Below are 72,089 nucleotides of genomic sequence, written 5' to 3' on the forward strand. Positions count from 1 at the left end.
ACGATAGAGGTACCAGAAACATGTAGATCAGTATAGGACTCTGTCTGGTGTACTTTGGTGTATGTGTGTGTGTATATGTATGTTCGAAAATTAACAATGAATAGACGTACTACACAGTCATCTACGTACATTCGCACTCTCATATATGGTACTCACAAAGTAGTGGAGGGATGGTTTAACGACGACACAGAAATAGGGAAGCATGTTGCTGCTGCCTCATTGGCCAGTGTCGAAATTACAGAAAAACTTGTAAAATTGATCAAACCATCAAATGTGTTGCTTATTCAGTAAATATAGCGCGTCGCTTATTCAGTAAATATAGCGCGTCTTTTTCATCCCATCCATCAGTACTCTGTTGATTACCACATGATACCTGACTGGCATAACTTGTTTGACATAGTGTGTCTTAGTGGAAGCAACACCCTTCAAGGATGGCCTGCACCGAAACAGTGATAGTGTACATGATTGCAATATGATGGACAATTGAAACAGGACACCTAGACATTTGCTACCACATCACTGTAAAAGATGACTTCAAATGTAGAGGTCAGCAGTCACCATCAGATAGCTGTTTAAAAACGCCCCAAAACTACCACTTTCCATATGTTGCGATGTCTTCTGAACTTTTTTTTTTTTTTTTTCAATAAGACCCACCAACTCTGACTTTTATTTCAATCCTGCACGTCTTGTGGAAGCAGCATAATTTACGCCATGCAATGGCCAGTTTTCTGTGAGAGCCAATGGATTGAGACATGTTAAGGTCTGTTTAGCACCTGACACAGACCTCGAAGTCATGGGGGGGAAAAACAATGTTGGTGGTGTATGTAAATGTATTCATGCACTGCTTGGACATGTTACAGAAACGAAAAACTGTAACAAACGTGTGATTGATAGTGTGCAATATATGGCCCTCCTACATCAAAGTTGACGAAACTTTACACTTGTCTGTGGAAGCAAGTCAGCGAGTCCTGTGTAGCTGTCAACTAAAGACCACTTCTTATGCAAGGTGACAGTAACATAGTCATTATGAGTTTGGTTTTAATAGCACAGTCCTTATGCAGAATGTGTCTTGTGGGCTGTAGAATCCCTCTGTGGTTGGCTTCAGATGTCAGTTCTCAATAGTGTGTCTCGGAGAGAACATCGTCATCCCTCCACGAGTCCCATTTGACCTACCTGGTGAGTGTAATCTGACTGCTGAATACAAAACTATTCGCCATGCAAAGTGACTCATGATCAATTTAATAGGCCTGTCAACATAGTATCAAAGACGTGCCACCCTGTGGAAGAGATGGCTAGGGTACAACTGAATGATTCTTGACAAATTAAAAATGGTTCAAATGGCTCTGAACACTATGGGAATTAACATCTGTGGTCATCAGTCCTGTAGAACTTAGAAATACTTAAACCTAACTAACCTAAGGACATCACACACATCCATGCCCAAGGCAGGATTCGAACCTGCAACAGTAGCGGTCACGCAGTTCCAGTCTAAAGAGCCTAGAACTGCACAGCCACACTGGCCGGCGATTCTTGACAGGCGTTTCTTTTGTTTTGCGTTGTGGCAATGTATTTTAACGAAATTGCAATGTCTCAGCTACACAGGGCGAGACAGGCCCTCACTTTTCGTTTTGTAAATGCTAGTATGATATAGGATCATATTGGTAAAATTAGACATGCCATAGTGTACAAGACAGCTACATTCTCCTCAAGTATAGCTTCTTCTTGTTCAACGTAAAATTCTGTACCTTCTCCGACATGTGAAGCTATGGGGTGCAAGATTGTATTCTGTAATGTTATTTCACGTGTCTGAAATGTTTGTTGCAAATATATACACCGGTGTGTCAGACCCACCATACTTGCTCCGGACACTGCGAGAGGGCTGTACAAGCAATGATCACACACACGGCACAGCGGACACATCAGGAACTGCGGTGTTGGCTGTCGAATGGCGCTAGCTGCGCAGCATTTGTGCACCGCCGCCGTCAGTTTGCCGTGGCATACGGAGCTCCATCGCAGTCTTTAACACTGGTAGCATGCGGCGACAGCGTGGACGTGAACCGTATGTGCAGTTGATGGACTTTGAGCGAGGGCGTATAGTGGGCATGCGGGAGGCTGGGTGAACGTACCGCCGAATTGCTCAACACGTGGGGCGTGAGGTCTCCCCAGTACATCGATGTTGTCGCCAGTGGTTGGCGGAAGGTGCACGTGCCCGTCGACCTGGGACCGGACCGCAGCGACGCACGGATGCACGCCAAGACCGTAGGATCCTACGCAGTGCCGTAGGGGACTGCACCGCCACATCCCAGCAAATTAGGGACACTGTTGCTCCTGGGGTATCGGCAAGGATCATTCGCAACCATCTCCATGAAGCTGGGCATCAAAGTAGTGGAAGTCTTTTTCCTGATTTTAAGCTGGGTGGACAGTGTGTGTGCTGATCTGGAATCGGTGGCGGTGCACTTCATTGGATGTCGCAAAATAATGAGATGCGAATTGTATCCTTCATATGAATGTAAAAACTATACCGATTTAACTCAATATTAAAAGAAAAGGACTTCATATTTTCATGGAAAGAGGATATTAGTGTCATCGTGATGGCATTTTCGGTTTTAACATAAGCTTGATTATAGGAAACACAATGTTAAATAGAAAATGTTACAGTCCAGTGCTCAGACCAGTGTATTTGTAGAGTTCCATAAGACATCATAGCCTGCATTTATCGTGGTTCTGCTCTTACGTATGTAGGCGTTGTACTCTATTGTATGTGTAGCTTTTGCTGGCGTCGGTAACGCTGACAGCCTAGGCACATGTTCACAGCGATGCATTGTACGGAGGACACTGCACACCATCTGGAATTTAGTTGTTCCACAGGGGTCAGGTCTTTCTGAGAAATACATCTAACAGAGTGCATGAAAGAGTTGTGTTGATGTTACATAAACGTGTTTTCCATCACAGAACGACAGGCCTTTAAGTAGTGTATGGGGGAGGGGCAGCCTAGTCTGTATCAGCTCACCACCACAGGGGCGCCCCCTAACTATTAGGAACATCTGTGTCACTACACAGTAAATGAACAAGTTGCACTTCAGACAGCCGTGCTTTTATCTCCTATTGTTTAGTCAACTACAGCTGCTTTGGTGTTGGCACAGGACCATCATCTCAAGGTAGCCAGCATACAGTGACTGTGAGGCACTTGTCCATAGCAGTTGATCATTTGAGAAAGCCTGTGTCCTCCCCATAGGAGGGAGGGAGGGAGGGAGGGAGGGAGGGAGGGAGGGAGGGAGGGAGGGAGGGAGGGAGGGAGGGAGGGAGGGAGGACTATTTCTGGCAGTTTGTGAGTACCTATCGAGGAGAACACACGTTCAACTACTGCCCCCCCCCCCCCTCCTCCTCTCACTCTCGTCTTCTGGGACAACGATTTTGCACGATACATGTGTTGCATTATGACCCATTCATTATGTGTTGGTTTTTTTCACAATTTCGACATGTAATTACAACTATGATGCATTTTTTCCATCAGTTGTGGTACCGCATATTGGCCTTGATTATATGGACTGCCGAGTGATTTTTGATCATGCATCTTTAGCAGACTGACATCAAACACCGATAGACACTGTCCTCAGCTGTAGGCTTCCAGGTAACACACTTATGAAACTCCTCTCTGTCCAACATCAGCATCTCATCAGAGGAGCATATTTCTCACCAAAGAGAATGAAGATAGTACCTCAACCCCAACCTTTTTCTTTTTCCCCGCCAGCTTGCAGGTTATGGGTAGAGTTTCAGTGTGTGTCACTCATTTCAAGTGGTATTGTGAAAATTTTTCCCAGTAGGATAATACCAGTTGCACAGTATCGCCACTTTTTGAGCTGCATTGCAGTTTTAGGCTGTCCTTTTGTAGTTCTATACATATAGTTGTGCAATGAAGTCTGATCTTTGTGATTAATTACGTAATTATGACCAATCCTTTCGGCAGTTTCCCAACCAAAATAAAGCTCACTAACCAAATCTTCCTCTCCTGCATCTTGACAGTTTCCATGTGTTTGGGGAGCAATCAGGTCTTCCATCCAGAAGGACCAGAGTAGGAGTCCTGGGAAGGGTGCTGCCATTTTTAATTTCCTGCCTATTCCACACATTGTGATCTGTTTTTAGAGTCCATGTTCGAATGGGGGTGCTATATGATGCAAAATTTAGGCAAACTACAGTGCATCTATCTTTCTTAAAGTGCATTTGGAGAGGTATTCAGTTGGATTTATTAACTTGTGAAATAATTAGTGCTCGAAGACAAGGTTTTCCCACAAAATTGGACGAATTGTCTCTGAGTCACTGTCAACTGTGTTGCTATCATTCTCTTTTAGAGTCCACATTCAAGTGTGGCAGTGGAAGTATACCTCAGAATAAAACAAGTAATTGTTTGAATATTTTTGCATCGTCTGCAAGGCTCTCTCTCTTTGTGCAGTGGTACATTTAGTTCTTCTAATATCTTCAAGTTACATACATGACAATATTCTGCAAAACAAGATTCAATTACTCCTGAAGCAGTTCGTGTTCAGCGCCAAAGGGCATCAATCTGCCAGGTATAGGAATGGAGCCTTGGGTATATCCAACGTGGCAGGATGTGCTCAGCAGCTACCACAGGGCCGTGCCCTAACACACTTGATGCAGCATCGATGCAGTCGTGCAACTCTCCAGTGCGGCCCAGCAAGTGCAAGTCAGTAACACACTAAAACAGGTGGTGGTGCTGCTTGGAGCCGACACTCCTAAGCACATCTGAGCTACAGGCTGACGTCACGACCTTGTAAGATCTGTAGGATCATGTTCTATACTGACTTAATGACACCTTAGATTCATTACTTCAAATAAGCTTCAACTGTATTGTGGTCTTTTTTTCTTTTCTTTTAAGTCAGTCTGCTATCGTGACCGCTACAGGTGTCACAGGCATCATTCAAATGCTCGTGATTTGTTTATAATGTACCAAAATATACAATTTGCATTCCAAAACGCATATTATTGAGGAGGAAAGAAACGAAATTGGATTCATTTGAAATAATATTTTCTTCCAATGCGCATTTTTAAGATTGAATGATACAGGTCATCAATTTAGTAGCATGTTTGCTCCTGGTGTGAGGGAATTAGCCATCTACATTTATCATAGACGTCCAGGGGACGCCCGGATGTGCAGAAATTAGTAAGTGAAACACTTTTCCTGCTCTTTTTCACATTGGAAGGTCCATTAACCACCATTACGAACAATATACGTTTGAAAACTGACCACATAAAACAAAAGTTTACACACGTTGATACTAGCTTAGACGCTGTAACTAGACTGAGTAATCTGAAAGTGAGCGTGGACGCTTATCAGCATCAGCAGCACTGACTCGTGGCTTCTTGTGAAGCTTATAAGTGTCAGCCGCAGCAAAAGTGTTAGGCCAGTATGGAGACTCTTGGGGCAGGTACCCCAGTGTGTGGGCTCTCTTTATATTACTGCTGTCGACACAGTACTCACTCACTCACTCACTCACTCACTCACTCACTCACTCACTCAGGGAGGGGAGAGGGACGACAGTGCTTTCTGGTGAACATACTGGATGGAGATACTGCCTATAAATTGTTTAAATAAACAATGCATCCAAAATTAAGCAGCACAGACAGTCCTTTTCCCAATACATTCCAGATGGTGTGGAAAGATGAGCGGGAGATGGTTAGGTTATTGGAGGAAGACCAATTGTCCTATTTTCCCGCTGCAACTTGAACTTCCCACCACGACGTCATTGTGATGTTGCCAGATCTGTGGCAACCATGTTGAATACATTTGGCAACAATGAAGAGTGGTGTGGTGCTGCTCTTGCCCTACTACTCATGAATATGGCTGCAGCCACAGCAATAATTTTCACTGGCATCTTTATGTTGTGCTGGTAGTGTACATATGGATGGGCACACTGCGTGTGGACCATGTGCTACCCTGCAGTCACTTCCTGATCGTGAGTTTGTGTGATAGGATTTTTTTTCTCTAGACATGTATAGTGGAAATGATGTGGTGGAGGAGTTTGTGTGGAAGACCTCGGTTATATTTAGCACTATGATCTATTTGTGATGGAGATTTCATTACTTGATTTGCATAATGTTTGTGAGATACTCAAACACTGACAAATGTTTTATTACAAAGAAGAAGCACCATAAAGTAGAAAAGAGTTAAGCAGTCTCTTTGACTCCTGTAAATTTTTAAAGAATTATTTTGGCAAATTGGTGCAAATGTATTATTTCACTATTTTCGATATCGAAATTGCATCACTTTTCCCTTTGTCTCCAGCATTTCCCAACAGGAACAAAATTTCAAGAGAGATGGGAACCTCCATCTGTGTTTGGAAAGGTGGGTTCACACAGCCAAGCAGTGAATGGCCTCTTGAAAGAGACACACAGGAAGCAAGCCTGAAATTTGCCAATAAACAGAATGTGATAACTTGATGCTTTGTGTGTGTGGGGTGTTGTGGTTACCACCCTTCATTCCATTCACTTGTGACTACAGGTATTATGTCATTGGGATCAATGGTGGGGTGGGGGGGGGGGGGGGGTTGCAGTCAAGATGTCTACCCACTTGGGAGCACCACATCTACCACAAACTGAATAAATAAAGAATATGCACGAATATGTTACAAGCTACGATTTGAATTTCATGCCGCGAGATGGTCTGAGCTCGCACTACAATTTGGTGCTGGTCTGGCCAGTTATGGTTTTTGCTTGCTCACAGATTCAGCTGTAAAAACCCAATTTCCTGTCTCAACTTTAGTCTGGGGAGCCGCAACTGCTGACGGACATGCCACAACTTTGTGGGTCCCACAGTTACTACCGTGCCTCATGTATCAAAGTATTGTGATAGTATATTTAATAGTATTTTACAGGATCATCTTCAGGGTTTCGACACTATCTGTGGTCATATATTTTAATGATGTATTTTTTCGAGTGTATTTTCATTCCACGTGCACCTGTCAAGACAGAGCAGCATTTTGCATCCAAGTGTATTTGAAACAAATTATTTAAAGCAACATTTGCAAATGTATTGAGGTGTTAAAACACCTCGCATAACTTATTTGTGCACGTAAATATTCTGGAGTAGTGGAAGAACATAGAGGTTTCACATATGCATATTTTTTTCTTTTTTTTCAGTAGTGGCTGAGTACATCCCAAAATTGAAGCAAACTTCTGTGCAGCAATGTTACTGAAGATTATATACACTCCTGGAAATTGAAATAAGAACACCGTGAATTCATTGTCCCAGGAAGGGGAAACTTTATTGACACATTCCTGGGGTCAGATACATCACATGATCACACTGACAGAACCACAGGCACATAGACACAGGCAACAGAGCATGCACAATGTCGGCACTAGTACAGTGTATATCCACCTTTCGCAGCAATGCAGGCTGCTATTCTCCCATGGAGACGATTGTAGAGATGCTGGATGTAGTCCTGTGGAACGGCTTGCCATGCCATTTCCACCTGGCACCTCAGTTGGACCAGCGTTCGTGCTGGACGTGCAGACCGCGTGAGACGACGCTTCATCCAGTCCCAAAAATGCTCAATGAGGAACAGATCCGGAGATCTTGCTGGCCAGGGTAGTTGACTTACACCTTCTAGAGCACGTTGGGTGGCACGGGATACATGCGGACGTGCATTGTCCTGTTGGAACAGCAAGTTCCCTTGCCGGTCTAGGAATGGTAGAACGATGGGTTCGATGACGGTTTGGATGTACCGTGCACTATTCAGTGTCCCCTCGACGATCACCAGAGGTGTATGGCCAGTGTAGGAGATCGCTCCCCACACCATGATGTCGGGTGTTGGCCCTGTGTGCCTCGGTCGTATGCAGTCCTGATTGTGGCGCTCACCTGCACGGCGCCAAACACGCATACGACCATCATTGGCACCAAGGCAGAAGCGACTCATCGCTGAAGATGACACGTCTCCATTCGTCCCTCCATTCACGCCTGTCGCGACACCACTGGAGGCGGGCTGCACGATGTTGGGGCGTGAGCGGAAGACGGCCTAACAGTGTGCGGGACCGTAGCCCAGCTTCATGGAGACGGTTGCGAATGGTCCTCGCCGATACCCCAGGAGCAACAGTGTCCCTAATTTGCTGGGAAGTGGCGGTGCGGTCCCCTACGGCACTGCGTAGGATCCTACGGTCTTGGCGTGCATCCGTGCGTCGCTGCGGTCCGGTACCAGGTCGACGGGCACGTGCACCTTCCGCCAATCACTGGCGACAATATCGATGTACTGTGGAGACCTCACGCCCCACGTGTTGAGCAATGCAATTCGGTGGTACGTTCACCCGGCCTCCCACATGCCCACTATACGCCTTCGCTCTAAGTCCGTCAACTGCACACACGGTTCACGTCCACGCTGTCGCGGCATGCTACCAGTGTTAAAGACTGCGATGGAGCTCCGTATGCCACGGCAAACTGGCTGACACTGACGGCGGCGGTGCACAAATGCTGCGCAGCTAGCGCCATTTGACAGCCAACACCGCGGTTCCTGGTGTGTCCGCTGTGCTGTGCGTGTGATCATTGCTTGTACAGCCCTCTCGCAGTGTCCGGAGCAAGTATGGTGGGTCTGACACCGGTGTCAATGTGTTCTCTTCTCCATTTCCAGGAGTGTATGTAGATGAAGAAATTTCACAGATCTACTGCAAAACTTGCAGCACTAGTGGGCTCAGGACATCGGGGAGATATGGTTTAGTCACAGAATGAAGTTTTTGCTCCGCATTGGAATGTGCTTCAATACGAACCTTGCATGTTATATCTGTGCTCCAGACTGGAACTCAAAAACAACACGTATTCCTTACATGAGCAAATGTTGAGCAGACTAGTTACTCGAGCAAGACTCCCAGTCTGTCCTTATAACCTTATTGCCACCAGTGCCAGATCTCATACCTTACTGTTTTCTGAGGCACTCTTCACCTGACCCTTTCAGTAACTGTCAATTCTCTTTTGGAAGTTCTTGTGTGCTTTGCGTTTTGAGTGTGGCATCATGCACCTACCATGGTGCACAGCGTCACAATTTCAGAATATAAGAGACTAGTTTGAGGAGAATAAAATGTTTTTCAGTTAAGTAAGTTGCCAGTCTCTGCTTAATGGTATATCCCATTTTCTCATTTTCCATAAAATACAACAACACAAAGAGATTTAGTTTAGATGGACAAAGACCAAAAGAACAGTAAGAAAATAACAATGATGGGATCCTTATGCACTTATCTGCAGCAACAATACATTTAGGAGACTGCCATTTGGCTGGATAATCTTGTTACTTTCAAAAAGCTTATGTGTTGATTAAAATGATAATGTCTTAAAAAATAATAGAAAATTTCCTCCTGTTGCAGAGCCACAATAATTTTGTGTCATCCCATTTTTCTTGTTGCAAAACATGATTTAAAGTCAATTGCCTGCAACTTGGTATCACAGCTAGCCTTACACACTAGCAGCTGCAACCATGCGCATTCATCTTGTGAAAAACCGCTAGAAGCAGCATTTCAGGGGTCAGATCACATGATAACCAAGTTTCAGCAGCAATACAGATCATGTTGGTCTCACAAGTAGAGGCTGCACCTTGGCATATGCACTTCAAAGCTGCACCTGCTGTTATTCTGAAGACTGGTTGGATCCATCTCTCTCCATAGTACTCCATCTTATGCAAGTTATACACATGTGCATTAAACACACAATTTACGTTTTAATCTTCTTAGTGTTCAAGACAGTCCCTGCATTACATGGTCAACTACTCTTTGACAAGAAACGTGTCCTGGGATCCTATGCCTTCTAGCGAAGTTTTGCCATAAGACTGTCTTCTCCTCAAATTGATTGGATAAGTCTTCATTATTTGCCCCAGCGTATCCATATAATCTTCAGCAGCCTCCTGCAACACCACATTCCACAAGCCTGTAGCATTCTCTTGTTTTTACTATGGAGAAAAGTACGAGCACACGAGGCAATACTGATGCTATTACTTATCTTGGAAGATGGGTTAAAGGAAGGTAAAGCTAGGTGTATCTTCAGTGAAAGGTTTGACAATGTTGACTATACTACACTCTTTGAAATCCAGAAGGTAATAGGGATAAAATCTAGTGAAACGTTATTCACTACTTTTACAGACATCAGACTGCAGTTATACGAATAAAAACTGAAAGGAATTCAGTGATTGAGAGAATAGAGAGTTTTCATCTATCACCAGTGTTATTCAATCTGCACATAAAGCATGCAGTAAAGGAAACAGAACCCTGAAGAGAGAATTAAAGTTCTCTAAGGACAAACGAAAACATTGTGGTTTGCTGATGACATCTTAATTCTGTCACGAGATAGCAAAGAAACTGAGACTAGTTGAACAAGTTAGTCTTAAAGAACATCAAGAAAAGCAAAACAAGGGCAACAAAGTTAGTTGAATTAAATCAGGCTATGTTTTCTGAAGGTATTTGGATTGTAGCCTCCTACAGAAATGAAATGTTGATAAGCATTTCGGACAAGAAGAGAATAGAAGTTTCTGAAAAGTGGTGCTACCAAATGATGCTGAATTTTCATAGGCAGCTGGAGTAAGTAATGAGGTGGTACTGAATCTTCAATCTTTTTCTGTTTTGCTATGACATTGTTACGCAAGTTTTGGCAGTGTTAATAACAATCTGTGGCCAGATGCACTTTCCGATACCGTAAGCTCTCCCTGCCCCAGAATGTAATATGTATACAGCTTTTGTCTATGTCTAGACTAAATCTCATGATCAAGCATGAGAACATTTTCTAAATGTTTGTGTAGTGTGTATCTGAGGTAGGACCTGGGTATCAAGCCAGCATTTATTTAGACAAATGCGGGAAAGTGCTTCCAGACCACGTCCAGGCTTGGCGGCTTACCAGCCATCATTAATCCAGAAGACAGATTCAATTCTCCTCAAATTCTGAAAGCAGCTAGTTAATGCAATCAGCTATCTGTCTGCATCAATGAGGATGTGCTGAGTAGGATTGGATAAAAAGGATATTTATGCATACTCTGAATGCAAGACAGGATTGGTAGATAAGACATATCCTAAGAGATCACGGAATCATCAATTTGCTAATGGCAGGCAGTGTGAGGGGTAATAATTGTAATGGGAGACAAAGGGATCAGTACTGCACAGAGGTTCAAACTGATTCAAGTTGCAGTAGTTATCCAAATATGAGAATGGTCAGACTAGCATATGGATAGCTGGATCAAACCACTGTTCTGACTGAAGACATCAATTCTCTATCCACTTTTATATTCCATATATGGTTACCATTCAGATCACCTTATTTGGTATTATTAGTCTTCTTGAAGCTTTGACTGTTCACCTTGTACACTTCATACTTATGGAGTCGAACAGCATTTCCTTGTTATCACAAGGTTATTAATAGTTCTGAGGGGGTGTCCTTTGCTCCAGATGCCTTGTTTCAACTTATGTCTTTCAGTACTCTAATTTCTCTTGCAGTACTGCAATCCCTTCATTTTCAGTCACTTCCTCTTCCTTTTCATGATATCTTTCTAGTTTCACTCCTCTGTATGGCCCTTCTACACATTCCTTTTGCTTTTTTCAGGTTTTCCTTCATTGGTTGACACTGGCTTGCCACATAAGATGTTTATATTCATACTGCCAGTCCTCTCTTCTCAATATCTGAATTTTCCAACACAGTACATCTGACTTCCCTAAAGTCATAGCATGCCTACACACCTTTACATTTATCCTTCCTGCTTTGCTATTTTGCACTGTGTTAACCTAATTATTTAGCCAACTACTCCCTTTAGCCTGCTTCATTCTTATTTTATCACATCAAATTCAATACCACATGTATTATCCCATGATTTCTAGTGGACTTTTTCTTTGACTGCTTGTTCCCCTGCAACCTTGACTACATCAATAATAAATTTTGGTTATGGTCAGAGTTCACAACTGCTCATGGAAATGTTTTGCACTTTAAAATTTGGTTTCAAAATCTATCTTGCCATTTTGTAATCTGCCTGAAGCCTTCCCATCTCCAGGTCTTTCCCAGATATACATTGGTTCACTGAGAGGCACCCACATGCCTTGCTCATACTGTGGCATCAAGCAGTCAGGCCTGCAAGATGAGTGGTCTGCCAAGTGAGTGGATTCATTCTTACTTATCAAGTAACATGAGCTCTAGTACTCACAATTAAGTTACAAATTATTCTCCTGTTTGAATATTACGCAATGGAAACGGAAATGCACATGTGACTATTAGTGATTTACGGAACTCTGACTGTTCACTACGGACTGGCAATACATTTTCTTTCTTATTTAACTGCTTTGATCAACACGTGGCCATCACACTGAATATGAATGGCGCACACATTATAAATTCTGGATATCATGACAACATACTATTCGAAGGAAAAGCCCACCAATCTTTTTCTTTTCACTATCTTTTTATTCCGATAAATTCTATAACCTAAACACACCAATACATTTTCTACAATTGCACATGAGAAACTCCACCCAGTGGGCATGGCTTTACATTGGTGATTCTCTATCTTATGGTCTCGTAATTACCTAAGACTACAGTGCACTTTCTGGATAGGATGGTGGATCTTTTGCTATATCTCACACTTTGACTCTCACAACCATCATCACGAAACTTTCCTCCAGACTGAGCAGTACAAAAAGGAACATGCATAACCCACTGCCTCTGAACCTATCTTGCTACTCTCCCATGCAAACCACACACACTTAAATTACATGAAATACATCACATTGGCAACATGGAATGCAACACAAGGAATAGTCACAACGTTATTATCACATCACTTCCATCTTTCCCACTTCAATTAGTATTTATCCCAGTTTCACACGACACTGCCCCACTTCGTAACTTTTCTTTCCTACTATGAACTGTGGAGTATATATGCATGTCTTCCTGTGCAATGCAAGCAAAGTGGCGTCACTGGATAGACTGCTGACTCACCTTGCTTCACTCTCAGAGTATTATAGTTTGAATCAAGCGTCACACGGAAACATAACACGCAAAGCAATATTAAGAACATATTCATCACACATTTGAGTCTTCAACTGATATCATGGACAAGTACTTCTCCTTATCCTTTGTCTCATACACAGATTGAGACACACAGTACTCACCACGTGGAAGCACTCGTCTCTAATTTCAAGTCCTGCACACGCCAGTAATTCAGCTTAACTTATGCACACTGAAGTATTTCAACTTATTGCTACACGTGGTTTCATTGCGACCGTTGGTCACTTCCGAAGATTACTAGATCCCCTTAATATTACCTGCCTGACATTTAATTCTCTCCACAAAAGTTGCTGAAATAGAGAAATTATTATTCAAACTACTCTTAAGTATTCCACATACATACCATTCTATCCACTCTTTCGTCTTTACGAAGCACACCTAAGACAGGTCTTACCAACACAAGATCCAGCGCCAGAATGCTGAAGACATGGCCATTCTTCAGGTCATCTCGCACCTCTGTCGAGGTGGGGGAAGACCATGCTACACATTGGTCAGCCACATTTCAGGAGCTCAAAGCTCAGGTAAATTTCATGCCTTTGGTTCCACCAAAGGACCATCTCAAAGATGACCATATATTGAACATTCACTATCTGCGGTTAGCAGACGACCATACATTCATTCATTTCGCAGATCTCACCAAATTGGATGTAGGGATTTATTTTGTAGGAGTGCACATGTGATCAATTAAATAGTCATTCTTTCCTACACTGGTATCTGACTTCGATGTAATAATTGAAATTGAGTTATTAGAAAAAATGTTGTTCTGACAAGAATAACGAAGAATGTTTTACTTATTTTCAATGTCGGGCGGTACTGCACCCTTTCATCATAATTCTTGTGTTTGGAATGATTATATTGCGCTCTATGCAGAATTATAAGATACAGTTTCCCCTTCCATTTGTTTTCTTTCCCCCAGTCTATGGTCTGCTATTATACCTTCTCATTCTTTTCCTATACTCAATTTCACTATCCCAACAAAACTAAATTTTAATCTCTGAATATTCTGGTTAGTTTCTTTACATCATATTTGTTTTGTGCCTTTGTATATTGAGAAGCTAGTAGGCATGCATATTTTTACAGCTATGGTAGGTCATGGTTTTACAGCTATCTTGGCTGATATCCACTTGCTATTCATTATTAGAGGAGCTTCTGCATTCGCCTATCTGGTTTTGTGCTACTAATTCTGTACTCACCTGATCAGAAATCCTGTTTTTCCTCTCCAGAGCAAAAGTTATCATTAGTGAAAATTAATAACCAATGGGTGAGGAAGCATTAACTGACCCTCACTTTCTTAACAAGGGGAGAGCACGACTCCATGCAGAATTTGAACAAAAAATTCCATCTTTATTTGCAAGATTAAATATTAATTTAATTTCAACTGCTGCTTTAATAATACCATCCAGAAGCTGGCAGTGCATGCCAGAATCTGTTTGTTATATTCCTTAGGATGACAAATGCCAAGACAATATTCTGCTAGACTGTTTTAAGCATGTCTGATGCTTATGCTCAGTACACCAGTCCCTTACAATCCTAGTAGTCTGACCAATACATAACATGCCACAACTGCTAGGAATACTGTAGACACTTATACAGAAATAAAGATCATCCTTTGTGGAACCTAAGAGGACCATTATCTTAGGGAGTGATTGAAAAACACGTTTCCAAACATATTTCCACAAAAACATGACCAAGCCTGTAGGAAAAACTTTCTGCTTAACACAAAAAGGCTGTAGACATTGCTGCCACGTAAGGCTTATCTCACTGGGTGCATGGCAGATTGATAGGGCAACACACACTTGATTCCATCTTTCATTATAACCATTCTGACAGAAGGTGACACTGTGGTGGGGTAACTCAGTTGACAAATTTTCAGGGTCTGAGCTGATGTCGGTCATGTGAACCAAGGTACAGAGTACCCCTTCACATTGAGCCATACAGTGAGCATCATCCTGTACATCAGTCAGTGCAAAGAGGCTTCCTATATGTGGCATTTCCCAACATACCATCGACCTCCCTCCTGACCAACAGGGACATGTTAGACCGACCATGGTGAAACTTCTGTGACATCACTATGAGGTATCCGTGTCCAGAGCCAACAGTTATTTTAGGGAGTCTATTGGCTTTCGTTGTCGTACCTGGTCTGAACACGATGAGCCACCATGGGGCAAAGCCCACATCTGGTGTGTGGCTAACCAGGATATGTTCATTTCAGAAATGCTGTCTGCAAATGCAGTCATTGTGTGCACCTCATTAGCATTAATAGACAAACACATTTAGAGGTTGCACACCAGTAGATCTCCCCTTATTTTATTGATTTGACCTGTTTATTGACTCTTAAATTTATCTGTTTATACATTTGAGGACTTTATATGTAATGTCTAATTACATATAAGAAATTATACATACTTTGCACACTAGAATATTAAATTTTGGAAACTACTGTTGCCTTTTCTTTCGAAGTGTAAACCTACCCACAACACCACTGTGGACTCTTTGAACTTTGGACTGTTTCACATTTAGACACACTGAAAGCGAAAGCTAACCACTGTTAAATTTTTACTTTAATTATGACAAATCATACTAATAATGACATTTTCGAGAGACCCTCAATATCTGATGCATCATATTCGTAAGACATATGTCGTAGTTTAAAACCTATCAAATATGAGTTTCAACTGAAATGGTGAAATCCAATATGGCTTCTCCACTTTACAGAACTCTGTACAACCACGAAATTAGGCTTCTCAAATGGTTGAAAGTGGACATGTGCACATTATACTGACATCACAGCTCCATCTGTATGCTCACAGTACTGGTCACTGAATAAAAAGTAAGTGAAAGTCAACAAACAAAATAGGTCAATCAACCAACCAGGTACCAAGTGACTGACAATACCATGACAGCACCGAAGCCTATGATCTTTCTGCCTTACAGGGGGAGCATTTCCAACAAGATTTGTTGTATTATTCAGAAATGTGGTTTTTGAGCACCATCTTTTTAGGTTCTGTAGATCTTTGTTTGTAGAAGGTGTGTGTCTACCATGTTCTGAGCACCCAAACTATCAGGGCTATTGAACAGCCGTGTACAGAGTGTAAACATCACACATACATACAACAGCCGAGCAAATCTACTTTTGGAGAAGTCTTGGCACCGGTCATTCAATGAATGTAACACAGAGTTCTGGCATGCACTTCCAGCTTTTCGGGTAGTGTTGTTAAGGAAGCAGTTGATATAAATAGAGACAGAGTTCCTTGTTTAAGAGTGGAATCATGCTATCTCCATTTTCAAATGGTACACAGCTAATGCTACTTCAACCACTGGTTATTTTCACTATCAATAACTTTTGATGTGAATCATCTTTGGTCATACGATAGCACTAGTGTCTATAGCTTCCTTCATTGTATATGCCAGGAGAATCTCCAGTCTCTCAGCTTCACTACTGATGAACATATCAACCCCAAAATGTCGATACACTGTCAAAATTACTAGAGGACTATTTTGTGCAATCTGCCTGTATCCCTCATGAAATGGATCAGGAGCTGTAACAGAACCAATTATAATTTTGTTTAAGATGGACAGAACAAAAACTGGCAGAGGTATTTCTACATGAATGTCCATTTTTCTGCTGGAGGAACCAACCAAAACTAAACAGATATGTCCTGTTAATTTAAATGTATGATTGTTGCTGAGAAGACAAACCACCAATCATACACAAATGATATTCATGTTACACCAAAACCATTCGGTCTATTCCCCAGTAACAGGTCATTCAACAAGACTAATAGTACAGTATTAGGTCCAACCATTGACCACATTTTAATAGTGGCAACTTTGTTCTGCCCATTAAGAAGCCCCATAAGTGGTGGTATGTCCCATAGTCTACAAAACCCATTTGTGATTTTATTGAAATTAACATTTTTATTGCTGTGGATGTGAATGGACGTCATGCTACACCTTCCCCAGGTACTGTGGACACACATACATGTGCCACTTGGGTTATCCTACACTGCTATGGACATCTATATGCATCCTGAGCCACCAACCTCTCACTGCTGCGGACTAGTTCCTTCCATGTCTCTGAATAAGAAAGTCTTAAGTATTTATTATGCAAGATATGTGCCTTATTGCATCTTATTTGCAAAAAACCTCGTTTCGATATCTTTACTCATGCATGGGAGATGACTGTTGTTATGACCACACAAATCGCACGTATAAGGACATGAACGAGTGCGAGACAAGCCTCTGTCCATCAGATATAAAACCCAATAGCTTGCGAATGAAATGAGGTATCACACTGCTATCAATTTTACATAAAACTTTTGACACCTTATTTACATTTCAACCATTGCGATGTAGAAGCTAGAATCAAGCATATGAAAAGTTTACGCAATGCGTTTTTTACCTACGCAAAGCTTGCAATGTCTTTTACTCAATTTCATGCAGCAGAGAAACAACTGCAAATAATAAAAATAAATTAAGTCCTTCATCAGGTGAAATATCAGACCAATTTCTTTTCCAATAAACAGTTTTCTTAAAATTTGATGACAAGTATTTCATATTGACTGGAACGCTACCTCTTGGCACAGGCACCAGCATTTGGCGAGCGGTACAGCTGTAACGAAAGCCGCCATCAGCACGGAATGCAGAGAACACTTCTGTAGCAGTAAAATGGTTAATTTTGTTGGAACACATTTAGATTACATACACAGTGTCCATATAATTCAAACTTTGGGTATAAAGCAATCGTGGGTGGTCTACTGAAAAATTTGCTACACACTTTTATTTGATAATGGATCACACCCACTGCCAAAGATTATAGCACCAAACATGGGATTAAACATTATCTGACAGAATAATAGACCCCAAACCAACCGATGAAGCCAAGAGAATGGTGCACACACTGAAGCAACATATGCAAAATGCTATCTGCACTTGCACAACAATGAACTGTTTCTCAGCATACACCACAGCAGCTCTGAAGAGAAATACAAGGAAAATTAATGTTGAACACCCTGTCAACAAGTTGATAAGGAACTGAATGAACAAAAGGTGTCATGCATAGTTACATAATGCAAGAAAGCCTCCTATATCTCAGCAATTAATGCCATCACCACTTCAACAATAATCATCTTGGCAGGTTTAGGTTCAAATAACAAGATGTGGTATTAAGTATACTAGAAACTAATGTATGTGAATTTTGAACACAATCTCAGTGCCTTTCATACTTACTATACTTGGACTGCTCACAACCCAAGTTAGCAGACATGAAAAGTAGGGGCTGCCTTGGCCCATTACTCCAGCCTCCCTACAGTGAAAGCACTCAGTTGGTACAGATGCTTTCCCATAAACATGTGGATGAGCATATCTGTCTGAACTGTTCTGCATTCAACAGGTAGACCATGTGTCAATTTCTGTGAACCTCCGTGTTAGTGTTTCAACGGTCTTCCAGGTATGTATAAAGTGCCTAATTAACAGAGCACACTAAATTCTAGATGATTAGTGTATGTCACTCACTCACTCACCCAGTACCACACAAATGAGCCTTTTCAAATGAACTATTACATGTATGAACTGATATGAACATGCTATTCTATCTTTGCACTAATGCGTTCACCTTCTCTAGACATTGTACCTCATATGTACACACTATAGAGAACCAAAGGCATTTTATCACACAATATCACTGCGCCTAAACTGGGGCTCTATATGAGCTTGTCCAGAGGGGCTTCTCTCCCAGCCAACACAAAGTATTGTGTACTTATGTTAGGAAAATGACATCTGGTCCTTTTACATTTGTGATTTGTATATGCTTGACAATTCACATGAAATCCTCTTTGCAGGCAAGATTATATTCATATGAAACATGTATCCCTGGAAATTACTTAAAGCAACGGTTAAAGGAGAGCCAGTTAACTCTTTGGATCTCAGTCCAAAACTGCAAAGTCTTTTACATTCCTCAAGTAACCCTGTATGACTTTCTCAGTGTATCCCCAAAAACACACACAGATAAATGACTCAGAACATTGTTATTACCTTCTAGATAACAAACTGGTTCACCTTTGGAACACAATAGCCAGCAATTTTGAGTAGTATGGACTCAACATATCCTTGGTACACTTCTAGAGGGATGTCGCACCAGATGCCTATTACATAGTTCTCTTAAATTACAGGTCAGCTGGAATAGGCTGCAGATAGCATCTAAGACGTGTTTCATTGGGTTCCGATCAGATGAATTTGGCGAGCAAGATAACGTGAGTTCACTATTGTGCTGCTCTAACAACTGTAGCACAATTCTGAACTTGTTACCCTGCTGAAAGATGTCATCATCATCAAAGAAGTCAACAAGCACGATGGGATGCAGCTGGTACAACCACAGCTCCCATGAAAGCCTACATTAATGTCACCCATAGCCTAATACTGCATACATCAGCATGTCCTTGGCACAGTGGACATTTCAAGCATCTATTTGCCTGATTATGTATCTGGACACGGCCATCAATTGGGTGCAACAAGAAATGTGATTCATTTGACTATGAGACATTTCTACTGATTTCCTCAGTTGCAGCCCATATCATCATTATGATGATATCCAATTTGTATTACTGCTTAAAGACTTGCTTTACCATGTCACATCCCAGAATTCAGTCTTGCAGAGGGCAGTGGTCATAATGTCTTGGCTCATCAGTGTATATAATTTGGAGTTAGCTACCTTATGGTCAGCAGAATGGCCATTCTGACAGTCTGCAAAAAGAGTTTCAGGCACAGATCTAAGTGTCTGAATCTTACTCAACACAGGAGGAGTGTTGCAAACTCAATTTAATTTATCGTCTACCCGAGAAAAGTCTGCTTTTTTTCCTACAGCTGATTTTTGGAATGGATTTAGTCTCTGGCCCCACATTAATAATGCTGATTTATTATGGAATATTTCTGTCTACACCGTGTAGTCTTCGTATCACTAATGTGGTATCTCAACCCAAATTCTTCTTCCCCCCCCCCCCCCCCCCCATGTCTCCCTCTCCTTCTCAAACATCTTTCTTATGTAAGTATCCTAAACCAATGGATGAGAGACTTAGCTGTTCCAATATTTTGAAGGTGGCTTTTTAACATTTCTGATGATAATTTAACTTTAATTTAACATGTACTATTATGTTCTAAATTGTCTAGAGTTTATAAACAATTCTCATTTGAAGTGTCACTGTATTAGAGATGTAATGCACATATTACCTTATGAGATGCAGTGAAATTTTCCTCAGACATTTTGTGCCCTCATCTAATAATACTGTGGATGGATGGATGGGTATACTACTGCAACATTTTCATTCTTTTGAGTGTTCGATGTGTATCACGCAAAGAATTCAGTTTTGTAGTGAACTGCTCGATACCACTCACCACACTACCCTCCAGCATTGTAATCAATTTCAGTTGTTTATAAATCCGGGACTTAAAACCCTCAAACATAGAGGGAGGATACATCAGGTATAGCACAAAAGTACATTTACTGCAAGCACTTACCTTCAAAAATGTAGATCACATATCTAAACTACATCATTCCAGAACTCACTTGCCAATGGATACCTGAAGTAGCTTTATGTTGGAAGTAAACATAGTAGTGCACTCATCTAAGTCAGTTCTGACTTTCCAGTGTTTGTATAAGATTAGATTAGATTTACTTTCATTCCAATTGATCCGTAGTGAGGTGGTCCTCCACGACGTGGAACATGTCAGAAAAACAACAATACACGACAAATATTTACAACTAAATCAAATAAGCCAATGTACCATTCCACAGGTCCCAAGTGGAATGATAATTTTTAAATGAACACTACATGAAAGTCATTTTACAAATACTAATGCACTGAATTTAAAATGAAGTTCATTTATTTATTTATAATGTAATAAACATGTAATACAACTACTATAATACTTATTTACAATGAACACATTACTGCACTATACACAAATCAGTTGGTTTTACTGAGAAATCCATCAATGGAGTAGGAGTTGGCCACCAATAAATCCTTTAGGCTTCTCTTAAAGTGAATTTCATTGGTTGTTAAGCTTTTTATGGCTGCTGGAAAGTTATCAGTTGGTGATAGGCTCTCAACATTCCAGAAATTTCCAAGCTATAAAATTAACATTGCTATTTTAGTCAAATATTTGTGTTTCCACCACATACAACAAAACATCCACAAATTGACACACATTTACTGTACAGAGTATGTGACTATCTTTCCCATAAACAAAAATCACAGATTTAAATCACTGTTAACTTCATTGTATCTTCCTAAATCTGAGAATCATTTATGCATCACACTTCGTTATTGTAATTTTTGTTTCATATGAGTAATTTTTGTTTCATATGAATAATGCTTCATGATCTGTAAAATACTGTTACCAGCATATCTGAGGACAAATTTACAGAAAATCTTGTGTCATCATTCCTCACTAACAACACAGCTACAATTTTGTGGGCGAGGTTGTATTATGAGACTGAGGTTTCGAAGTCTTTCCAATTTCCTACAAAGTCATTTAGCAAGTATAGACATTTTCCCGAATAAACCCACAGTTGTTAATTGCAGGTATTTGGGACTCCCCATGTCCAGACTGCTCGATACGTAATGCGCTCCACATGTTAACAAATCTTTCACAAAGATATTGCTCATTCTGCGTAATATTATAACATCCTGTTTTGGGTTTGTTGGTTGGATTGGGGGAGGGGACCAAACAGCGAGATCATTGGACCTTTGGAGGAAGGACTGGGAAGGAAGTCGGCCGTACACTTTCGAAGAAACCATCCCAATATCTGCCTGAAGCAATTTAGGGAAATCACAGAAAACCTAAATCAGGATGGCTAGACATGGGTTTGAACCATCGTCATCCTGAATGATTCCAGTGTGCCATCTCATTCAATATCCTGTTTTTCGGTCAGGTTAGCCTTAATTTATGACATTACATAAAATGCAATTAAGTTCCTCATAAGACAATGGATCTATTGCAAGCATCACTCTGAATACACACTACACCAATCCTTTTGTGGGGCATCAAGTAAGAAGTAACTTTGCAACTTACAAAAGTTCTGTTGTATAAGCTGACAGAACCACTAATTCACAAATGGGTATCTTCAGGATATAATGAAATGGTAAGTACCCAGCTGCATACAAGAAATTTAATTTCTTTACCAGTTTCGGGCACTTATAAGGTTATACCTATCATATTATTTGTGAAACTGTCACACTATGAGCCATGACCATGAGATTTTGCTGTTAGCACTTTGTTGTTCACACTCATAAATAATGCAATAATGCAATAATCTTCTGAAGAAGAGCACTAAGTGTCCAAAAATGGTGAAGAAATTGAATTTCTTTTACGCAACTAGTTGCTTATTATTTCGCTATATATTACTACAGTTGCTAAGGCCGAATAAAATACCATCTTAAGTAGACACAATATCTGACAGCCAACTTATATGTTCGTTCACTTCCTACAACACCAACTAACTACAAGACTGACTGCCTAATTTCAAGATCATTTTGCCATTTTGATAGACAGTTATTTATACATAATATGAACAGAATAAATGAAGTGGTTCTCTTACTTCCTGTTTCAGCATAGATGAATATTTTGAATAGGCTGAATTCAATATCACAAGCAGGATTTATTTTGAAGTAACTAATCCTGAAACTGAATTGTCTTGCAATGCAACCCCTTCAGTTGTCAGCAACATTTGTAACTGCCAGTCTCCAAATGGGTTAAATAGTGGAGGCACCAATAGTTGTAACTTCTAGAATTTCTGTTGAAACCTGCTAATGACATTACATCTCTTCTAGTTCCTTTCTTCTATAAATCAACAATCTCAGAACAATGTTAACTTCCTTGACAATTGCAACATGACAGAACAAAGATGATAATGTTGACAGGTAGTTGCCATATGGAATTCTCCCTCCCGTTTTCTCTGTGACATCACTACTTCCTCTAAAATGAACATTACTAACAATCCTTTATGCTCAACAACCTTTTCACAGCCCTCAACACATTCACTTGTTTCAGCAAACATTATTGCGCAGGATGAATTCTGATTATATGTACCATGTTTAACTTTGTACAGCTAATGTGCACTCTCACAACAATTGGGAATTTTATTTAATCAGTGCAATTACCAAACACCCTATTACAGTGCTGTTGCAGAGCAGAGTGTGGAATGTGCTTTTCCACTAAGATACTAAAATCAGTCCATGACATATTTTTTGTGATAACAGTTGCAAATTTTTAAGGAACAAAAACTAGTAAAAAACTGACTTACAAAGAAAATGTACAAATGATGAGACACTGTTATGGTCTTAGCAGCTAAATGTTTCTTCTAAATCTAAAGAGACTACATCTATACTCCACAAGCCAAATTCTGTTGTGACAAAGTCCACTTTGTGTAATAGCGTCACTTCCCCTTTTTGAAGTTCCAGTTGCATATGGTTCACTGGAAGAATGATTCCTGGCAAGCTTCCAGGTGGGCTCTAATTTCTCTAATATTATCTTCATGGTCTTTCTCCAACATATACATAGGAGGAAGCAACTTACTTGTTGGCTCTTCTAGGAATGTGTGCTCACTGACCTTACAACAGTAGACTCTACAGTGATGCTGACTGCCTCTCTTATCTGCTATTGGAATTGGCTCAGCATTTGTGATGTTTTTGTGGTTACTACACGAACCTAAACATGCTGCTGCTCTTTAGATGATCTGTATTTCCTTCATTAGTCTTATCGTGTATCAATTCCATACTGACTAAATTTTCAAATACTGGTTGCACAAGGCTTTTGTAGGCTACCTCCTTTGTTGGAGGAGTACATTTTCTTAGGATTCTTCCAATGAATCTAAATCTGGCATATTCTTACTTGCAATTAATTTTATGTGGACGTTCCACTTTAAATCACTCCATATGCATATTCCTAGATATTTTATGGAAGTAACTGCTTTTAGTTATAGTTCTGCAACTCTGTAATCACATAATAAATGTTTTTTTCTGTCTATATATTGACAAATTTATATTTGTTTATGGCATTCCCTGCAGCAATAATCAATCATCTGCAAGTCTTACTGCACTTTGTAACACTTTTATAACTGCACAACTTGTCTGTATATAACAGCATTACCTGTGAAAAGCCTCGTGGAACTTTAGATATTGTCCACCACGTCATAAGTAATGGTCCTATAAAACATGTTTCAGGTAAACCAAAGTTTGTTTTACTTCTGAAGATTTCTCTCTGTTCATAATTACACACTGTGCTCTGTTTACTAGAAACCCTTCAATATAACCACACAGTTAGCCTGATATTCCATGTGCTAGAATTTTGTGCAGATGGAGGCCATGTGGAACTGTATCAAATGCCTTCTGGAATTCAAGGAACACTGCACCAGCCCGAGACTCTGTCTCTATTGCTTTCTGGGTGTTGTGGACAAACAGAATGAGTTGAGATTCGCATGATCATTGTTCTAATAACCCACATTGGTTCCCATAGAGGAGATTTTCAATCTCCATAAAAGTCTTAAGATGTGAGTTTTTTCATCTGTTCATCAACCCTTCTCGAAAATGGGGATGACTTGCACTTTCTTCCAATTGCTAGTAATGCTTTGCTCCTCTAGAGACCTACAGCACATTGCTGTCAAAAGAGGGGCAATTCTTTCACAAACACTGTAGAATCAAACTAGTATTCTATGAAGTCCAGTGGCCTTTTACTGTTGAGTGATTTCAGCTGCTTTTCTATCCCTAGTCACTTGTCTCAATATCCGTCATTTTGTCATTCATGTAACGATTTATAGAAGAAACTACAGTACAATCTTCCTCTGTGAAACAGTTTAGGAAAAAGAAACGAAAAGGTAAAGTATTTCTGCCTTTTCTGTCATTCTCTGTTTCCATGCCATTATAGTCACGAACTGTCTGGACAGGTGGCTTCTATCTGTCTACTGATTGAACCTAAGACCAGAACTCCTTACAATTTTGTATCAAGTTTGTAGATATTCGTTGAATGCAGCACACACAGCCCTCTGCATGCTATTTTTTGCTTCATTGAGATTTTGTTTGTCTGTGAGGCTTAGGCTACATTTATATTTGGAGTAAATCTCTCTCTGCTTTTGGAGCAGCTTCCTAACATGGTTTGCAAAATACAGTGTGTCTTTTCCATCCCTCACAATTCTGCTTGGTATGCATGGTATATGATGCCCTTTAACTTTGCCCATTGGCACTAAACTTTGTCAGTGTTGGAGATGAAATTTTTATCATGACCTGTCAGGTAATCTGAAATCTGGCTCTTGTCACTCTTGCTTAAGAGAAAAATCTGTATTCCTATTTACAGCCATGTTCAGTGATGGTGTAATGGTCTTGTGATCATTGATTGCTTGACCTACAATAACCAAGTTGAAAAGCTTGGGACTGTGTCACCAGCAGATCCAAGAAGTTAGCTTCAGGAGTCAGTTCCCTGATTAACTGCTCAAGGTAATTTTTGGATGTGGTGCTTAGAACAATTTCAAATGATTCTCTGTCCCTACTACTCACCCTAATACCTTAAGTTGGTTAGTTAGTTTGTCATATAATGGGGCCAAACTACAGTGTCATCAGTCCCAATCCGTTACGTCTCCCAGTCTATAGCTCATAAGTTAAAATCTCCACTTTATTAACACTTTTCACCAAAATTATTTCGCATTCAGGTCTGTACTAGTCTCACTAGATATTATCATATTTATTGCTACAAACATGCCTCTACCACCAGTGTTCAACTCTTTGCAATAAACATTCCAGTTGGGGGTTTAGATTTTCACTGCTATTCACATCTGGTTTCAGCCACCTTTCTGTCCCTAGTACTATGTGGGAACATTTACCATTTATAAGTGAGATTAGTTCTAGGACCTTTCCATAGACACTCCTGTAGTTAACTAACACTACATTAAAATTTTCTGTCTCCCATCTGCTATGACAAATGCTACTCTATCTGGACTCAGAAACCATTTTATCAGGCCTGTGAAGATGTTACTCTATCCTAAAAGACCCACATTTGCACACATGTACTCTGCTACCCTATTAGCCACTTACTGCGTGTAGTGTCTGCCTGACCTATTCACGGGAACCCTACAATTCTCCATCCGGTAGCAGAGGTCATGAATTTGCATTTGATACCATCACAAAAACATATGAGCCTCTGGTTTAGATCTTCCACTCTGCTCCAAACCAGAGGACCACAATCACATATGGGACAGATGCTGCAAAACAACCCTGCATGTGAGGCTAGCTGTCTTCACAAAATTAGCTAGTCACCTGTAGGAAGCGAGGATGGCCTCAGAATGCAGGCAACAGGTATCATTCGTGCCTTCATGGGCGACAGTTTGCAGCCGGGTGCTCCCAGTGCATCTGATCATTGCTGGCAGAGCCTCGTTGTCTAATGAGTCTCCCCACTCCCAGGCAAGCAGACTGCCTACTATTTTCCTGAGGTGCTCCATCAACTGCCTAACATTAGAGCTCCTAATGACAGCCAATCCCACCCTCTGCACTTGTCTGCACTGGCAAGTCCCAACAGGTGGGGTGTCCTGTACTGTCACAGACGTACTTTCAGTAGAAGGCAATACCAAGCCTGCTTTTAAGATGTAAGGGGACAGTCATGCGGCTGACACCCACTTATACCTTCTCCCCAGAGATTAGCGACCTCGGCACTGTTTGCCACTCACTTTCAAGTAACTTTCGGCCAGCCAGGACTTGCAAATTTGGAAGCAAAGCTGCATTAGGGAACCCAGACAACACTACAGGCTCCAGAAGTGAAAAAGCATTCACCTCAGGCATCCTAATGCTTCCACAGTCCAGGACAGAGGTCTGGAACCTGTCTAATACAGCTTCCAGCTGTTTACAGACAATGGCCAATTCTCCCTGCATACAAAAATGTTCCATATACAACATCCACAGTCCCTATCCATCTTTAATCATTAAACAAGAAAAGAAAAACTAGTTGTGGTGTCCTAGATAGCACCGATGGCAATAATCAATAACAAGAAATGGAAAGTGCAATCTGCTACAAGAACACCAGCTCACTGACCAGACATGGATAGAACAGACAGATTAACTGCAAAATGTCTTGAGATTTTACCTGAAATAAAAATTAGTACCAGGAAACTGAACCAGAAATATAAAGATTGTTTATGTAAACTCATAAGAATACCATTTGGTAGTAACTTCAGTTTTCTAAAACACAAGCACAAGAGTGTATTTTACAAAAGACATACCAATCATTCACTTAAACTGATGTCATTTATTGGAAAGGAAGCAATGTAAGAAGTTGCAACAATATTTTGATTTCCACTAACTGACTTACCTTCTTACATATGCTGTATTCAGTAAAGAAAATCTAGGACCATACAAAAGATTAAAATATAAACAACAGTGATTACACAATGAAGCTGGAGAAACAGACAATATGAAACCGTGTGTTCTCATAACAAACTGTGCCACAATACAAGATCAGCACACATAGAACAATCATGCCTCTGTGACATGCACTTGTTTCACATACTGAGCCCACAAGCAGGCAGTGCACTCCCAGTAACTGATCAGTGAAATTGCACGCATACAGTGTGCGAAATCACCATTTCTTGTGTCCACAACTGTCTCTGGATTCACCCATTGTCTTAGCATCCTTATCGTCTTTCCCCATGCAACAAAGAATATAGCACAGTTCAGGAAATGGTTCTAGAGTGACAGGCTTCTCACTCCATAGACCAGTTCATTAATTTACACAATATGTCACCTCTACTAACTCCCACTCAACAGTGCTATAACAAATGAAATTAAGAAAGTGACTGACAGTTGTCCACAGGGCAGTTACCATATGAACAATCAACTAGAGAATGAGCCCTGACACTATGGGTCATTTCACTACTCATCTATCAGCAAATCTGAATCTGCAGCAAACTCAATAATAGGGGAGGTATGCACAGTACCACGCAAACCCTGCACAGAACCACACGTGGTCTCTGTGCGTGTGCGGTGATAATAGTGTTGCTTTTTGTTCATATCTGAACTACAGCTATTCAGCAAGTAAGTCTTCAATACAGGTGGACAGTTTCCTCTCAGTTACTGTTTATAATCCATCCACAAGTTTTTCAATTATTGTTAGAAGCGTGTGTCTAAGTTCCGACAAGGTGCGTGCTGCCTTAACTGCGCACACAAAAACTTCAGTCTCCCTCCATTCAAAACTATATGAGTATAAATAGCTTTCAGAGGAATACATTGACATTTGTGGAACAATCTTAAATCTAATAAACACCTAAATCTTCAGTTTAAAAGAATTATTCAAACACCTACAAAATTACCTTGTGCAGAAATTCCAATGTTCGGTCCCTCATTATGCTGTCCATACACACACCCAGTCTAGAAATCAACAGTGTGAAACACTTTCAAATCAACGGACAAGCCTATTTCACTGCATTTAGTTCCCAATTGTATACCCCCTCAAAGTTCTGTACAAGTTTGATTACCAGATGGTACTGGCCAATGTTAGAAATATTTCCAGCTCATTCTACTTACCTATTTCTTCAAAACACATGCAAATAAATTATTGCACATATAATGAGCTCATTTTTTCTGCATGCCCCAAATTGATAATGATTGGATCATAGTGACAATGTCATTGAGTTTTCACTTCTGAAAATTTGAAATTTTCTCATCCTCCTTTTACATTTTCCTCCATCAGTGTGATCACCTTCCACATGAATAGTGTCTTAAAACACCTGCAGAAGGAAAAAATATTCTAAGTAGTGAATATGCCATCATATGTAAGCTTTTCAAACACATTAATGAAAGTGCACTCAAAAATAATACTGTAAATATCAAATAACAATGTCAGAAAGTTTCAGTGCTCAGAGTATTTTATATTGCATGCCTAAGTGGATTTTGAAGGGAAAAAAAAACAACAGATGCAAAACTAAAGTAGTTCCATATAGTTTTCCTTTTCATTTCTGCAGCAACAACCGCCTGCTATTGCCATAGGTTACATTTGTGTACATAATTTCAGTTTTCTCAAGAAAAGGCGTGTAATTAGAAAAGTTCTGAAATGGAAGAAATAAACAGAAGCAACACTGTAATCTCTTTCCTAACTACAAAGCAGTTAATAGCAGATACTGTTACACAGAGTTGCTACAGTCAATTTGTATGTTCTCTATTGAGAGGCTAGAAGTTCTGGAATATGTTCCCACCCCAGGCTTATTAAATGGAAACATCACTGGCCCATCAAAAAGTTAGATGCATTCAACTGCAATCAATTTATCCAACAGAATTAAATTTATGTAGATGCACAAAACCATCCATGCAGAGGACCTCAAGGCCAACTTCACATCTGAAAAATCACATATGGTTGCAGTACCCATCTCTCTACTCTCGTGACTGCCAATGATAATGTTATGATCTGTGTACCCATCAATCATTATGCTCCATACAGTATGATCTACTCACCCTGAACTGTTCCTATAATTCTACAAGTTACTCTTTTCCTGCATGTATGATGAGAAACCTTCTCCCAACAGATGGGTTCATTTGTGACAAAATCATCCTACAAACACAAGATGACGTGGCAACATGTAGAGACAAAATTGTCTCAAGTTTCCAGGCACATCAAGTGGTTCAAATTCCATGAGCTTTCTGCCAAGTAAGCCTTGTTGATTATCAAGTGGTAACTGTCTTTGGGTAACTACTACCATCCTTATATAGCTTAGCTGTCTTCTGTCACATCATTGGTGCTCATTCCAGCACCATAGAAGATAATGTCTTCATTGCCTGCTGGATGTGTCTGCTTCAACCTCCAGATGGCTGGGTCCCAAGCAGTGCTTAGTGGCAGTCCATCTTTATTGAGGGTGTTATCACAAATTTGTATCTCTATCGCGTCTTTCATTACACTGTCCCATTCTCTTTGAATGCAATATGATTACCATTTTCTAGAGCATGCCCTACTACCGCTGATTTCTCGTGGTACTAAAGGTGAAAGCATTTCCTGTGTTCTTCACAGCACTGTTCAATGGTATGCAGTCAGTCTGATAGTTTCTCTACACCCATTACATACTCCTGGCACTCTGAAGCCTACATTGTCTGTCAGGCCTCCTGAGTTGTTGAATTGTTGGAGCCCTGAAGACTAAATCAGTTTTGCATATCTTGATGCCAGCTAATTTTCCTGCTACTAAGCCATAGAATGGCAAAAAAGCAAGCTTCTTTGAATCCTCCTCAGGTTCCTTCAGCTTCCATGTTTTTGGAAAGACACCTTGTAAAATATTGCAGTTGTTGGAGCTGTGTTCCTCTAATACTTTCCATAAGTAGCTCAACTCCTACATTAAGTTTCCAGAATCTTAGACAGCCTGCACTATGTGCCAAGGTCCTCAGAACAGAATGTTCCTGAGATGGATGCTGATAGCTGTTAGTGTGCAGATATTGGTCTGAGTGGTTGTGTTTCTGGTAAACACTGTGGTTGAGCCACCCATTTTCTTTACAGCAGACAGAGATATCAAGAAATGAGAAATCACCATCTGTCTCTACGTCCATTGAGAGCTTTATGTCATGGATACTCTTGATTGGGTCCAAGAATTCTGCTCGCTTTTCTCATTCACGGGGTGAAACAACGAACATGACACTGACGTAACGATAAAAGCAACCAGGCTTTGCCGAAGCCGTGTCTCGGGCGATGTCTTCAAAGTTCTTCATACATATGTTGGCTATAACTGGAGCTAATAAACTCCCCATCTTTAAGTTCCCGTTTGATTATAATATCCACCATCATAAAGAAAATGGTTAGCTTTGATGTGGTGTCATTATTCATGAGCATTGCAATGAAGACTTCTATAGATTCACTCTCGAGTTATTTGAAAATACTGTTGTGGATTTATTCAGGCACACACTGAAATTTTCTATATGATACAGAATATTTTAATTAGATGTATAACGTCACAATAGGGAGCCCATTAGCTCCTGTCATAGCCAACCTGCCTATGGAGTACTTTGAGGACATCACCCTTGACACTGCTGCTGCAGACGTTAGTTGCCGTTACATCGACAACACATTCGTAGTTTGGTCTCACAGACACTGACTGCTGGGAGAAATCTCAGACAACATTAACAATATCCATAACAACATCAAGTTCGGAATGGAGGTAGACACAGATGGTGCCGTGCCTTTCCTTTCCTTGATATCCTTATCCACTATAAAGAAAATGGATGTACTGGAAAGCCACCCACACAGACCACCAGATTTTGCAAATCATCTTTCAAAAAACACAGAAGCAGAAGGACCCCAAAAAGGGCTTGAGGAAGCTCATATTTTTGCTGTTCCTTTGCTCAGTAACAGTCAAGATTAACCAACTTCTAAGAGGCATAAAACTGATGTAGTCTTCAGGGCTAAAAAAAGTCAATAACTCATGACACCTGTGACAGACAATGTAGGTCTCAGAAACCCACAATGTAAATGGTGATTATAATTAAACTTTCAAAATGCTGTCGAAATAACACCACTGCTCAGAATGATGTCAAATTGCAATGGAATATTATTGGAGAAGGGGGGAAATATATGGCAAAAGAAAAAAGGTAGTGTGAAAATTTATCAGTAGATGGCATGTGTGTGTCAGAATATGTAAATGGAAACACCTGTCACACACACAACCCACTGAAGTTGGTATAAACATGCTGGGTAGATGGCTTTCCTCCTTGTGTGTCTGTGATGTTCGCCATGACTGCCTCAACTCAGGATCAAGCTCTGCTTGTAAGATGACTGTGCACACGTCGCTCTGCAGAAGTTCCAGACAATGAAGCGGTTGAAAAAAGGCGTCGGTCTGATGACTGCCATGGGTCTGGAGAAAATGATTCGAAAAGGCGTGTTCTTTTCGTGTGCAACCTGGTAAAGGGAGGAAATGAATTGATTTGATTCGAGTGAGAGCAGTGCCACAGCAACGCCAGAGGAGACAAGTGGCGGTGTGCAAATGTGTAGCTCATGGAGAACTGTCCATGGACATACCCATGAGCCCAGCACACAAAGTTCTACACGAAACATCCTTCTTTGCTAGCCATTCAAAATTACCCATGTGCACGAGTCGCTTCCTGTTGACTTGCCAGCAAAAGACACTTTTGCTTTAGAATTTCTTGCTCACATGGAAGAGGACAATGATTGGCCATGGAAGATTTTGTGGACAAACTAAGCCCACTTCCATCTGACAGGATATGTCAATACACAATTGTCTTGTATGGGCAACGGAAAATGTACACGCAGATCAACCGCAACCGGTTCATCCTGAAAAGGTCACTGTGTAATGCAGGTTTACAGCATCATTTATCATAGTGCCATATTTTTTCACAGACAGGTGCTTTCGATCCTCTTACCTATAGTGTCACAGGTACGCACTATGAGTGTCTTTTGTTCAACCACTTCATTCCAGCTCTCCAACAGTGTGGATGGGATCATTTTTATGCAATATGGTGCACCTTTGCACATTACAAATCCAGTTAAGCAGCTGCTGAAGTACCGTTTCAGAAATGCTAGAATTATCAGCCGCAATTTCCCCACAGCCTGGCCATCCCAATCACCTGATAATTTGTGTGACTTCTGGTTCAAATGGCTCTGAGCACTATGGGACTTAACATTTGAGGTCATCAGTCCCCTAGAACTTAGAACTACTTAAACCGAACTAACCTAAGGACATCACACACATCCTTGCCTGAGGCAGGATTCGGATCTGCGACCGTAGCGGTCGCGTGGCTCCAGACTGTAGCGTCTAGAACTGCTCGGCCACTCTAGCCGGCTGTGGGGCTATCTGAAAGATGTTGTTCAGTATTCCAAGAGCAAACTTAGCTGTACTGAAGGAATGCATTGCACAACACATTTCGAACGTGACCCTGGAAACACTGCAGTCAGTTGTGGAACATGCCATTTCCCGATGTCAACTTGTTGCAGAGAACGACAGACAGCATACCGAACATGTTTTGTGCCATTCCCATGAAAATTAATAATCCGATTTGATCTTGTTCCATGCTTTTTATGCAGTTTTTGGCTTCAGGACAATTAAAAACTGATGTGAGTGATGCTTTTTATGTGGTTTTTGGCCTCAGGACAATTAAAAAAAGGTTTTTCGCATCTGATGTGATATGACCTTGCCATTGTGGATGTGCTTGACAATGGCTAGACAGTACTTGGGTGAAACCTCATGGATTTTAAACCACTTTAAGTGGCTGGAAGCTTGAGAGTATTTTTTCAAAATAATGCTCTACAACACACACAAGTGTGTGCGCGCACTGCCATGCATTCTTGTTGGGTTGGGTTGCAAGCTTCACCAAGAGACTAAACTCTGCTCAAAATAGAACAGCAATCATAGTCAGCATTATGGATCTTTGCACAGTGCGTTATTTTGGAGCAAAATAATTTAACTCTGTGATCAAAAGTATACGGACACCCCAAAAACACACTTTGATATTAGGTGCATTGTGCTGCCACCTACTGCCAAATATTCCATATCAGCGACCTCAGTATTCATTAGACAATAAGAGAGTAGAATGGGTACCCCGCGGAACTCATGGGCTTAGAATGTAGTCAGGTGATTGGGTGTCACTTGGGTCATATCTCTGTACGCAAGATTTCCACACTCCTAAACATCCCTAGGTCCACTGTTTCTGATGTGATAGTGAAGTGGAAATGTGAAGGGGCATGTACAGCACAAAAGTTTACAGACTGACCTCGTCTGTTAACTGACAGACCGTCGACAGTTGAAGAGGGTCACAATGTGCAACAGGCAGACATCTATTCAGACCATCACACAGGAACTCCTAACGGCATCAGGCTCCACTGCGAGCACTGGCAGTTAGGTGGGAGGTGATAAAACTTGGATTTCATGGTAGAACAGCTGCTCATACGCCACACATCGCTCTGGTAAATGCCAAACGATATCTTGCTTGTTGTAAGGAGCATAAACATTGGAAAAACATTGTGTGGAGTGACAAATCACAGCACACAATGTGGCGCTCCGATGACAGGGTATGGGTATGGCAAATGCCCAGTGAATGTCATCTGCCAGTGTGTGTAGTGCCAACAGTAAATTTCAGATTTTGTTGTGTTTTCCATGGAGGGGGCTTGCACCCCTTGTTTTGCATGGCACTATCACAGCAAAGGCCTATATTGATGTTTAAAGCACCTTCTTGTTTCCCACTGTTGAAGAGCAATTTGGGGATGGCAACTGCATCTTTCAACATGATTAGGCACCTATTCATAACGCATGGCCTAAGGCAGAGTGGTTACATGACAATAACGTCCCTGTAATGGACTCGCTGGCACAGAGTCCTGACATAAGTCCTGTTCAACACCTATGGGATGTTTTGGAGCGTTGAACTCTTACCAGGCCTCACCAACCGACATCAATACCTCTCCTCAGTGCAGCACTCCATGAAGAATGGAGTGCCATTCCCCAAGAAACCTTCCACCACCTGATTGAATGTATTCCTGCGAGAGTGGAAGCTGTCATCAAGGCTAAGGGTGGGCAAACACCATATTGAATTCAGACATTACCAATGGAGGGTGCCATGAACTTATTAGTCACTTTCAGCCAGATGTCTGAATACTTTTGATCACATAGCATATCTGTTGAAAACAAGGGTAACTCATCTTCCACACCCAATTTCCATTTGCACAAAAATCTTGAAGTGATTACTCATCTTTCCAGTTTCCATAGATTATACAGAGAAGAGGACAGTAACAACATTATTTAGATGCCTGAGGATTACCAGAAACTGGGATACTAACTGCCCGTTTCGACCAATGATGATGTCACCATGCCAAAACCCCTACTCTGAGCGTATCCTACATAGTAACCAAATCATCTATCATAACACACAAAAAATACACTCCTGGAAATGGAAAAAAAGAACACATTGACACCGGTGTGTCAGACCCACCATACTTGCTCCGGACACTGCAAGAGGGCTGTACAAGCAATGATCACACGCACGGCACAGCGGACACACCAGGAACCGCGGTGTTGGCCGTCGAATGGCGCTGGCTGCGCAGCATTTGTGCACCGCCGCCGTCAGTGTCAGCCAGTTTGCCGTGGCATACGGAGCTCCATCGCAGTCTTTAACACTGGTAGCATGCCGCAACAGCGTGGACGTGAACCGTATGTGCAGTTGACGGACTTTGAGCGAGGGCGTATAGTGGGCATGCGGGAGGCCGGGTGGACGTACCGCCGAATTGCTCAACACGTGGGGCGTGAGGTCTCCACAGTACATCGATGTTGTCGCCAGTGGTCGGCGGAAGGTGCATGTGCCCGTCGCCCTGGGACCGGACCGCAGCGATGCACGGATGCACGCCAAAACCCTAGGATCCTACGCAGTGCCGTAGGGGACCGCACCGCCACTTCCCAGCAAATTAGGGACACTGTTGCTCCTGGGGTATCGGCGAGGACCATTCGCAACCGTCTCCATGAAGCTGGGCTACGGTCCCACACACCGTTAGGCTGTCTTCCGCTCACGGCCCAACATCGTGCAGCCCGCTTCCAGTGGTGTCGCGACAGGCGTGAATGGAGGGACGAATGGAGACGTGTCGTCTTCAGCGATGAGAGTTGCTTCTGCCTTGGTGCCAATGATGGTCGTATGCGTGTTTGGCGCCGTGCAGGTGAGCGCCACAATCAGGACTGCATACGACCGAGGCACACAGGGCCAACACCCGGCATCATGGTGTGGGGAGCGATCTCCTACACTGGCCGTACACCTCTGGTGATCGTCGAGGGGACACTGAATAGTGCACGGTACATCCAAACCGTCATCGAACCCATCGTTCTACCATTCCTAGACCGGCAAGGGAACTTGCTGTTCCAACAGGACAATGCACGTCCGCATGTATCCCGTGCCACCCAATGTGCTCTAGAAGGTGTAAGTCAACTACCCTGGCCAGCAAGATCTCCGGATCTGTCCCCCATTGAGCATGTTTGGGACTGGATGAAGCGTCGTCTCACGCGGTCTGCACGTCCAGCACAAACGCTGGTCCAACTGAGGCGCCAGGTGGAAATGGCATGGCAAACCGTTCCACAGGACTACATCCAGCATCTCTACGGACGTCTCCATGGGAGAATAGCAGCCTGCATTGCTGCGAAAGGTGGATATACACTGTACTAGTGCCGATATTGTGCCTGTGGTTCTGTCAGTGTGATCATGTGATGTATCTGACCCCAGGAATGTGTCAATAAAGTTTCCCCTTCCTGGGACAATGAATTCACGGTGTTCTTATTTAAATTTCCAGGAGTGTATGAATACCACATGAACCACACAACTAAACCCACTGAAACTAGTGGGCTAATTATGAGAAAACAGGGGTTTTGGCAGGCACAAACTAAAAATCCCAACAATAAAAACAACACCATTCAAGACACAACATACTGCAAAATCTAAACTGATAAAAAATAAGACCCAACAAAACCCAAAATGCATCATAAGATCATGGTAACTCAACCTCCAGTCCACCTACATAGCTCAACACTACAGTTAAAAGTGCACTTAGGGTGTCCGTAACTTTTCTGTTAGTGTTTTAGCTGCTAACATTGTGTGTGGTGCACGATAGGAAATGAATGGGATGAATGATGTGTTAGATAAGACAAGATAGTGCAGCCCATGATAAAACAGTTTTGAATAAACATCATAAATGGATCAATGTTTTTTCAGTTAAATCATGGGAGGAAGTATGTTATTAATAACAAACATTGATCCACAAAGTCACGCTTTTGATATGTTAATGAACACCAATCCAGCTACTTTTTCCCACAATTTAATTAGACACACTGATTCACTTAGTGGTTACAGGAAAACCTGAGAATAGCCTTAATTTTACAACAATGTTTTATGTGACAACATCCTGCACAGTATGTTTCATTGTGTCACCATGTAATTTTGTACACTCCACATCATAACTATGGCACTCTGAATGACAATATCTAACCTCTGCCACCACACAAATCGCTGGAGGACTCCACCTATTGACAAATTATGCCTTATCCATCAACATTTAATTTCCACTCCAAAAGAAACACACTGCAGTTCAATGACCTCACACAACACATCACAGCACTGCACAACTATCCTGCATGTCCAAGCAGATTGGCGGTATCTTACAACCAAGTATACGCACTGACTGCATTTCCACAGAATTCTACCAGTGAAACAAAGTCTCCCAACCTGCTTTACATATGATTGGGCATCATTACATTTCATGTATAACAGGTGGATGTCATTAATACTGTACAGTAGTGTCATGGGTCACTTCTACTGTCCTGCTTGCAGAAGCGTGTGACCTGAGCTTTCTTCCAACCATTGGGCAGAATTATTTTCGTTTGATGGTTCTGAAGCATATTATGGTTAAAAGAGGAGCTAAATAACAGTGAACATGTAATGAGAACCAAAGTTATGAATAAAGTCTGTGCAGCCTCACCAACAGTCAATAACAATGTATTTTTTACTGGGAAAAAATTACTGCTTGTTAATATTGATACATTTAACATTCTGTACTCATGGTTAATATGAGACATTGGAGGTTAACTGGAATTCATCAGTAATGCATGTTTTATCAACTCCTATCTGCAGTTAATCTTTTCAATATGGTGTTCTGAAGTCTGTATATGCTTTGACTGATCAAATATTAAATGCACTGAATAACCGAACATCACCCATTGGGATATTTTGTGATCTTTCAAAGACTGTGCATGTAGCAGAGTTCTTCATAATCCACCTGCTTTGAATCTAAAGGTAATTGTGCTGTGCCAGAACATGTGACTTCGAGGTGTGTGTGTGTGTGTGTGTGTGTGTGGGGGGGAATGGAATGGAATGTTATAGACAGAGCAGTAGTATATGAAGTGGTGATGTGCTCTAGCAGTTTAATTGTGTGTTGGCAACATGTTTGTGAGACATGTTGTGTCATTTAATGTGCCGTAGTAATGATGAGGAGTGTACAACATTATGTGGTGACACAATGGATTATATTGTGCAGAATATTGTAAAATTTAAACTATTCTGAGCTGCCTGTGTAAGCACTAAGTGGCTAAATGTTTTTAATTAAATCATGGGAGAATGTTGGTATGTGAATGTTTATTAACATATTGAACATACAACTATTATTGGGATTGCCGGAGACTGGTATACCACCCATTTTCTTTGACCAATGACAGTTTCCATGCCAAAACCCCATCTGAAGTGTATCCTACATGGCGACCAAAACATCTACCATTACACTTGCAGAAAATACAAATACCACACAAACCAGTACACTGACTAAACTCACTGAAATCAGCAGGACAAACACGGTAAAAAAGGGAGTTTTGGATGTGGACAAATTAAGAATACAATAACAAACAACACTGTTCGAGACGCAACAAATCTTAGAAAACATGCCATAAGTTGACAGTACCCCACTATCCAGTTAATTTTAGCCAGTCGGCAAGAGAGATATACCGAGTGAGGTGGTGCAGTGACTAGCACACTGCACTCTTATTTGGGAGGATGATGGTTCAAACCCACGTTCGGCCATCCTAATTAGGATTTCCGTGATTTCCCTAAATTGCCTCAGGCGAACACCGGGATGGTCCTTTGAAAGGACATGGCCAACCTCGCTGCCTGGTCCACTCTCTGAAATCATCCAACCGAAGGAATATTGGAGTAGTGTGAGACCCAAACCAAATGGTGGATGTATATGAAGGAGAGCAGCATGAATAGTCAGATTGGTTGGACCCATCGGAGAGAGTCACTGTCACTGAAATGCAAAAATCTGAACTGGCAGATTGCAACTTTCTCTTGAAAGAGTACTACTAAAGTTTCAAGAAACAATAGTAGGAATGTATTAGAACCTCTTACATATTGCTCCCAAGTACCTGTGCACACTAATTACAGTTCACACAGAAACATTTGAGCATCATTCTCCTCACATTCCATGCACAATTGCACAGGAAAAAAAAATCAACATTCCTAGAACAATGGGAAGTACCCTCTGCGATGCACTCAGTGGTTTGCAGAGTTCACATGGACGTATTTGACCCTACGTAGTATATTTTGTGACTTCCTTCAATGGGATTCTCCAGATAATCTTTGATCCTCACACCCACATTCCTTTATTACAATCAGAAACTATCTGCACTAGTTCTATAGCTTGCTGAAACACTGCTGACAACTTTTGACCCATAATGCTTAGCTTGCAAGCACTCAACATCTAACAACTTCACCCTCAGACACTATAATTTACACAAACCCAGTTAAATCTATCTTTTTAACACCAATCAGCTGCATGCTTACTGGCACAGCTGACAGTCAAATTCTTTTTCTTTTACAAAAACAGACTTGAGAAATTACGATAATCAATTGCAGTGAATACAATGCATACAAAAACCCATTGCAGTTACCAGTTTTGTAAATCAAGTGAGGTTTCTCGCAAGGTTTACAGTTAACTTCAGTTCACTGTCATTTCAAAGAAATAAATGCTAGAACAGTTGTCATACTGTATCAGCAATGTACCACAGTGAAACATTTAACTAATAACTCACTTTTACTTTATTCTTTAACACTATGACTACCATGTTTCTGACATCAGAACAATTTTCTTTCAAGAAAATAGAGTATTATCAAAAAAGATTTAATTCATATAATGGTTTGTCACACACTAGGAAAAATAAAGACATGAATTGTCTGCAGTGTCAGCAGCCCTACCTGTCAGTTTTCAGTTTCCCATGTGGTGACAAATCAATTTTAAAAGAAATTATATTGTCATCCGCCAGAAAAGTATTGTGTTCAATATCTCAGTAGCAATATTGTAAGTCTGGATGATTTTTTTTTTCCAATTCCATAATCTTATGAACATACAACTGGAACTGACTGAAATCTTCTGTTTTTAACAGAAAATGACAGCACATGGAATTCTGCAACATATAACAATATCCATAAGAATATAATGTTACCACATACATACAGCACAAACAAATTGGTACCAGAGAAAATGTCCCATATTCACCGCACTGGACTACATGAACATTAACAGTCTGCACATTCAAAAGTGATCTTTCCATAACATTTATGATTTCTCAGTAACAACTGTTCTATGTGACTAGCTTACAGTAAGAACGCATTGCCATCACACAGTCTCCTTGCATCATCTGTGTGATTTTCTCTAATATCTCTTCTTATTTAAGACATGAAATTTTAAAGATAAATCTAATTTTAGTTAAGACACGATTTCTTATTCAAATTAGGTCAAATTACAATATTCAAAATTATTTTCCAATCTGTCAGTTACAGTAACAGATCTAACATGCTAAACTAGTGTTTTACTCACAATACAGTCATTTTAGTGAATAAAATATGTTATATAGTGACTGGTGTAGTTTTAGAGGCTGTGGCAGTCCTGATTTCTGATTGTCAGCCGTTTCTAAAACATGTATACCATCGTTTGGATGGTCAATGCACAACGAGCAATACAAACATGACCATTAGCAAACTTGTCATGTGAAGTTTTAAAAATCAATGCCTACATGCCAAACTAGAAACTTTAATATGCTGTTCATTTAATATAATAGTGGCAAAATAAAAATCAAGAAGTTCTTTATCACTACATTGTATATGAAACTACGCACTTTATACATATATTCCATTTGTCTTGATACCCTAAAGCCCTAATTTGGATTACTTCCAGGCTGCAAATATTCAAGCAAATCATAATTTTCAAGATTATAAAGGTGTGGCGGTCCATTATATTATTGATTCCACCAGCCTCTATAATACCGTCGTTTGAAATCTGTATTTTCTTGAAAAGCTGTGACATTTAATCGAGCAACTGCTAAAGTCTTTTTCTAGTGATTTCAGATATTGCAAGAAATTTATTACACTGAAATCCGTTTATAATGACAATCGATTCCCAAATTTCTTAATAACGACGGTCACATTTTCTCAAATTTTTATCTTTAAAATGCTGTTCTAAAGCAACTTTACAGCGAAATGTTATCTGGTTGACGATATTACACACAATCTTAGCCCAAACGATCGTCAATATGGGACAGTCTCCAATCCTTTTGAACAGCAATAGATCTTTCCTGAACTCAGTTTATTATTTTGCAATATGTTACTAAAAACAAATTACAACAAGAAAAATAAATTTTTATCACAATTAGAATAATACATGTCATAAAGCATTGGCGTACATTATTTAAGACATACTATTGTAGACAACTGTGGCATAGGCTATAAAAGCTAAGGAGCAACATCACACTGTCTGAATTAGTTCTAACAGCAGTTGCATCATGAAACAAAACCTCCTACACTGAAAAGTTTTCCGACAGTACGGAAGACTTACAGCCTCAACTTCATCTCCATCTTCCAACCAACGAGGCAACGACATTACTACCCATACTCGGACCATACAAGTAAGATGGATTGTCCTTGGATACAGCTAAAACCACAGACTGTGGCCAAACTTCTGTGCCATATCACTCTGTATGCAAGGGCACAGAGAGTGGGTTACTTCTTGTTTCACACACGGATGAAATGTTCATGTTGGAAAAATGATTGGTTTATGTAGAATACAAAGTAAACTTTGGCAAGTCAGTTGCAGAAGCAGAGTCACCAAATGCCTGAGAGAAAATCGCGCTGGCGGCCGCGGTGGTCTCGCGGTTCTAGGCGCGCAGTCCGGAACCGTGCGACTGCTAAGATCGCAGGTTCGAATCCTGCCTCGGGCATGGATGTGTGTGATGTCCTTAGGTTAGTTAGGTTTAAGTAGTTCTAAGTTCTAGGGGACTAATGACCACAGCAGTTGAGTCCCATAGTGCTCAGAGCCATTTGAACCTTTATTTTTTATTTTTTAGAAAATCCCTCTAAAAGCCATTCAAAAATTTGCGATTTTGCATTCAAATAAAATAGATTGTTCGTTATTTAATTGTATTTATAGGTATAAAAAGGCATGCGAATTAAAGATTATTTGCAATATTATTGCAAAAAAAGTAGAAATTAGGAGGAAAGGTTTGTTGTTAGGTAGTAGTCATGGAAGATGTGTGGAACAGATCTTGGAGAAAAAATAAGCTGACAGGTACCAGCTCACAAATATTTTCAAGCCCAGTACATGTCTTAGCCAAGTGATAGAGTATGTAGGATCACTGAGCAAGGGTTTTCCAAAGCAGGACCATGTTGTGGTAGTGGGTGGAGCGGAAAAAAGTATTGATAGGGATGAGGGCTACAATATTGATTGTGACCTGGTAAAAATTGCGTCTGCAATAAACGACACAAATGTTGGCTTGGTTCCTGCTTTCATGTGGTATGATTGGCCCCAATAGGACAGCTCTATCAGGAGGGTCAATAGGCTGCTTTGGGTGGCTACTTTGTCAGCCATAGGTTTGGTTCCTGTTGATTGTATTGGTAGTTGGGACTTCACAAGACATGGCCCACTTCTCAATAGAAAAGGGAAGGGTAAATTGGCTGGGATGGTAGCAAAACATTTAAGGAGAGGCACTGAAACTAATGAGAGTACTTCTTTTTCAGGCTAAGGTCAGTGTCCAATCATCAAACATTGATTGAAATTAAACTTAATAAGAAGCTCGGCCAGATAGGTACTAGAGATCTTAAAATATCACAAAACTCTCATACCAGTACCGTGAAAACCAATGTTAATATATTGCATCAGAATATCAGGGGACTAAAAAAAACAAAATAGATGACCTTCTTGTTTGTTTAGAAGATTTAGAAACTGAGGGTGGAATAGATGTACTACACCTGTCTGAATGTCATATAGTCACAGGTATGGAAATGGTAACTCTCGAAGAAAATGGTAAATGTAGAAGTCCAGAAGTATGGGTATTATGTCTGAGATTAGTACATCTGATAGTAAAATTAAAACAATTTGGAATATTGTTAATAGGGAAACAGTGTAACCAAGAGCACAGGAAGACTGTTTTTCTATCAAACTCAATGAAACTTTTGTTAACAAGAAATCAGAAGTAGAAAACATTAAGTGTGGTAGAGAAAATAGGCTCCAGCTATTCATTAGACATATGCAAGGCACTATATGGAAGAGAAAATACCTAGGCAATTTGATAAAATTAAAATTCAATCCACCTCTCCTACTGAAAGTAGGAAAATAATAAATTCACTCAAAAGTAAAATCTCACATGGAACTGATGGCATTTCCAACAGAGTACTAAAAACTTGTTCCCAACAGATAAGTAGGATTCTGAGCCACATATGTAGAGGCTCACTGCAACAGGGCATTTTTTCCAGATAGACTGAAATACGCTACTTTTAAACTGTTGTATAAAGAGGAGGTTAGGTCTGATACTAACAACTACAACCCAATCTCACTTCTGACAGCTTTATCCAAAATTCTTGGAAAGTAATTCATTCAAGAGAAGCATCACATATTTGTGAAAACGAAGTACTAACAAAATGTCAGTTTGGTTTTCAGAAAGGCTTTTCAACAGAAAATCCTGTATATGCTTTCACTGATCAAATATTAAAAGCACTGAATAAGCAAACATCACCCATTGGGATATTTTTTGATCTCTCAAGGGCTTTTGATTGGGTGAATCATGACATTCTTCTTGATAAGCTTAAACATTGTAGTATGGGTGAGACAGTGCACAAATGGTTTAATCCATGTTTAACCGGAAGAATGCAGAAGGTTGAAATTAACAGTACAGGTAGTCTGCAAAAATCAGCAGAGTCCTCTAACTGGGGAGGTATAAAGAATGGTGTCCCACAGGGTTCAGTCTTTGGCCCTTTATTCTTTATAACATATATTAATGACTTGCATCTCTATATTCATGAAGGTTTAAAACTAGTTCTTTTCGCAGATGATACAAGTATAGTAATCACACCCAACAAACGAGAATCAGCTGATGAAATTGTAAATAATGTCTTTGCGTTCTCCACAAATTCACTCTCACTAAATTTTGAGAAAACACACAATACATAATTCTGTAAATTAAATGGTATAACAACATTTATAAATATAGACAATGAACAGAAGTATGTTGCTAAGGCAGGATATTCAAAATTTTTGGAGTGTGCGTTAATGATAAATTGAATTGGAAGAAACACATCGATGATCTGCTGAAACAGTTAGGTTGAGGTACTTATGCTCTTATGGTTATTAAAAATTTTATTGACAAACATATCAGTAAATTAGCCTACTATGCCTATTTTCATTCTCAGCTTTTATATGACACCATATTTTAGGGGTAATTCATTATTAAGAGAAAAAGTATTAATTGCACAAAAGCATGTAATCAGAATAATAGCTGGAGCATACTCAAGATCAACTTACAGACATTTATATCAGGAACTCGGGATAGTCACAGTACCTTTGCAGTACATATATTCACTTATGAAGTTTGTTATTAATAACCCATCCCAATTTAAAACTAACAGCAAAGCGCATAGATACCACACTAGAAGAAAGGATGATCTTCACTATTCTGGATTAAATCTGACTTTTGCACAGGAAGTGGTGAATTACGCTGAAAAAAAAGCCTTTGGTCATTTGCCAAATATCATAAAAACGATGACAGGAAACAAACCAACATTTAACAAAAAATTAAAGGAATTTATTAATGCCAACTCCTTCTACTCAATAGTTGAATTTTTAGATATGAATTAATAACCACAAAAACTGTTTTGTGAAAAGAAAACTTACATCAAAGTGACACATTACACATCATTACAAAATGTTGGGTTCATGATGTATGGAACAGATATTAATCTAAGTATGTAACCAAAGTGTTGATTAACCCATTGAAATAAATATTTATGTTGGATTATGGCATTCAAATTCTAGTTCTGTGATTGACAGAAATTAAGGTGCACCTGCAGACATGCCCAAAATGTATGTAGCTCTCGAGGAAGAAGCAGAAGTTGTTGGCAGAATATTAGTTGCGTCATCGTCCATGCAGCTATAGTTACTACTCTGTTTTATACATCCAATAGAATTTTGTAGTTGTTACAACACTTATTCATCCAACTAAGTAATTACTGAAATTTAAATTTCTGATGACAGTCTGTTGTGTAGTTTTTCACAATGATCATGGCACTGAAAATTCCTTCTGCATCTGCCCAAGGCGAAACTAGTAAGGATTTTGTTACGTCAATTAAATGCTAAAACAGATTAATGGCTGACTCAGCTGTATGTAGTTCGCCACCTCATGTCAGAAATGAGGGCCTCAGAAGCCTCTTTCCATTTAACAGATGATAAATTTTGCCACTGAAATTAAGTTTTTCTGATAAAATGGTTCAAATGGTACTGAGCACTATCCGACTTAACTTCTGATGTCATCAGTCGCCTAGAACTTAGAACTAATTAAACCTAACTAACCTAAGGACATCACACACATTCTTGCCCGAAGCAGGATTCGAACCTGCGACCGGAGCGGTCGCTTGTCTCCAGACTGTAGCGCCTAGAACCGCATGGCCACTTCAGCCAGCTTTTGTGATCGTTTTGCTGGGGACTTGCAAATTTTTCATTATTTGTATAACTGATTTTTTGATTCCAGTAGTCACAAAGAATTCGAAACTGCCACCATTGACACATTAATCAAATTTTAACATTATCAGTCAACAATTCGTACTTGAATGTCACTATGTAATTTAAGGAGAGTAATGCATATTTTCCTAAATTCAGTTTCTTTCTCAATAGACACTCATAAGTTGAATAATTTTTCTTCAGGTATAAATCCTAAATGTGCACGATAATTTATGTAACTGTCAAGTTCATTTTTCAAGAAGTCTTGCAGCGTGTTGGGGGAACAAACTTCTTTTTTAGTATCCTGCACTAAAACTGTTAAGTATTCTAGCAGCTTAGAAGCATCTGCAACCGGGACTTCAAACGGCTTATTCACCCTTATTCTTCCACAACTGGATGAAGATAATAGAGATATGCAAAAAACTTTTTTATCTAAATACATGGAGTGTAGGAGTGAGGTGGTATAATCTCTTTCCTTTGACCTTGCGATTACAAACATAGAAGAGAAGTTTGAGCCATTCTTCTACAATTCGAGTAACTGTGCTTTCAGTGGAAAGCCATCCAGTGTGACACAGTTGCACAAGTTTTCCAGGCTTTTGTCCATCACTGACTGCGGCAAACAGGGCTTGTAATGAAGTAATGTACAAGAGAATGGGAAAACACTTCTACTTTTATCATACAGGAAAATCTAAATTCATCAACAAACATTCTGATAAGTGACACACACGTCGAATCATGCTGAGACTGGGACATTCGGTTTGCAAGCTGGTACAAGTTCCATTATTAACAACTGTCATTACACTGGTGTTATCAATATCAATTTCTTTCATGTTCTTTATATTTAGTCCCTTGTTATGTAATACTTACAGTACACATGATCTGATACGTTGGGTGTCAAGTGTTGTAGTAAGAAATTGACAAAAAAGCAGAAGCGAAACCCATTTTTCTACGATTAAAATACGCAATCGCCACTCTCAACATTTTTATAGCGGTAATATCATTAGATTAATCGTTATGAATGCTTTAAGGTCCATGCCTTACATCCTGCAATAAAATTTTTGCGAACTGTGTTGCTAAGACAAACCTCATTGGTGCCCTGCACTTTGTGCTATGGGTTTTAATTCCTGATCTAAGTGGACTGATATTCAGGCCCAAAGAGAGGAGGGCAGGGGGACATAACCCCGAGATCCAAGCATCATGGGGCGCCCAAGTCTCTCAAGATGCAAGATGTGGATCCTTCAGGGCGTTTAGTTGGCTAATATCAGACTGGTACTGTAAAATAAATTTTGTATCATTTAATAAATAAAAAACATTACTCCACCGCCAGCATAACCAAACTATCTCTTCTTTCCAACTTCAGTTCTACAGTTATGAGTCATACAGGACTATTGCACACAGTTCTATTTCGTGTTTAACCTTGAATGCACAATATTTTCTTTACAGGTCGTTCCCTTAAACCACCTAGTGCTAGAGTCAATAATGTGTTTTCTTTAAATATTGCTGGAAATCCTGCAAAAACATTCCCCAAAAAAATGAACATGGTAACAGTTGTGAAATGTCGTTACAGTTTGGTAGGTTGGCAACAGCATTCAAAGATAAGGCACTTCTGTTATCATCACGAGGTGATTTTACACAAATTACAGTATAAAGAATATACTTTGCATTCAAGAATAAACACAAAGTAAAATATTTCTCTCTCTCTCTCTCTCTCTAGAAGAAACATAAAAGTGAAGAAATGAAATGCCATACAAGAGATACATTGTCCACACTGATACTCTAAAGTAATGAGATAAGGTTCTTGATTGTTCGTCTGTAGAATAGCCAATTTACACAGGAACTTTCTTGTTACTTGATGCAGCGTTATTTCTTGGCCAAAGATGCTTGGCCTTCAGAGGTTCAGCTTAGCAAATTTGAGATCCAAATAACAGAAATTTCCTCAGAACATTGGATCTCTTGTGTCATTTTGATTCACTTCTAGCAAAACACATTAGCTTGTTCAGAGACCAACAAGAAGCTGGAAAGTGCTTTCAGCTGCATTGTCTGTCAACTGATTCTCCAGATGAATTTACTTCCATTTGTGACCATCATGTCAGGGGCGCTGTCTTTAAACTGAGAAAAAATGAGAAGTATTACTCTATTATTGCTGATGCAACTCCAGATTCAAGACATACTGAACAAAGGACATTGGTCTTACATTATATTGACTTCAAGAAGGAAATTGATAACTATGAAATAAATGAACGGTTTTTGGAATGCGTAATTTGCAATCAGAAAATGAGAGTTGCTAATGCACATTTAATTCGATCAATATTTATGAAACATTCAGTTCCTAGCTGTGAATGCTGTGGACTAGGTTATGATAATGAAAGTAATATTAGAGTGTCTTATAAAGGAGGCCAGACAAAATTTTCTCTTTGTGGCTCTCAGAGCGTTATGTGAAGTACAAGCTGCTGAGACTTGTCATGAAGCAGATACTTTTTCCAGACTGATTCAAACTTCTTTACAACCTGTTCAGTAACAGTCCCCATGATGAAAAGTTCTTTGAACTCCACAATTGACACCAGTTGGAGTGCTCGGATTGATGCTGTAATAATAAATTCAGCACACTTTGATATGATTGCCATTGCTGGTGAGACTCTCAGTAACTTAAATTTGCCAGCTGAAACACGTTTTGTGTTACAGGTTGTTCTGGTTGTGTGAGATCATTCAGGTGCTTAATCATGGTAATAATTTAGTTAAAGTTATTAGTAGCAACTGACTACAGAAGCCAATTACTAAAAGCTCGTAATACTGCAATCAATGTTGAGGTAAGGCACTTTGACAGCTTATTAAATGGCTTAAAGTATCTTCACGAAAATTGGTTCGCCATTCTCTTTGATCTACAAATGTTGCCAGTGCAATTAATATTGACTCTGAGTTTCCAGAGTTGTACACAAAGTAGATGAATCCAAGAGTGAAGTGATAGATGTGAATTCAGAAGATTTATTCAAGAATATGTATTTTATGTTATTATTTTATGTTATTATTGACAATCTCGTAACTATCTTGGAAATCCAGTATGAAACTATGAAGATTTTAGATGAAACATTTGGCTTTCGTGCAAATACTCAGAGATAACTGAGGATCAGGTCACTGAGGCAAATGAGTTATTTATCAATTAATACAATAATGATGTCACAACAGATCTAGAAGAAGAAATTAAATATTTGAAAATAATTCGTACTTAAACATTTGAATACATCACTTTGCAACCATTAGGCTTCTAGAATAAGGTTCACATGCTTAAAAGTTTTCGAAAGTATATGTAGCTTTGCACATCTTTTACATCCTTCCTGTGATTTTAGCTGAAGCAGAAAGGTTATTCAACACCATGGATCATGTTAAAAACTGTCTCACATCAACTACGCACCAAAACATCTTACAGTTTCAGGGACCTTGGCAGTGGATATAATTTGGTGATGCAGCTAGATTTTAATGCTGTGATTCAAACATTTGCTGAATGAATCGATCACAAAGCATAATTGACAGTGTTATAGGCAACGCCATTGCATGACTCACTGCCGTTTACATCTGAGGGTGCTCATATGCGCTTACTGAAATGTGTGGGCATGCTAGGGAATGGATAGGGACAGAGAAGTCCATATCGCAGCATTACTGGCATCAGACATTTCGTCAATGTACAAATCCAAATAATACGTAGCCTTTTCTTTTAAAGTGAACTGAAAGTATATTAAACTAATTTAAAATATAAAATTAAATGGAGGATAATTACATTTCAAAACGATTCATTATTGAGTAACATCTGAAGATGAACTTGTAAGTTGTATCAGTTTTCTTCCTTGCCCTATAGTTCATGGTTGAGCTAGTATCCAGTTCCCTAGCTGCGATGATCTTGGGCTCCAGATAACTGTCTGCATCTCTATTTCTCAAATCAGTTTATAACTATTCATGCAGTCTCCTACTCTATGTAAGCATCGTAGCACTGGTATTCTTTCTTGGTATATTTAACCTTATACATTTATTAATGATTCATACCGTTTGTGTTTTAATACTTTCAGAGCCCCAATGGAAAACAGGAAACATGGACAATGAATGTTTTCTGTGTTTCTACATTGCAAATAATATTGATTGTAATATAACGTTATAAAAAGTACATCATAATAGCTATTACTAATTTTCTGAAACAACAGGGTCATGGAATTAAACGTATTTCTTAATAAAAGAATATCCAGTAACGCATTGTTATAAAGTGCATGCAGCACTGAATACAAAACGAATGTGAAGCCCTTGACATGGGAGTGCTACCTACTGTTTTCTTTCTAAGAAACAATTATAATAAAATACAAAGAAAATTGCAAATATATTTATAAATGTTATTTAAATTCCAGTTACAGCAATCTATTCCACATCTTACTGAAAATGTTCGTGGACATCTGAAATGATAATACAGGAAGTGTGCTTGGAAAAATTATGTACTGGAGGTAGCAAATTTAATTCTGAATGTCAGTTTTGTAATTAGGAAGCTTATCTTTCCACAGTCTCGAAGAAAAACATTATTTCATATTGTTATACCAGAAACTAAGTAAACAAATTTCATGGAATATATTCTGTGACCCATAGTAAGAAACTGTTTGGTTGATGTATAAGTTCATAGCAGTTTTTCATAAGTTAATAAACACAACAGATACATGTAACAGAGACTTTAGTTATCAATAATATATTTTCCCTCACTATTTACAACAGTCTGCCAATGCTGGAGTAGCTTTTGGATTCCGTGACTATAGAAAGCACATGGTTTTGAAGTGGAGAATTCGCTGAGCCATGTTAGGAGCGCATTTTCATCTGGAAAGAAAGTTCCTTGAAGGTTGTTCAACAGAGAGCAGAGATGGTGAAACTCTGAGGGTGGAAGACAGGTGAATAATGTGGGTGCGGAATGATGTCCCAACCCAACTCCTGTATAGTGTTTCCTTTTCTAGCAGAATGTGGGCGTGCATTATTATGGAGTAACATCATTTCACAGTTTTGGTAGTTGTTTGTTGATTGCATTTGCAAGGTGTTCCAGTTGTTGATAGTAAATGTCAGTAGTGATGGTTACAACTTGGGAAAGCAATTCGTACTACACCACACCATCCGAGTTCCACCAGACAGATACCATTATCTATTGTGGATGCATCCATGTCTTCGTTTGGGCCCAGCCATTCCTTTCATTTCCTTATGTTAGTAGAAAGACAACATTTCTCATCGCCAGTAACAATACAGAAATAGATATAAAATGCAGCTACCAGTGTGTTCCCATTTTATATTTACAGTCAACCAAATTCCCAATCATGTTCTACCACACCGTATTTACTTCAGTGCAGTAAAATAAAAAAATGAATTACATAAACAAAAATAACTAAAATACATTTGTATCTGAATATAAAAATAAATATAAAAAATTGAAAAATCATCTATTTTAACAGAACATGGAAATAATTGAAAATCAGCAAATACAGGCTTTTCAACTCAACCAAAAACATCACATATGAAAAACATTAAAAAATTTTTGAGGATAAATTTTATCATATTTTCGTTTTTATTTTTGCTAATAAACTTTAATTTTTTATTTTTTCATTTCTAGCTTTTATTTTTTCATTTCTATTTTTTTTCCATTTCTATTTTTTATATTTTCATTTTTACTTTTATTTTTTTGATTTTTCTGACAAATTTTTCTTTATAGTTGGAAGCTGTTTAATCTAAGATTTGTAACAATTGTAAGGCTGAAATATCAATTTATGATTTTACTTCGTGTATGATACAAAAGATGGTTCCAGAACAATGTGTGGAATTTTCTTAAAGGAAAGTCATAAAAAATATATAATAAAAATCAAATTCGTTGTGTATGTGGAAAACATGTTTCTAAGTATTATTACAAATAGATTAAAACGAATTCCAAGTAAAGAGCATTTCAATATATTATTATCATTGAAAAACATGAGAAATGATGAGTCTTCTTTAGCTGATGTAGATTTAAAGAAAATTGTCTTAAAATTGTCTTGCAAGGGAAGATTCAAATTATTCTTATAAGAATCCAACAACTAAAAGTAAATATTAAAATACACGAAAAAATGTATTTTAGAATATGTTAACAATAAAAAAAGCTAACACTCTATAAATGGGTCCTTTTTATGTTTTAGAAGAGTTAGAAAATTATAACATAAAATGTTTTAAAGGAAACATCAGATGTATTATTTGATTAAACAATGAGAATTTTATTATCACATAAACATTTTGCATTGAGAATTATCATAAAAAAGTATTTCATATGTTATTAATGTTGTAAGTTTAAAAGAATGTTATGATGTTGGGAATGCAGCTCAGAAATTTAAGAACATAAAAATTAATTATTTTTAATGGAAAACAGAAACATATTAGAGGTGAATTTTATAACAATTAAAAATTTATTTAATTATGTAAGTCAATGGTGTCCACAAATAAATGTATCTATTTTATTTTCTAAAAGACATGTTTTCTTATCATGAGGACTTAATTTTTTTTGTTAGTTTCGATAAAACAAGATTAATGTTTCAGGCTTTGTATTAAATTCAAAGTTCTGTATTGTTCTTTTATGTTAAATAAACAATCTTTCTAATCTTCTTTTTTTATTTTTCTCTTCCTTATAATCAATTTGAGAAGCATACATTTTCACTCTTAAACCACAAAATTAAACCTTATTTCTTTACATTCATCTTTCATTTTCCCTAATACTTTTTTCTTTACCAGAGATATATAAGAAATATTATTTTTTGGATAATTATTTGTATTGAAATAATCAGCCATTTATTTCACATTTTCATAGAAGTCTTCAGTTCCTTTGTAGATACCACTATCACTATTTTGATAATAAAATTCTAGATTTTCCCCATACCATTATAGTGAAAATCTACATTATTCCTTTTGATAAATCAACTACAGCCATTCCAAAATAAGTAGATTTATTAAACTCAATTTCTGTTTCTTATGGACGGCAACTAAATTTTTATTCGCTAATGTTGTTGTTGTTCTGTTGTTGTGGTCTTCAGTCAAGAGACTGGTTTCATGCAGCACTCCATGCTATTCTATCCTGTGCAAGAATCTTCATCTCCACATAACTACTGCTACCTACAAACTTCTGAATCTGCTTAGTGTATTCTCTTGGTCTCCCGCTGTGATTTTTACCCTCCGCACTTCCCTCCAATGCTAAACAGGAGATTCCTTGATGCCTCAGAATGTGTCCTACCATCCTATCCCTTCTTTTAGTCAAGTTGTTGCCACAAACTCTTCTTCTCCCCAATTCTATTCAGTTTCTCCTCATTATTTACGTGATTTACGCATCTCATCTTCAGCGTTCTTCTGTAGTACATTTCGAACACTTCTATTCTCTCCTTGTCTAAACTTTTTATCGTCTACATCTCGCATACATACATGGCTACATTCCATACAAACACCTTTCAGAAAAGACTTCCTGACATGTAAATCTATACTCGATGTTAACAAATTTCCCTTCTTCAGAAATCATTTCCTTGCCATAACCAGTCTACATTTTATATCCTCCCTACTTCGAACAGCAAAAGTTATTTTGTTCCCCAAATACTAAAACTTATTTACTAGTCTGAGCATCTCATTTCCTAATCTAATACCCTCAGCATCACCCGATTTAATTCTACTACATTCTATTATTCTTGTATTGGTTTTGTTGATGTTCATCTTATATCGTCCTTTCAAGATACTGTCCATTCCATTTAGCTGCTCTTCCAGGTGTGCTGCAGTCTGACAGAATTACAATGTCATCGGCAAACCTCAAATTTTTTATTTGTTATTCATGGATTTTACTTCCTACTACATGTTTCTCTTTTGTTTTCATTACTACTTCCCCAGTGTATGGATTGAATGACATCAGGGATGAGCTATAACCCTGTCTCACTCCTTCCTCAACAACTGCTTCCCTTACATGCCCCTCCATTCTTATAACAGCTATGTGATTTCTGTACAAATTGTACATAGCCTTTCACTCCATGAATTTTGTCCCTGCCTCCTTCAGGATTGGGAAGAGTGTATTTCAGTCAACATTGTCAAAGGCTATCACTAGTCTACAAATGCTAGAAACGTAGTTTTGCCTTTTCTTAATCCATCTTCTGGTATAACCTGTAGGGTCACTATTGCCTCAATGTTCCAACATTTCTCTGGTAACCCAACTGATCTTCCCCGAGGTCAGCTTCCACTAGTTCTTCCATTTGTCTGTAAAAATTTCGTGTTAGTATTTTGCAGTCTGAGGACATTTCGCCTGTCTCATTCATCTTGCCCACCAGATGGAAGAGTTTTGTCATGGTTGGCTCTCCCAAGGCTTCCAGTAGTTCTAATGGAATGTTGTCTACTCTCAGAGCCTTGTTTCGACTTAGGTCTTTCAGTTCTCTGTCAAATTCTTTATAGAGCACTATGTCTCCCATCTTATCGTTATCTATGTCCTCTCCCATCTCCATAATATTGCCCTGTGGTACATCGCTCTTCTATAGATCCTATATATACTCCTTCCATCTTTCTGCTTTCCCATCTTGGCTTAGGATGGGTTTCCCATCTGAGTTCTTGATATTCATAAAGGTGGTTCTCTTTTCTGCAAAGGTCTCTTTCATTTTCCTATATTCAGTATCTTACTACTATTGGTGCATGCTTCTGCATTCTTACATTTGTTCTCTAGCTAACCCTGCTTAGCCATTTTACTTTTTCTGGTGACGTTATGTTTGAGACATTTGTGTTTCTTTTTGTCAGTTTCGCTTACAGCATTTTTATAATTCCTTATCGTAAATCCTTATGTAAATCATGTAAATTTTTTTGATAATCTAAATCTAACTAAAAATATAACCATTGAAATTTTTTTACAAGTGTTTTATTTTTCATTTATTGTTTTTAGAATAGAAATTTATTGGTTCATTCCATTCCCATGTGCCATATGGTAGACATTGACTCGTACTATTGTGATATGAATTATTTGCATCTAAATATGCAATATTAGCAGTGACATATCTTTTACAACATTTATATACCCCATCCTTTACCCTTTATAGAATCATAACATAAGTGGGTAATAATTCAATTGATTGTAAACCAAATGCTGCATAATACCAAGATCGATCTAAATTATAAGTTTTAATACAATGTCTTCTTAAATGTTCCAAAAATCAGCTAATAGTAAAATATCAGTTTTTAAATATAAATCAAGATATTCTCCTAAATTCAATAATCTTTCACAAATTTGTTTAGCATGTCTATAATCTTCATCATGATGACGAATTTATCATTTTTTCTTATTTTATTTTTTTTCACTTAAGGACTAGACTTTATATTTATTATATTTCGATTGTCCTTAGGTTGTTACTGGTTTCATTCCTTCAGTTTTGTCATAAAGTGAACGAATTTCACCAACCTCTTTTCCGTAAATTGAGCGAAATTTTAATTTGAATTCAGTCTTCTGCATTATACAGGTTCTTTGTAGGGTCCATTTACGTATTTAATATATTAACAAAAACCACTCAGTTTACGTTTTTGGTATTTCACAGTATTAAAGTCATCATTTAATTTTAAATCTATTAGGGTTTTTTTTTGTTAATAAGTTCGTTTCCATTATGAAAATCATTCTCTGTTAATGCTGAATATTTTTAAATTAATTTAAAAATTTTAAACATATTTGGATTTGTTTCACTCTGGACCATTTTAATAACAAGCTTCCGAAAGTTGTATAAATAATGAAGTAACTTCTTACTTATACTTATAATTTGAAAATTCTAAACATTTGCCATTTTCTGGTATTGTTACTTTTATTGATAATTTAATTAAAAATTGTCTAAGTTTCTACATTATTCAATTGTAGACTGCTAATTCACTAAAGGCGGCTGATTATTGACTAAACTGTGATTGCTAGCCACTTCTTGTAGAAAACAATGAAAATAGCACTACCTGTCTCTGGACTGTATTGAAAACAAACACTAGCACTATTGGCACTAGCATTATGGCTGACTAAAGGGACTTTCTCTGCTGTATTCAAAACAAACACGACATCTATGGAACATTATTAATAGCACTCGACAATTAAAGCTTCCTAAAACCAAAAACACATGGAAGTAGAAGTGACAAGTAAGAAAAATACTGAAACTTCCTGGCAGATTAAAACTGTGTGCCCAACCGAGACTCGAACTCGGGACCTTTGCCTTTCACGAGAAAGTGCTCTACCAACTGAGCTACCGAAGCACGACTCACGTCCTGTACTCACAGCTTTACTTCTGCCAGTATCCGTCTCCTACATTCCAAACTTTACAGAAGCTCTTCTGCGAACCTTGCAGAACTAGCACTCCTGAAAGAAAGGATACTGCGGAGACATGGCATAGCCACAGCCTGGGGGATGTTTCCAGAATGAGATTTTCACTCTGCAGCGGAGTGTGCGCTGATATGAAACTTCCTGGCAGATTAAAACTGTGTGCCCGACCGAGACTCGAACTCGGGACCTTTGCCTATCACGGGCAAGTGCTCTGCCAACTGAGCTACCAAAGCACGACTCACGTCCGGTACTCACAGCTTTACTTCTGCCAGTATCCGTCTCCTACCTTCCAAACTTTACAGAAGCTCTTCTGCGAACCTTGCAGAACTAGCACTCCTGAAAGGAAGGATACTGCGGAGACATGGCTTAGCCACAGCCTGGGGGATGTTTCCAGAATGAGATTTTCACTCTGCAGCGGAGTGTGTGCTGATATGAAACTTCCTGGCAGATTAAAACTTTGTGCCCAACTGAGACACGAACTCGGGACCTTTGCCTTTCGCGGGCAAGTGCTCTACCAACTGAGCTACCGAAGCACTTGCCCGAGAAAGGCAAAGGTCCCGAGTTCGAGTCTCGGTCGGGCACACAGTTTTAATCTGCCAGGAAGTTTCATATCAGCGCACACTCTGCTGCAGAGTGAAAATCTCATTCTAAGAAAAATACTGTTAATACTTAAATTAAGGTAGCTCGCTGCACAGCAGCCGTGAAGCAGACGGCGGTTAGGGCGACACTGACAGTACTGGCACTATGGCTGACTAAAGGGACTCTCTCTGACTGTATTCAAAACAAACACGAAATCTGTGGAACACTATTAATAGCACTCGACAATTAAAGCTTCCTAAAAGCAAAAGCACATGGAAGAAGAAGTGACAAGTAAGAAAAATACTGTTAATACTTAAATTAATGAAGCTCGCTGCACAGCAGACGTGAAGCAGACAGCGATTAGAAATAATTAGAAACAAATCACACAAATAGAACAATACCAAAAAATTGATTGCAAATGACTTATGGAATTTGTTCGGTCCATAAAACTAAAATAGTAAACTGGTAAAAATTTTTCTTAACAATGGTTTTTAATATAATATTGGAGAGATACCCATTAAAGAATTACATAACTCAATTAGAAAATATTTTAAAAGAAGCAATGTTGCTTCTTTTAGTACAGATGATTTTTGGCCAGTGGATTTATTAGCTATTTCTTCTAGTAATTTAACAGGAATTTCAAAAATATAGAAAGCATACCAATATTTATTAAATGCAATCGATTACTTTTGTAGCTTGTTTCCAAGTAAAGATAAAACTAGTAAAAGTATTACAGGGAGCTTGAAAAAGTTTTAACCCAAATATGTCCGAGAAGTTTATAAACAAGTAATGGTAAAGAGTTTTATAATAAATATTGTCAATAACTTTTGAAAAAATATAAAATCAATCATTATTCACCTACAACTGGTTTACAAGAATGTGCTCTTAAAAGCTTTAAAAGAACTGTGGAAATGTGGAATAATTTTAACTGACAAGGAAATTATAACTGACTTGATTTATTTTCTAAATTAAGTAACGAATATGTTAATACAAAACATTCAACAAGAACCCAAGACAAAAGCTATAAACAAAGCAAAAGACAGAAAAAAAGTATTGTAAACTGTTTACATAACAAATTTTGAAGATACTGAGCCTAAATATAAAACAGGTTATATAGTAAGAATCAGTAAATTTAAAGGTCTATGTAGCTATATAGCTAATTGTTCAATAGAAATTTTCGAAATTGAAAAAGTTATATATTCTTGTCCCGCCATGTATAAATTAAGAGACTGCAATGTAGAAGAAGTTTAAGGGACTTTTTATGGAGAAGAACTACGAAAAACAATATACCCAGATGTACATCTCTTCAGAAAATTTATGAAAAAGAAAGATAAAAAAGTTTTTGTTAAATGCCTTACATTTGAATATATCCATAACAGTTGAGTATCTAAAGATAATGCTACAATATCGTTTTTTTATAATTTTTAATCATTATAAATAAACAGAATGAAAAGCTATCAATTTTATTCTTGTCCTCTAAATGAGAAAAGTAATAATAACATATATTTATTATAAAGGTGTAGAAGTTAATATAAATATTGGCGATGATTGTGTTGATCCTAATCATGATCAGTTATATATGACTCTAAAAACTGTTCTATTTGTTGATTTAGGTTACACTACAAATTACAGAAAAATTTAATATGTTAACATGTCAGGATTGGCCAGGAGAGGAAAGCAGTAGACATCTGTTGGGGTGAAAAATCAAACATATTTTAAATGCATGGACGTTAAATGCCGTAAAAAGTAAAGGCACTCCTGGAGAAGCCACCATGGCGCGTCTGTTTCCAGCGCCTGGTTGCGGTTCCACCCGCAGTTGACCACCTCCAGACTTCCCTATTGGTCCGCCAAATCGTAGACATGCAATTCGGTAGCGTTACCTCATCAGCAACAAGTGATCCTCCTGTGAAGGATGGCTGTACATAATTTTGACAATACACATTAATTTATTTTTGAATTTTAATTTAATTTTTAATTTTAGTTGATTAAAAAAACATTGTCTCAATTGGAAACTCGCTGCATGGTAAAGTGACTAATGCTTCATGGTTCTTCACTGACCGCTGGGTGGCAGCATAAAACAGACCATTTAACATCACTTAACAACAACACACACAGGACCTCGTACCTGCTCACAAATAAACTCAATAAAACAATGCATTACATATCTTCATATCAATAAAATCTTGCTGCCCTCTGGGGGATAACAGCCCAAAGTCATCCACCCTCTCTCATCAACTTACTGGGGTAGAACTCAATTCCTTTTCATCATTATAACTCTTATTATGGTACATCATGTAATACATCGTAGCTTTGTGCCTTGAGTTAACCAATCAAGGAACTACCACCTATGAAAAACAGAAGGCATGGACAGAAAAAAATGGTCAGGAATGAGCATGCAGAGAGATGAGAAAGAAAAGAAAGAGAAGATAGAAAAAGTTCATTCCTTAGTGCTCCAATAATTTCGGAAACCTTGCAGACGCGGTATAACGGCACAGGGCATTACAGATCCCTTAAAGTGCACAAGTCTGTGAAGCAAGGAGAAGGAACCTACTTTCATAATAGGGGGGGGGGGGGGAGAAATGATGCTTATAGGAAAGATGATAAAAAAAAGAGTTGAGCATGACATGAAAACGAAATGGAAGAAAATGCCATGAACAGCTGAGAGACTCTGTGGTTGTCATCCCTGGAGATTAACTAAAAGCTCTCAAAAAAATCTTAAAAAACTTCTCATCACAACAACTAGGCATGACATACCTTGACGACAGCAGAGTTTAAAAGAAGGATAAGGAATTTAAGGCAGTACACATATTCAACAGAAATGTATTTTTAAACTAACATCCAACTAACATATTACTAACAGTTATCTAGGAATAAATGTATAAGACATAAAATTTGTGCTGTTGTTTACGATCTCTAAGTTCTTCCCTAGATAAATGACTGCAAGACCTCAGCACACATCAACACTCACAGTACAGAAAAGACGGCGGTGGCAGCCGTGCGGCGGCTGCAGCATGCCAATAATGTATCAAGTCATCAGCTTTGTAAATAACGTGCAGTTCATATCAAAACTTAAACCATTAGAGAAGTAATTGTAACACAAGTGACTAATGGAGGAAAGAAAATCAAGGCACAGTATGATACTATACTGCAGATATCTTCCATCAATCGGGACTTCAATTTATTGCAATTAAATACCTTATAACAATTTCTGTAACACAGTTATTATGATAATTTTTAATAATGTACATTTTACCAACAATGAAAGATTAACTTTTTTATTCCCTGTAGCCACCACAAAAATGCGAAGTGTGTATTGGATAATGAAAACAAATATCTTCCTTACACCAGGTACACCTGGTAAAATAGAAATCAACATATTCAGGCACTTTACAGTTTTAGTCTGTAAACTAAGGTCACAAAACCCATGAGATATCTACATACACACGTACAGATGTTGGTAGTATCACGTACATAAGGTATAAAAGGCAGTGCAGTTTTGAAGCAGTCTTTTGTACTTAGGTCATTCATGTGAGAATTTTTCCAACGTGATTATGGCTGCAAGACAGGAAATAAGGACTTTGAACATGGGATAGTAGTTGGAGGTAGACACATGGGAGTTCCCTTTTCAGAAATCATATTCCGAGATCCACAGTGTCTAAACAGTTTGCCGAGAATACCAAATTTCAGGTATTATCTCTCACCATAGACAACGCAGTGGCTGACCAATTCACTTAATGGCGAGAGCAGTGGTGAGTATTTGGGGCAAGGGGGGTTCTGGTGCATTTTTTTAGTGCAGGTTGTCTACATCAGGGGCAGGTATGCACTCAGGGGCAAACCTGATAAGTGCTTTTCCATGTCAGCCTATTGTTCTCCTTTGATATATAGGTACTTCACCTATTGTTCTGGTAAGAGCTTGTCTATGTCGCAGCACTTAACCTATTGTGTGTACTAATGTGTACTAACATGCACAGCACATGACCTTATCTATGATGGCGGCCGTGACGTCAGTTGATGATGCAAGTGCCACACCCACCAAGCTGGACATTCAAATTCCATCAGGACAATGCAACCTCCACTAACCTAAGAAAATGGTGTGAAAAATGAGCACCTACACTAACCTAAGTCATCTGACCGCCACCTCTTCCTAGGAAATGGCAGGGAAAACTCTCAATTGGTCAATCATTTTGAGGGTATTCTGTTGCTCTGTATGGAATATTGTTCAAACAATTTAGACAATGTATAGAATATATGGAAAGGGTATATTGTTTATTTACAAAAAATTGTTTGTGGAGGTTCGACTTCTCTTGCCCATCATTCTCTGCTGTTTGGAAACATATAGTTCTTGCAAGAAGCAATTACATGGAGCAAACATGTTGCATAAACTAATGTTCAGCACTGTACTCTGGGTGTCTTAACCTAATGTTTGGTCCTTTGTCACCACTTAACCTATTGCTCTGTTAAGTGGTTTTCCATGTCACCCCCACCCCATTAAACTATTGTACTGCGTTTCACATAAAAATTATTCAAATTAACTTAGTGTTCTGCACTTAACCTGCTGTTTTGCTCCATGTCACCCGCTCACACATAGTCTTCCCTTAACTATTGTACCGCTAATATCATGTTGATATAAAAAATTATGTGAATTAATTAAATCTATATTCTTCACATGTATGGCGTAGCTATTTTTAATTCACAGCATCCTATTGGTCTTAGGGTATTATTCGTCTGCATGGGAGGGGGGGGGCTTACCAGTTGGGACTGATTCAAGAGATTGAGAAGTTTCAGGGAAGAATGGTAAGATTCGTGATTGGTACATTTAACCATTGCGAAAGCATTACAAATCTCATTGAAAGTTTGAAGTGGGATATACTTGCACATAGACGAAACGATAAACGGAATGGGCTGCTCACTTAATTCCAAATCCTACATCCGCCGAGGATGTAGAGCATATATTATTACCACCACCTTTCAAACAGTGCAGTGATCACCAACAGAAATTAGAGCTCGTACTGAGACGTTCAAACAGTCGTTTTTCCCTCGCGCGAACCGCGAGTGGAACAGAAGGAGGGAAATATAACTTTGGTGCTAATAATGCCCTCCACCACAGACAGCTTGGTAGCTAGCAGAGTATATATATATATATATATATATATATATATATATATATATATATATATATATATATATATATGATAAACAAACGCTAATAATAAAGAAACACATCCCGCCACCCGACAGAGGTGCTGACATCTCTGTCATACATTACACTTGGGAAATTCCTATCGAAATACGAGTTCACCTCCGTACCGTTGCTGGTGTGATGACCGCATAGCTGCGCTTCGATCCACCGACTAGAGATGTTGCAGTGCTTCCCAGGGCACATTCATAACAAGACAATCTGTCCATCAGTGAATTTACCTGTCAAACTGCCGGTGTGGGAGCACCATCCGCCACTGCTTTCTGCAGGCAAGGCTTTCAGAGGCAAAATTATTTTTCACAGATCGCTACATCGCTCTGACAGTTAAACCCTGCAAAAGTTGTCTACAGATCATCAAATTCATACAAGACTTACAAGAATATTTACCAGTCTAACTACAAATAAATTTTACAATTGCTGCTGCAGTCTGACACCGATCGATGTACAGGTAATAGGTCCTCTGGAACGAATCTCAGCGCACATAATTTTCCACGTGTAAAATCTCTCGTTCTTATCGATGTCCTTAATCTTTACATCCCTCACGATAGGACGCATTCATTTTCTCTGGTCATACGACACACAAGCCCCAGTAACATTACACAAACAGTGCAACAATCTTTTATATCTGTACAGCGCCCGAAAAAAGGATGGTATACATACACTCACACACGCTATATATCTCGATTCTTCTCAGTCCTATGAAATTTTATGACAAAGTCGTTGAATTAGCGCTCGTGGAAGGTGTTGCCAAGATTCCCACAAACACATTTTATGAAGGACAGACGTCTGGAATTGTGTGTCATAATGAATACCGCACCCTCGGACATAATGCTTTGAAAGACATCATCGACGTGGGTTCGTGTACTAGCATTCAACATAACTACCGACAGAACAACAAGGAAAATGCTAGGGTCCGCTTAGTGGTGTTGATGAGGTGGGCATATTGTTACAGCCGTATTCACCGTCCTGTTTGTACACTATAGCATGTCTAGTTGAACACTTGCACTGCTATATGGTGCAGCTGTTCACGAAATGAATCTATCGCCACTTACATTCGAATATACTTCTCAGTGCGTTGAAATCACAATTCATCATGTCCAATCTATCCTTCCAATACGACTAGAGATACGCAATTTTTTTTGTTTTTTTACGTTAATAGTAGTTTGAGTATTTCCCACAAACGAATCTCGGAACATAAGTCACGGTACCAGCACGTTCAAGCAGCAGCATAACATTTCTGACTATCAATTACATTTGTATAAAAAAAAATTATGATACGTCCACGCTTGCACCAGCCGGGTGTCGTTTTTGCACAGCAAGAAAGTCTCCCACCATTACGTGTTTATCGATGAATAAATGATGTCATTACAATTTAAAAAAGCTCTAGAGTACTTTGGGTTTATAGATATCACCACTTCCACGAAACCTAGCCAAGTGGAGGTTTGTGTCACTGCCTTCCATGCATAGCTTCCACCACACACAAAAATTTTCCCCCTGACTAAGAAATCACTGTGAGTGCGAAATATACTAGAGTACGTTCATTCCGAGCTAATTTTCAAGGGAGAAGCAGGTGGGTGGAGAAACCGCAAAACTGTTTTAGTATAAGCGTATTTTTAAGTCCATGGTGCTAAGAGCCACAGTTGTTTAACACTTAGTAGTAGGAGTAGGATTAGCGCGGGACGGATATGTTGATCCTACTGAAAAAAAATTGAATTTGTTACGAAAAACAAAATAGCATGTAAGAGCGTCATACAAAGATTTTGTTTCTTACATGTGCAAGAAGAAATGGTGGTACAACCCTGTTTAGATCCTATAACGTGTGTGTGGGATCTGAATTTTCAAAAAGGAATATCATGTTATGTAGAAACCTCCCACAGGCCTGAATGCAAAGAATGCTTTATGACAAGCGTGCAACAGACTCGTGTGTGTCTCTCTCAACACACTAGCTGTATCTAACTGAATAATCACGATGATTGCATCGTAATTCAATTATTCGACTTCAAGTGTGTCTTAGATGTCTGTGAATAAGGTAATGCCGTAGTGCTAGGGAGTGGTAGTGAGTGTAGTTTGCAAGGTATGGTCATGCTTTAGTTATCGCTATTAAAGGGGGGTAGTGACTGGGCGACTCCACATGGGCAACAACACAGCTGTAGCCGCACATGAGAAGAAATATTCCATAGCTCTTACTTCCCTAAAATGTTACGACAATTAACATTAAGAACTGCGGATTCAAGGGAAAAGAGAATGTTACTGCTTACAGCGTGATTGAGCTGGTGAAATCAAGAAAAGATGGCTCTGAGCACTATGCGACTTAACTTCTGAGGTCATCAGTCGCCTAGAACTTAGAATTAATTAAACCTAACTAACCTAAGGACATCACACACATTCAACCTCGAGGCAGGATTCAAACCTGCGACCGTAGCGGCCGCGTGGTTCCGGACTGAAGTGCCTAGAACAGCTCAGCCACAGAGGCCGGCTGAAATCAAGAAATGCGTTTAATATTCTCTTGGATATTTATATGAAAACTGATAAAGAGTCGTTGCCACTTGTACGCTTTTGATTATTACATGTTCCCTACACAACTTGTACCACTGCTACTTGATATATATTCTACATCACACTGATGTATGTCAAAGTAGGGGCCATGCTTTAAGCACCATGACTCGAATGCATGATGCCACAACGATGGGCCACCATTCAGCGTCCCTTATATCACTTTAGTTTAAGCTTATTGAGCCTAAAATCGGGAAAAATGAGGAATCAATATGAAATTTTGCACAAACGTTAAAGGCAAACACTAAAGCCCTTGAGTGGCATCAAAGGATGGTGCAACACACTGTTAAGTTACCCATGCATAGGATTGGCCAATGGGATGTGTTAGTGAGTCCCTATACACCAAAAGGCAAAATGAAGAAACTTCTTACTTGTTGCCAGGGTCCATACCAAGCCATAGAAATGACACTGCCCCTGAATACGAACTTCCAGTTACTGGCCCGAGCTTCCATTGTCCACACAGGATCCATTAAACCTATTTATGGTACCCCAGACACATTACAACAAGTGTTAGTGGTATTACCTGTGAATAAAGTGAAACATAAAAAGAGAAGGAATGATATGGAAGCTAGTGCATAGTATGTACACAAGGTGCCATATGCATTCAGGTCACGCCAGTGAGTATCAAATTTTACAAGATATATGTAACAGCTTTTTCATAAAACATGTTATGGCAATATCATTGCATCAGTTTAATGAACTTATTATATTTTGTTAGTCTAGGCCAATTTAATTTCCATTTATTGCTACAGTTGTAATAGGGTTGGTAAATGGTGTAGAGTATAACTGGAATAGGGGCATGCTATGGTAATGGGGTCCACTGTGTAATGATGAACCATGTACATCCAGCCTTGAGGAGGAGGGAGAGAGAATGAAGCAGAATGCTTTCCCCAAGGCGGTGTCACAACTCGGACAACTGTAGTGAATCTGACACAGTCCTCATTGTATTGGCAATAAAAACTATTATATGTGTTGCCAAATTAGAACCTAACCTACTCAAGTAACATATTAAAAACAGATCTCCTCCGTTCACTGAATGAATCAACAGTCATAGAGGAATTCTTATTACCACTTAACAAATGTTCCAGCATGGCCAGCCTTACCACAAAGCAGCAGTGAAATAGCATTACTAACATGAGTGCGTCAGTTTATGGTACCATTGTGCTTTGTATAACCTGCACTATCTTCCAATGGACTGGGCTTACCATAGAAATTAACATTTAGATTAAGGATCAGCCAGTGAACCATGTGGTTTATGCTAAACATTAGAGTAAGGGGAAGAGATAAAATATTGTATTTTTATGTAAACTTATAAAACATTTGATAATATATTTGTTGTCCTGAAATGTGAACAATCATAATCCAGAGAGCAGATTTCTTCAATGTGGAAGGGATATTACTACGTGACTTGGGCAGAATGAACTGTTCCTGCAATGCACAGCAAAACGACCTAATATACACTCCTGGAAATGGAAAAAAGAACACATTGACACCGGTGTGTCAGACCCACCATACTTGCTCCGGACACTGCGAGAGGGCTGTACAAGCAATGATCACACGCACGGCACAGCGGACACACCAGGAACCGCAGTGTTGGCCGTCGAATGGAGCTAGCTGCGCAGCATTTGTGCACCGCCGCCATCAGTGTCAGCCAGTTTGCCGTGGCATACGGAGCTCCATCGCAGTCTTTAACACTGGTAGCATGCCGCGACAGCGTGGACTTGAACCGTATGTGCAGTTGGCGGACTTTGAGCGAGGGCGTATAGTGTTCATGCGGGAGGCTGGGTGGACGTACCACCGAATTGCTCAACACGTGGGGCGTGAGGTCTCCACAGTACATCGATGTTGTCGCCAGTGGTCGGCGGAAGGTGCACGTGCCCGTCGACCTGGGACCGGACCGCAGCGACGCACGGATGCACGCCAAGACCGTAGGATCCTACGCAGTGTCGTAGGGGACCAAACCGCCACTTCCCAGCAAATTAGGGACACTGTTGCTCCTGGGTATCGGCGAGGACCATTCGCAACCGTCTCCATGAAGCTGGGTTACGGTCCCGCACACCGATAGGCCGTCTTCCGCTCACGCCCCAACATCGTGCAGCCCGCCTCCAGTGGTGTCGCGACAGGCGTGAATGGAGGGACGAATGGAGACGTGTCGTCTTCAGCGATGAGAGTCGCTTCTGCCTTGGTGCCAATGATGGTCGTATGCGTGTTTGGCGCCGTGCAGGTGACCGCCACAATCAGGACTGCATACGACCGAGGCACACAGGGCCAACACCCGGCATCATGGTGTGGGGAGCGATCTCCTACACTGGCCGTACACCTCTGGTGATCGTCGAGGGGACAGTGAATAGTGCACGGTACATCCAAACCGTCATCGAACCCATCGTTCTACCATTCCTAGACCGGCAAGGGAACTTGCTGTTCGGCAAGGGAACTTGCTGTTCCAACAGGACAATGCACGTCCGCATGTATCCCGTGCCACCCAACGTGCTCTAGAAGGTGTAAGTCAACTACCCTGGCCAGCAAGATCTCCGGATCTGTCCCCCATTGAGCATGTTTGGGACTGGATGAAGCGTCGTCTCACGCGGTCTGCACGTCCAGCACGAACGCTGGTCCAACTGAGGCGCCAGGTGGAAATGGCATGGCAAGCCGTTCCACAGGACTACATCCAGCATCTGTACGATCGTCTTCATGGGAGAATAGCAGCCTGCATTGCTGCGAAACGTGGATATACACTGTACTAGTGCCGACATTGTGCATGCTCTGTCAATGTGTTCTTTTTTCCATTTCCAGGTGTGTAGTATGGGTGGAGGCTATACCTGACAATCGGACTAAACTATTAATTGGATGGTTTTACCTACCCCTCGACTCAAAAGATATAGTTGCTGAACAGTTCAAAGAAAGCTTAAGTCTCATTTCAGATTAGTACCCCACTCATACAATTATAGTCGGTGGTGGCTTCAATCCATCCTGGATGTGCTGGAAAAATTATACTTCTAAAGGCCGGACAGAGTGGCCGTGCGGTTCTAGGCGCTACAGTCTGGAGCCGCGTGACCGCTACGGTCGCAGGTTCGAATCCTGCCTCGGGCATGGATGTGTGTGATGTCCTCAGGTTAGTTAGGTTTAAGTAGTTCTAAGTTCTAGGGGACTGATGACCACAGCAGTTAAGTCCCATAGTGCTCAGAGCCATACTTCTAAAGCCGGCAGCAGGTATAAAACATAATTCGAAATTGTACTGAATGCTTTCTCAGAAAATTATTTTGAACAATTAGTTCATAAGCCTACTCGAAGCGTAAATGGTTGCGAAAGCACAGTTGACATTTTAGCAACAAATAATCCTGGACAAATAGTGAGTGTTGTGACGAATACAGGGATCAGCGACCACAAGGCAGTTGCTGCTAGGCTGAATACCGTAACACCTACAACCATCAAAAAGAAAGGGAAAGTATATCTGTTTTTAAAAAAGTTGATAAAAATGCTCTTAACGACTTTTTAAGAGACAGTCTTTACTCCTTCCGATCTGATCATGTAAGTGTAGAAATGTTGTGGAATGTTTTCAGAGAGATAGTGTCGACAGCAATTGAGAGATATATACCACATAAATTAACAAGTGATGGTACTGATACTCCATGGTACACAAAACGGGTCAGATTGTTGTTGCAAAAGCAACGAAAAAAAGCATACCAAATTTAAAAGAACGCAAAACCCCCAATATTGGTAAAGTTTTACAGAAGTTCGAAATATGGCGCGTACCTCGATGCGAGATGCTTTTAATAATTTCCACAACGAAATTCTGTCACGAAATCTGGCAGAAAACCTAAAGAGATTCTGGTAATACATAAAGCACACCAGTGGCAAGACGCAACGGTGAAGTCTCTTATGACAGTGCCACTAAAGCAGAGTTATTAAACACGGTTTTCCGAAACTCCTTGACCAAAGAAGACTAATTAAATATTCCTGAGTTCTAATCAAGAACAACTGTCAAGATGAGAAACATAGAAGTAGATATCATCGGTGTAACGAAGCAGCTTAAATCACTTAATGCAGGCAAGGACTCTGGTCCAGCCAGATTGTGTGCCAGTCAGGTTCCTCTCAGAGTATGCTGATAAAATAGCTCCGTATTTAGCAATTATATACAACCACTCGCTCACAGAAAGATCCGTGCCTAAAGACTGGAAAACTGCTCAAGTCACATCAATACCCAAAAAGGGAAGTAGGAGTAATCCGCTGAATTACAGGCCTATATCACTACGGTCGATTTGTAGTAGGTTTTTGGAACATATACTGTATTCGAACATTCTGAAGTACCTCGAAGAAAACGATTTATTGACACAGTCAGCATGGTGTCAGAAAATATCGTTCTTGTGAAACACAACTACCTCTTTATAATCATGAAATAATAAGTGCTATTCAATAGGGGATGTCAAATTGATTCCATATTTTTAGATTTCCAGAAGGCTTTCGAAACCGTTTCTCACAAGCGTCTTCTAACCAAACTGCGTGCCTACGGAGTATCGTCTCAGTTGTGCGACTGGATTCGTGATTCATGTCAGAAAGGTAACAGTTCGTAGTAATAGACAGAAGGCATCTAGCAAAACAGAAGTAATATCCGGCGTTCCCCGAGGAAGTGTTATAGTCCCTCTTTTGTTCCTGATCTATATTGACGACACAGGAGACAATCTGAGTAGCCGTCTTAGACTGTTTGCAGATGATGCTGCCATTTACCGTCTTCTAAAGTAATCACATAATCAAAACGACTTGCAAAATGATTTACATAAGATATCTTTATGATGCGAAAAGTGGCAATTGACCCTGAATAAAGAAAAGTGTGAAGTTATTCACATGAGTAGTAAAAGAAATCATCTAAATTTTGATTACGCTATAAGTCACACAAATCTGAGGGCTGTAAATTCAACTAAATACTTAGGGGTTACAATTACAAATAACCTAAATTGGAACGATCACATAGATAATATTTTGGGTAGAGCAAAACAAAGACTGCGATTCATTGGCAGAACACTTAGAAGGTGCAACAGGTCTACTAAAGAGACTTCTTACACCACGCATGTCCGCCATATTCTGGAGTATTGCTGTGCGGTGTGGGATCCTCATCAGGTGGGGCTGACGGATGACATCGAAAAAGTACAAAGAAGGCCAGCTTGTTTTGTACTATCGCGAAATAGAGGAGATAGTGTCACAGACATGATACCTGAATTGGAGTAGCAATCATTAAAATAAAGGAGTTTTTCGTTGTGGCGGGATCTTCTCCTGAAATTTCAATCACCAGTTTTCTCCTCGGAATGCGAAAACATTCTGTTGGCACCCATCTACACAGGCAGAAATGATCATCACGATAAAATAAGAGAAATCAGGGCTCGCACAGAAAATATTTAAATGCTCGTTTTTTCCGCATGCCGTTCGAGAATGGAACGGTAGAGAGACAGCTCGAAGGTGGTTCATTGAACCCTCTGCCAGGCAATTTATTGTGAATGGCAGAGTAATCACGTAGATGTAGATGTAGAACATGAAACACACGACAATCGGGCAAGCGATATATATCGAACTATCACAGGTTAGGCACAACATTTCTTTTGTAATACTTATTTTCCCTTGCATCACTAAAATGTACACAATGAGAGCGTTGATTCATGAGTGCAACTTTTGACAGCAGTTTAACAGCGGCACAGTAGGGCATGCCCATGCAGAACATGTTTCAAAAATATTTTAAAAATAGTTGTAGTCTTCTAAAATGAATAAATTATATAGGGTGTCCCAGCTATCTTGTCCACCCAAAATATCTCTGGAACAATAACAGCTATTGGAAAACGACTTTCACCGGTATCAATGTAGGGCTGGGGCCCATGAATGTACATATTTGGAAACATTCTAAAACGGAAGCATATGTGATTTTAACACAAACTTATGTTTTTTTTTAAATGGACCTCCTATATTTTTTCTTCAGTAATCCATAGCAAGACAAAGCACACACACACAATGGCGTTGATTGCATCGCAATATTCCCATTACATCCCGAGATATTAAGACACGAAGTTGACGCTCTAACCCCATGCTGCCCGTAATCGCGATGTGATTGACATGTGTAATCACACCTCCATACTTATCAAGAGGTCCGAAACGAATAATACGGTCTGCTGCCATCAACTCTCATAAGCACATAATGGTTTCGCCCTTGCACGTTTTACGTATCTATGTACACAATATGAACCAGTACCGATCGGTGTACACCAGTCAGGTTGTCTTATTTATCCTGCACACCCAAAATAAGGTTTATCTAATTCGTTATATGACCCATTGTGCCTGTCGCACAGGGCCTAGCTTTACCTAGTCAAGTGTCCAACGTAGTTCCCAATACTGCCACAGTTACCACTTCGCCTTGTTTATGATTTGCGACCCATGCAAACTCCTGTACTCTCCACCCTCCGAGCATCCCATTTGTTGTTGCTTTGGCGTGCAGTACACCGCTTGCCAGTGTAGTCGTGCATCACAGTAATCTAGTGACGGCACGGAGGTAGTACACATTGTGAATAAACGTTGTGTTGTGGAACTTGTACTGTACAGTATAATGTACACGCATGAAGATATGGTAGAAATGCTGCTGATCTATGGAGAATGTACGTTGACGGGAAATACGTTATGAGATTGCTTGTTTGTTGATAGTACTGTTAGCGAACATTATGATTATTTAGTTAATATGTCTGTTCTCTACCCTACTCTACATACCTATACTGTACCCTGTTGTAGGTGGACGAAATGCTGTTCAGGCAGAACGACTGTACAGAGACGATTCCCTGAGAAGCCATCGCCTTCGGGCCGGATGTTTGGTCGTCTCACATTTCGTCTACGTGAAACGGGAAGCTTAAATCCAAGACCTCGACATCGTCCTACAACACGCACAGATGAACGTGCTGAAGTTGCTGTGCTCTCTACCATAGCTGTGAATCCTCAAATCAGCACACGTCAAATTGAACGTGAAGTTGGTGTGTCGAAATCAAGTGCACAGCGTATTCGTAAACGTCATAAATTTCATCCTTACCATGTTCATTTACACCAGGATCTTCATGGAAATGACTTGCGCAATAGGGTAACATTTTGTCGATGGGCTCAGCAAAAACTTCTGACTAATCCAATTTTTTTTGCAGATGTTCTCTTTACCGACGAGGCATCATTCTCCAACAAAGGAATTGTCAATATGAGGAGGTAGAGTATCAACGTGCGTGGAAGGTTAATGTTTGGTGTGGGATTATTGGAGATACCATTATCGGACCTTTCTTTATAAATGGCATCCAAAATGGCAGACAATACTCCAGATTTATACGACACAAACTTCCTGTTCTCTTGGACTCCGTACCTCTGAACCGGAGAATGGGCATGTGGTATCAGCATGACGGATGCTACGAGCACGACGACTTCCGAACCGTAAATTCCCTGGTAGGTGGATTGGACGAGGTGGCTCATTTAGGTGGCCTGCCCGATCTCCGGACCTTACACCGCTGGATTATTTTCTTTGGGGAGCAGTGAAGGATGCTGTTTACCAACATGAACCAACAACACCAGAGGACATGAAGCAACGCATTATTGATGCTTGTACAGCCATCAAAGAGGAAGCAGTAGCACTAAGTAGGACATCCTTCATCCGCAGAGTGACCCTATGTATGCAAGCCAATGGGCATCACTTTGAGCATGAGATGTGAACGGTATGTTTAGTATGTAGTGCTGGTATCGCAATGGAAGTTTCTACAAAGGGCCATTTTACCCAGTGACGTTAAGAAACATTTGTTTGCAACAATTTGTCATTTAACGCATTAGATAAACATAACATTGATAATTGTGTGATAATAAAACTAATTGGTTAAACATGTTTACATTCATCT

At 39.6% G+C, this 72,089-nt stretch overlaps 1 long non-coding RNA gene across 3 annotated transcripts; it reads right to left on the minus strand.

The window, feature by feature from the left end:
• Positions 1 to 20,893: 20,893 nt before the first annotated feature.
• On the minus strand, positions 20,894 to 41,501 carry LOC126299182 (uncharacterized). Of its 3 annotated transcripts, none has more exons than XR_007552738.1 (4): positions 41,241 to 41,501; positions 39,757 to 39,965; positions 28,591 to 28,793; positions 20,894 to 21,156 (listed from the first exon to the last, which is right to left on the minus strand). It is a non-coding gene; the product is annotated as an uncharacterized LOC126299182 (long non-coding RNA). The 3 variants fall into 3 exon arrangements; XR_007552739.1 differs by having other exon boundaries at positions 41,393 to 41,500; XR_007552740.1 differs by having other exon boundaries at positions 41,257 to 41,386.
• Between the last annotated feature and the right edge of the window lie 30,588 nt (positions 41,502 to 72,089).

The sequence above is a fragment of the Schistocerca gregaria genome, chromosome X (assembly GCF_023897955.1).
Source record: "Schistocerca gregaria isolate iqSchGreg1 chromosome X, iqSchGreg1.2, whole genome shotgun sequence".
NCBI lineage: Eukaryota > Metazoa > Arthropoda > Insecta > Orthoptera > Acrididae > Schistocerca > Schistocerca gregaria.